Source organism: Heterodontus francisci, chromosome 3 (assembly GCF_036365525.1).
Source record: "Heterodontus francisci isolate sHetFra1 chromosome 3, sHetFra1.hap1, whole genome shotgun sequence".
NCBI classification, from domain to species: domain Eukaryota; kingdom Metazoa; phylum Chordata; class Chondrichthyes; order Heterodontiformes; family Heterodontidae; genus Heterodontus; species Heterodontus francisci.
In genome coordinates, this window is record NC_090373.1 from 128,286,908 (window position 1) to 128,358,996 (window position 72,089).

The following is a 72,089-nucleotide window of genomic DNA, read 5'->3' on the forward strand; positions in this document are numbered from 1 at the left end:
TAAGCATGGATTTGTTAACGGAAGATCTTGTCTGACCAACTTGATTGGATTTTTTGAAGTAACAAGGAAGATAGATGAGTGTGGTGCAGTTGATGTGGTCTACATGGATTTTTACAAGGCTTTTGACAAGGTCCCACATGGCAGACTGGTTTAAATTGGCTCAGCAGCAGGAAACAAACGGTAATTATTGCCGGGTGTTTTTGGGACTGGAGGGCTGTTTCCAGTGGCGTTCCACAGGGCTCAGTACTGGGTCCCCTACTTTTTGTGGTATATAATAACAATTTGGATGTAAATGTAAGGGGCATGATCAAGAAGTTTGCAGATGACACAAAGATTGGCCGTGTGGTAGATAGCGAGGAGGATAGCTATTGGCTGCACGAAGATATTGATGGTCTGGTCAGATGGACAGAAAAGTGGCAAATGGAATTTAACCCGGAGAAGTGTGAGGTGATGCATTTGGGGAGGTCAAACAAGACAAAGGAATACACGATTAATGGTGAAATACTGAGAAATGTAGAGTAAGTGAGGGACCTTGGAGTGAATGTCCACAGATCCCTGAAGGTAGCAGGATAGGTCCATAAGGCTGTTAAGAAGGCATATGGAATCCTTTCCTTTATTAGCCGAGGTATAGAATTCAAGAGCAGGGAGGTTATGCTGGAACTGTGCAACTCACTGGTTAGACCACAACTTGAGTAGTGTGTGTAGTTCTGGTCACCTTATTACAGAAAGGCTGTAATTGCATTAGAGAGGGTACAGAGGATGTTACCAGGACTGGAAAAACACAGCTATGAGGAAAGATTGGATAGGCTGGGGTTGTTCTCCTTGGAACAGAGAAGGCTGAGGGGAGATCTGATTGAAATGTACAAAATTTTGAGGGGCCTGGATAGAGTGGAGGTGAAGGGCCTATTTACCTTAGGAGAGAGGTCAGTGACTAGGGGGCATAGATTGAAAGTGATTGGTAGAAAAATTAGAGGGGAGTCGAGGAAAGATTTTTTCATCCAGAGGGTCGTGGTGGTCTGGAACTCTCTGCCTGAAAGGGTAGTTGCGGCAGAATGACTCAATTCATTCAAAAGGAGTCTGGACATGCACCTCAAGTGCCGTAATCTGCAGGGCTATGGACCAAATGCTGGAAGGTGGGATTAGAATGGGTGGATTATTTTTCGGCTGGCACAGACACAATGGGCCAAGTGACCTCTTTTTGTGCCTTAAACTTGCTGATTGTAGCTACAAGAGGAAGTCATAAGCTGGGAATTCTGCAGTGAGTAACTCACCTCCTGACTCCTCAAAGCCTGCAAGGCCCAAATCAGGAGTGTGATAGAATATTCTTCACTTGTCTGACTGAACGAGTACAGCTCCAACAACACTCAAGAAGCTTGACACCATCCAGGACAAAGCAGCCCACTTGATGTACAAGGCATTCACCACTTTAAGCATTTATGCCCTCCAGCACTGGCAGTGGTGTGCGCTATTTACAAAGTGCACTGCAGCAACTCATCAAGGCTCTTTCCATAGCACCTTCCAAACTTGTGACCTCTGCCACCTAGGACCAGCGCAGCAGGTGCATGGTATCATGACCATCTCCAAGCCATACATGTTCCTGACTTGGAAATATAACCGCTGTTCCTTCATCATTGCTGGGTCCATATCTTGGAACTCCCTCCCTAACAGCACTGTGGGTGTACTTACACCATGGACTACAGCAGTTCAAGGTTGCAGCTCACCACCACCTTCTCAAGGCGAATCAAGGATGAGCAATAAATGCTGGCTATGCCTAAAACACCCACATCCCATGAATGAAGAAAAAAGGTGGGTGGGAATGGTCTAATTTCTGTCAGGTTCAAAAATGTTCAGATCAGGTATGTTTTAGCCAGATGCAGAGTCAAGCTCTCGGTTTGTGTCAGGAATTCTGACATTTATGTGCATTAACTCATTTGAAAAAAAGCCAGGTGTTGCACTATCTTGGTAACAAATGAAACATTTTGCAATTACTGTTACTTTCTTTTCAGTTACACCTACTTCAGAGTTAGAAACATTATTCCCAAGATGTCCATAACTTTTAAGCAAGAGATAACTTTCATTTTTCACTTTTCAAGTTGGATTCAAAGAAAGGACTACTGCATTTCAGTTCCCAACTGAAAGCATTTATATGCCAAGACACCCTTCACGTTGTAATCCGTAGAAACACAGTTCACCAGTTATGATCTGAAAACTACAATTAATGTGTATTTAAACCCTTGAAGTACAAAAAATTTGAATGTTTTTAGTTTCAGGGCATTGTTGGCAGGCAATCATGAAAACTCACATGATGAAATCTTCAGCAATCATCCAAAGAGTATGTATCCTTTTAATAAGTGCAGCACATACATATATATAGTGTAAATAAGATGGGTTAATCAAACTAGTTTTCTGTGCATAAAGCCAACAGGTCAAATTTACATGAAGTTTCACCATTTTAGTTAGTGCATTTCCATAACCGTAAACAGGAATGCTGATGCTACATATACAACCTTACATGTATTATTGGAAATTGAATAATTACTTTTGTAATTCAGATCACTGCAACAAATTCTTATTTTCATACTACAGCTGCACTGATCTTTTAATCGAACACAGGAAAACCAATTTGTGATTACTGAATGCAGATTTTTGTTCGATTATTGCAGCTTGGCTTGATTGTCACAATAGATAGATTTCACACAAGTGTGGTATGATAAAAGAGTAGCAGCATGAAGTAATATGATGCAATTTAGATTTCCTCCATCCCAGTCAGGTTCTGATGTTTGTACCATGCCCCATCCCCATAGGTTCATAGCTTTAAACAAAGGAAAAGTCAAAGGGAGATATCCTCATCAACATTTACAAACCTTCTAGTAACCAACATTATGTTCTCTTGAAAGAGGCTTTCTTTATTCAATGTGTTCTCACATTAACTGTGCAGCACATTTCTACATTTCATATTACATAGTCAGGATATTCATGTTTTCTATCTCCTCTACCACCAAAAAATATTTTTTTCGTCTAAGCTGCAATATATAAAATATACAAGATAAACCAATGAGTATTGCTGTCCAAAAATAAAACCTAAGTGATTTTTAATCATCGCCTTAATAAACAGCTCCCATTTATGTGATGGAAAAAGTCAGATGCCAAAATACTAAATTAAGGGGGAAATTCATGGAAAAAATTAAATGGAAATTGTGAACTATAATGAAAGCAAAATCAGAATTTGTAAATTTGGATGATGTTTATCAACCAATATTCATGATTTATAATGCTATTTGAAACCTTTGTAACACTCCCAGCCATCTGTTGAAACTCCATGTAATCTGCTGAAAAGAATACCATCTCATAAAATCCTTTTATCAATTTAAGATCCTCCAGCATGTATGGGTCAGAAAATGCTTATTGCTTTTAAGGTAGTTAATGCTTACAGGTCCAATATGACAATTGTTTTATATTGCATTGGATTCCACGTTTTGTGGATTGTATTTTCAAGTCTGTCTGTTTGTCATATGATAAATGCAAACCAATAGCTTCAGGGATACTGCAAGACCAGTTAAATTAGCATATGCACAAAGTAAATGTTTATTCAGGTCCCTAGAGGGGCTCTGTTATTCATAATTTAAACTTACTAAAATTAAAAGCATTGGTCAGTATAACTATTTTAGATTTCAGTTGATGAGCATCAGATGGATGTATTAACAAATCTTAATTGGCCTTTTCTACTTTATAGCACATCAGATATCAGCCTATACTTCAACTCACCACAATCACCACACTCACCAAAGGCTAAATGCCCTCTATATAGTGGAATACACTATTGTACATTTGACATTTTATAAATGAGATGTGACTGAAGATTACAATCTCAGGGATGGTAGATATTAACCTTTTTCAGACAAATCTGGATACTATTCCTAAAATGTATGATTTTTTTTTCTCAAAAGCATAAACTTAGAAGCACCTACCTGCAATGTCCCAAGTAAACAGGCTGGCCAACCCATCAAAAAAAGATTTATATCTTATGTAAATGAATTTCAGTTTGCATGCTTCACAACAGTTTGATGGAAAGGGTCTTCATGGCATTAAGAAGTGTCTACTTCTAAAGGAGCAATTCATTACTGTACCGGGTGCACAATTGGATTTATATTTGTAATTTGTAACAAGTGCTATGTTTAACCTGTTCTGATGAATGGCCCATGTTTCAGGTGGGACCAATCTTTCACTTTCAGATACTGACCTATCAGCAATTCCATAACTATTTTGTTCTGGTAAAGGCAATATTGTCAGATGACGATCAGGGCAGTTGCGTACCAAAGTCTATAGCCCTTGGATGTAATGTGAATGTCGTACTCAGTCTCAATGAAAGTATAGGAAACAGAAGTAAGGAAGCTGTTAAGCAGGAGGTTGTGATATTGACTGGAGTGCTGCAGAAGGGGAAAACTGGTGTTAAGGAAGGTATTATGATGGGAGGAGGAAGGAAAGAGGGGCAAGGGAGTGTATGTTTTTTTTTACCCCCTCCCCCCAATGGCAAGAGGCTAATTTCTGTCCTCTCCAGAGGAAGATGGTAAGTGTTTTGTTTTGGGGACACAAGGAGATGGTTGTTGTTAAGCAGGGAGGTATGAGTATTGAACTGGTGATTACAGGTGGCCTTGTTGTCAGGAGTTAGTGGCAAAGTTGAGGGGGTAGGCGTGGGTTGTACAGATGTAAAATTGGTTAAGTTTCAGAAAAATTAACTGAAGTTTGAGTGTAGTTTTCTTCCATGAAACTGGTGACTGTAGATAATACATTTTGCATCTCTGAATTTGAAATTTCAACATATTTCAATGAGTAAATTCCAGAAAAGTATATATTTTCTTCCATGTGTCTCACATTGATAAAATTACCATACTACTGTAAATGGAATAACATATAACATCCTCTTTATTACTGCGTTTATCCTGCAGCTAATAATTTCAACCAGTTTGCACCTTGTTTATATTGTTTGACTCCACACGATATTCTATTGCATGTATGTTTAAAATGTAAATGAGAATGTGGGCAGCAACATGTGTGCTGTCTAAACATTTAAATCATGCACAGGTAGCTAAGAGCCTAGGAAGTTTAAAGTACTCGCTGAGCAATTTTTGAACAAAATTTGACACTATACTGAAGTTGTACTCCATACAGTACAAGCCCCTGGTGCAAGACTTTGTCTTCCAGGTGGTTTCACAGTGCACCTTTCAGAGTTGTAATACAACTTAGTTTTGCAGGTAGATGGAATTTGTTTTGCAGTAAAGCTGAACTTACAGTTAAGAGTCTGAACTTGTTTTAAAAATATTGTACTAATTGTGATCAAATAAAATTTGATTGGAAAAACCAGACCTGCAAAAATATACTTAGTGATTATTGTATTACTGTGGAGGACAGAATTTTTCTGATGAAATGTACACATTTGATTTTGAACATTTCTATAGTAAATCTTAGCTACATGTCGTTGCTCCCCTCAAATTCTTTTAAAGGATTTAAGCAGGCTCATATTAATTCGTACCATAGGAAATTTGAAGAAATTTAATTTACAGGTATTAAACTAACAGACCTTTCAAGCAGACGTTACTGCTTTATAGTCAACTGCTCTTCAGGTGTTGATCTTCCTACTGTTCATACCCACACCTTTTTTTAAAGGTCATAAATATCAGCAGTAAACAATGGGAACTGTTTAACAAAACCAATCTGAAAAGTTTATTGACAGCAAACTACAGTTAGTGTAAGTTTTGTGTTAAAATGTTACAACTGAAAACAAACTGTTTTTACAGTGTGAATAATCTCAGAAGAATGCAATACAAATAAAACCTTAAGTACTGAACTATAGACAGCACTTGGGAAAAATTTACACCTATATACATATAAACACCTACACAGTTGTCACGTATGCCTCTATAATGAGACAAGCCTCCAAAACTCATGGAATTTCTGATCATGGCAAGGATGCCACATATTTTTCCCCCTTAAAGCTTACGATTATTGGGCGTCCTCGACCTACAGAAGAAAGGAGAAAAAGAAGCAAATTAGTAACATGCAAAACTGCACTGTAACGAACAGCTAAATTAATTGAAAATATAGTATTTCAAATTAAGAGTTTAATCAAAAAGATAAAATAAAACGCAGAAGAGACCAATATGTCAGTGCCACTTTAACATTACTGGTCTTATAACTTTACAAAAAGAAAAATTGTATAAAATGTGTACTACCTTGATCGTGACTTAGACTTGTGTTTGCGGCTTGCCTTCTTACCAGACCTTTGAGATTTTTCCACTGATCTTGAGCGACTGCGTTTCGATTTCTTTGCCTTCTTCTCTCTGCTGCTATCTGGAGAATGTGAGCTGCTCCTTGCACTAGATTCTGTGTCTGAATGTTTTTTACCATCTTTGGTAGATCCTTTCTTGCTGGACTTACTATCCTGCCTTGAATATTGTTGTGGCAGTTTACTGGAGCTACTGCGTGAGTAAGTCCGCTCTGATTCCCTCTTTCGCTTCAGCTTACTCTCATCCTGACTGCTGGACTTACTGCTGTCTTTATCCTCCTTTTGTTTATCCTTCCTCTGTTTGTCTTTCTTTTTATCCTGATCCTTTTCTTTGTCCCTTTTCTTTTCTTCTCTCTTTTTAACCCTATCTGCACTTCCACTCCTAACTTTTTTCCTGTCCCTGTCCTTACTATTTCCCCTTTGCCTTATTCTACCCCTGCTATGGCTTCTACGCCTTTCAGGACTCCTACGTCTTTCCTTGCTCCTACTGCGACTGACACGCTTGGCATCGCTTTTGCTTCTACTCCTATGCCTGTCTCCGCTTCTCCTGTTCCGGGACCCACTGCGATGTCTATGCCTCTCCCTTTCCCAACTCCCATTTCTACTGTTTCTCCTAAGTCGATCATGGCTTCTGCTCCTCTCCCTCCTGTGTCTACGGGAGTAACTCTGACTTCTGCTATTACGTCTAGTTTTACGGGAAGGGGATCTGCTACGGCTCCACTTTTTCTTTCTCTTAGGAGAAAAGGAATAGGAAGAGCTACTACTGCTTTCTGTACTGCTGCTGGACGTCGAGCTCCTGGACCTACTACTACTGCTAGTGGTGCCACTGGTGCTACTACTCCCACTACTACTGCTGGAGGAACTTCTGTTTCTTGAAGCTTTTTCCTTTGAATTTTTCTCACTACAGCTTTTGCTGATTTCTGAGTTGGGTTCAGTTTCACTGTGAGTTCTTTTCTTTTCAGTGACAGTTTCACACTCTTTTTCTTTCCCTTCCTGTTTTACTGCACTGCCACCATGTTCTTTACTCTGTTCTTTAATATCCACCTCCCTGAAAACTTTTCCCTCTTGTTGATGTTTTGCATCTGGAAAACAAAAATGAAACTGAACTGAAAATGATCTTGAGAAGTTATTCAAAAGTTTTAATGACATGTTTGTGAAGTTAGTTATGTGAAATCACAATACTGGATTAAGAATGAACATGGAAAGCGAGGGCAGGTGGAACATATTGAAATGAAATTCACACATTAAAGGATTGTTTCATTTTAAAGGCCATGGACCATGTCTGATTATCAACGATGGCAAAGTTAAGAGACGACCCTTAAAGGGAGGTCCTAGGGTAGGGCATCAAAACTTTTGACTAAGTGGATGGCTGATGCGTACAACTGAATCTCGGAAACCACATATAAAATCCATGTTCCCAATACACATGGGATTGAAGCTGTGGAAAGTAACAAATCTTAGCGTTCTGATTTAGGATCTATCCACCAATGAGGCAACCGTTCAAAAAAGTCCTTTTCGAATTTTCAGCCACACAAAATCAAACAGGACAAACCAGCAAATTGTGAAACAAACACAAATTAGGACCGAGTTGCCTGCACCACAGCTTGGGCATCCGTGAGTTAAGGGAAAGTTACAGGAATTTAAACTAAACTGAAACAAATATGCATATACCCAAAGACAAGTACTATAAAGAGTATTTTTGTGAGTGTATATTAATCAATCAGTATGTGTTCTCAAAATGTTTTGTGAAGTTTTCCCTCTTTTTCACATGGACCATTCACATGGTAAGATCCTGTGTAATGCATTGAACCACTGATTCAGTTTAGTGTCTAGGTGATGAAATTTAAATCAGTATTCTGCCTGCAGGCACACTTCATGCTTTCTATTTATTAACATTTTTGACTTACCTAGAAAACATCTATTGAAAATAAAGAACCATATAATCTTGGAAGCATATGTAGTCATTTATTTCTTTAAAAAAGCTTTTCCTATATCTTTAGTTGGATAGCTTGGAAGGGACTTTAAAATAAATCTCCCTGCAGGAAATGTTCAGTGGGTAAATGCACCTTTCGCTCAGACAGTGATGTGGCGGAGAACACTTGGCCTGAATCAACACTGTGTTGGATTATGGGGGAAAAAAAAAAATCTTGCTTCAAAACATATATATAGTTGAGACAGATAGGGCTGGGCTAAAAAGACTACCAACACTCAATTTTTAGACTCACTCATGAAACCTTGTCACTTAAATGCATTAGATAAAATCATAGAATGATACAACACAGGTGACAATTTGACCCATGATGCCTGTGCCAGGTCTTTGAAACAGCTATCCAATTAGCCCCACAGCCCTGCAAATTTTTCCCCTTCAAGTATCCAATTCCCTTTTGAAATTTATTACTGAGTCGGCTTCTGCCATCCTTTAGGACAATGCATTCCAGATCATCATAACAGCCTAAAAAAAGTTTTTTTTTCATGTTGCTTCTGGTTCTTTTGCCAATTATCTTAAATCTGTGTCCTCTAGGTTACTGACCCTTCTGATACTGGAAACATTTTCTTCCTTATTTACGCTATCAAAACCCTTAATGATTTGAACACCTCCATCAAATCGCCTCTTAATCTTCTCTGCTCCAAGGACAATCTCAGTTTCTCTAATCTCTCCCTGAAGGAAGATTGCAGGCACTTAAAGCTCAGCCCAAGACTCCACTTTCAGATGAAGTAGTAGTAGTGGCATATCTGAAGGGAATAAGTCCTAAATTCTGGATTCAGAACCTACAAATGGATCAAAATCTACATCAACAGGGGAAAACTTCATTAAAATATTAGCACTTTATCTCCCATTGGACTCATAAGTCAGACAATAAGGACAGAAACATTATGCAATGCACAATGTATTATGCTGTTGCTAAGATACAGCTCTGTTCTTTTAAGGTCACGTGGTTTAATATGGCAAATAGAGGCAACTTGAATATAACTACATGTTAATTCTTCTTGGATACAAGAAGCAATTTTACAGATGTGTGCTCTCAGCACAGACACTATCTCACCAGGAGTGTGACAGTATAAAAGTCAGTTCTAACGTTTCTCTGCAGATTGGCAGAAAGCTGTAAATCCCAGGTTCCTCAAGTCAAGAAAGATTGGTTACTTTGCCAGTGCAGATCCTTGCGCATTGCAGCTCTCTGCCTCATCTGCCCGTATCCAGTGAAGTCGCATACTCTCAATGATGCTTCAAGATTTCTACTCCTATTATATATACACTAATTAATCAATCTATCATGGTGTTGCACATGGACATGTTTAAAAAAGCATGCACGTCTTGCAGATTATATACCAGCCAATCACTCATCACACTGCTCAAAGTGGGGAGGCAGTGGTGTAGTGGTAATATCACTAGTAATCCAGAGGTCTAGGTTAATGCCCTGGGAACACAGGTTCAAATCCCACCATGTCAGCTGGTGGAATTTAAATTCAATTAATTAATAAATTTAATAAAAATTAATAAAAGTCTCAGTAATGGTGCCATGAAATTATCAATTTTTTTGCCTTTAGGGAAGGAAATCTGCCATCCTTACCTGGTCTGGCCTATATGTGACTCCAGACCCACAGCAATGTGGTCGAGTCTTAACTGCCCTCAGAAATGGCCTAGCAAGCCACTCAGTTGTCAAGGGCAATTAGGGATGGGCAACAAATGCTGGCCTTGCCAGTGACGCCGGCATCCCATGAAAGAATAAAAGAAAAATATGTCAAAGAATTTGCTGTTTTAGAAGGGCGGTATTATAAAATGTATTATTCTGGGATTTGGCTGTTCTTGTACACAAATCATAGAAAGTTAACATGTAGGTATAGCAAGAAATTAAAGGAAAATCGCACGTTAGTCTTTATTGTAAGGGGGTTGGAGTATAAGAGTAAGGAAGTCTACTGCCAAAATGTAGGGCTTTGGTGAGACAACACACGTACAATTTGGGTCTCTTTACCTAAGGAAGGATATACTTGCCTCAGAAGGGGTGCAAAAAAGGTTCCCTAGATTTGATTCCTGGGAAGACAGGGCTGTCCTATGAGAAGAGTTGAGCAGAATTGGCCTATATTCTCTGGAGTTTAGAAGAATGAGGTAATTTCATTGAAATGTATAAAATTCTTTGAAATTTTGATAGGATAGGTGCTGCAAGGCTGTTTCCTGTGACTGGAGACTCTAGAACTCGGTCATAATCTCAGGATAAGGGGTTGACCATTTACAACCGTGATGAGGAGAAATTTCTTCACTCAAACAGTTGTGAATCTTTAGAATTCTATATCCCAGAGAGCTGTGGATGTTCAGTTGTTGAGTAATTCAAGACAGAGATTGATAGATTTTTGGGCACTAAGGGAATCAAGGGATATGGGGATAAGAAAGTGGAGCTGATTTGGAAGATCAATCATGATCTTACTGAATGGCAGAGCAAGCTTGAGGGGCCGTATGGCCTACCTCTGCGCCTATTTATTACATTATGTTGATACATCAATGACGGCAATGAAAACGTACTCGAAAATCATGATATAAGATGATTAATAAATACAAGAGGTGCACGCTACACAATATTTTTTAGTAAGTTAATTGACCTCACAGGGCGTTGTACATAGGAAGAGGTCACCAAGGGTGAAGCAAGGAGGCAGGGGAGATAGCTGGATCACAGCATACAGACATAATTCTACCCTCATTTTAAAATCAAAAATGCTGTATTTATTTTTATCTAATATTTTGCTTCATTATTTTTCAAGTTAAATTGCAAAAGTTAACATGGAAACCAGATAATTAGGGTTGGTTTGAGGATAGGAAATTCTCTGCAGTACAGACTGAGGAGCTCAGAGAAGTAAAATTCAGGAAATACAGCATTACCACTGGAAAGGTGGTATAACCACAGTGTGACAAGTTTACACATGCAGCTTCCACTACGGATGCAAGAATTCCTAATGGAAAAAGTTGACAAAAGGTGAAAGGAAGCAAGGTTTTGCAGACATGACATGCTTGCAAATGGAGATTTTAAAAATGTGAATAAGATATATTTCAAATATACGGATTAAAAAAATATTACAAACATTTATTGAATCATGCATGTTTAACAGTATGTAAAATCACTGATTCACAAAATTTGTAATCTACAGACTTTCAAATAATTTGTATGATAAATAATTAACTGTGGACTATGGAATGCTTCAGAGGGGCCACTAAATTTGCTACCCAAGTATGTTGTGAATATATGATAAAATCCTTTCCAGTGGTTCTAGAAGAATATTCATTAAAGATAACAGAGAAGCTCACATCTTGATAAGATGAAAATCTTGGCTCTGAATAGTTCAGTGAAGCACTATGACCTGGAAACTCTTGGGTTCAATTCCTGAGCTTGTTGGATTTCAACCAGGTGAACAGCAATGGTACGACAACTGCCCTCACTGTCCCAAAACTCAAAGGGTAGAACAGAACAACCGCACAAGTCAGGTACTGAAGAGAGTTATTAGGAAACGGGTAAAGGTAAATATTGGAGAACACCACACAGACGAGGTTAGAGTAGAAAATATAACCGACCCTCAAACAGCATTCATACCTTCCATTTGTTTCTCCTGCTGTTGTTGTAGTAGTAGCAGCAATTCCCTTTCTTTACGTCTAAAGGCATCCTGTTTTTGTCTGATTCTACGGTGTAGTTCTTCATCATCTGTGTCAGAGGATTCAGAGGCTCTCTCACTCCTCTCATCTTCACTGTCAGAGCCATACCCGCCCAGTCCACCTGCACATAAAAACCCCAGTTTCTTTCACAGTGGAAAGAACACATGCTTTCTAGCAGATTTTCAATTTAGTTAATTATGTACTTAATAATTTGCTTTCATTTGTCTAAACTCTTTGCTGAAGCATCAAAACTATTTGCATATTGCAATACCAAACATTTTAAAATTGGAATAATTTTACCCGGGTGAGATCAGCAACAAACTTCCAGAACTAAAAACTACTAACAGCAATTTAAATCTGTGCAAACTTAATTTGAAGACAATTTCACACAAGATTTCTCAAATCAACACAATATGACTCAGAGGGTTGCTAAAGTACAGTGATGTCTTTGTGAGTACAAGTCTGACTCTTGTGTTTTGATTGACTTAATTCAAGACATTTAAAATATGCTAACATGGGGCTCTGTCAATGGTTTGATGGGGAAATTCACCAACATGTGGTTATTAGCCACAGAGACCAGTAAGGTCACAGGTTCAACCCTCAGTCTGTACACAGTTTGCTGACCTTAGCTGCAGCAATGATCCCTGGAAAATATTTTGCGGTAGGGAGCGGGAAGGAAAAAAAAAATTGGCTAAGATTTTTGCTCCTCATTATCCACAACTCTTTCTGGAAAAAACACACATATTGGACATGGATACAGAATTGGCTGAGTGACAGGAAACAAAGAGCAGTGGTTAATGGATGCATTTTGGGCTGGAGAAAGGTTTGTAGTGGAGTTCCCCAGGGGTCAGTGTTGAGACCCTTGCTTTTCCTGATGCATATTAATGACCTAGACCTTGGTGTGCAGGGCACAATTTCAAAGTTTGCGGTTGATACGAAACTTGGAAGCTTTGTGAACTGTAAGGAGGATAGTGTAGAACTTCAAAAGGACATAGACAAGTTGGTGGAATGGCAGACAAAGTTCAATGCAGAGAAATGTGAAGTGATACATTTTGGTAGGAAGAACTTGGAGAGACAATATAAAATAGAGAGTATAATTCTAAAGAAGGTGCAAGAGCAGAGGAACCTGGATGTATATGTACACAAGTCATTGAGGTTGACAGGGTAGGTTGGGAGAGCAGTTAATAAAGCCTACAGTATCCTGGGCTTTATTAATAGAGGCATAGCGTACAACAGCAAGGTGGTTATGTTGGACTTGTATAAGACACTAGCTCGGCCTCAGGTGGAGTATTGCGTCCAGTTCTGGGCACTGCACTTTAGGAAGCATGTGAAGGTGTCAGAGAGGATGCTGAAAAGATTCACAAGAATGGTTCCAGGGATGAGGAATTTCAATTATGAAGATAGACAGGAAAAGTTGGGATTGCTTTCCTTGGAGAAAAGAAGGCTGAGAGGAGATCTGATCGAGGTATTCAAAATCATGAGGGGTCTGGACAGAGTAGATAGGGAGAAACTGCGCCCACTCGTTAAAGGATCGAGAACGAGAGGGCACAGATTTAAAGTAATTGGTAAAAGAAGCAAAAGTGACATGAGGAAAAACTTTTTCACGCAGTGAGTAGTTAATGTCTGGAATGCACTGCCTGAGAGTGTGGTGGAGGCAGGTTCAATTGAAGTATTCAAAAGGGAATTAGACCGTTAGATGAAAAGGAAGAATTTGCAGGGTTCCGGAGAAGGTGTGGGAGTGGCACTAGGTAAAATGCTCATTAGGAGAGTCAATGCAGACACGATGGCCGAATGGCCTCCTTCTGCGCTGTAACAATTCTGTGATTGTGAAATTAAGTGAGTCCAAGGCCAGTCTTATGGATCCAAGGTGAACAGTAACGTGGGCAAGGTACAAAAGGGATGTCAGTCCCTGTGGAACTGTAACCCCCCCCCAGACACAAATCACTGGTCTGAAGGTAGAAAACTGAAAAAAATTGCCATCAGCAACCACAAAGCAATATTTTTAAATTATTAAAAAATCATGTTTGACTTCAACTGCTCATTTGAAATGAATTTAATGCTTTTTCTTCATTGCTTGGATAATCCTTTGCGAAATTAAGGATCCTTTAGCTTACCATATATGCTTTTTTTGGGAGAAACTATTTTAGTAGGAAATGGGTTTGTTAACCAAGTGTAACACAGCACCACAAATTATCTTAAAACATTAAATGGACATTTAAAGCTTTGTACTTAAATGTAGATGAATAAGTTCAAAACTCTGTTGTTGCAATATTTTTTAATTTTCTGTTAGGAAGTCCAGTCTGTGTTTCATTCGTGCAAGTGATTTCTCTAGTTTGAGGAGGTGGGCAATAGCTGCTTATCTTGGGGGGGGAAAAAGCAAATACAAACCACCACCTGGCAAAACATAAGACTTCACATTTTGCAGTACTGGAAAGTTACTGCACCTGAAACTGTCTTGACCACACTTAGCAGATGCTAAGAAACTGCAGTCAAAAACCGCTACAATACAGTATAGATGAAAAAAAGGAATCACTATTTGCAGGAAGTGACAAATTATTTACAGGTAAGATGAACCATCACAAGAAATAATTAACATAATGGAAGCTGTTCATTATCTCTAGCTATGGAGCACACAAGGAACAGATCCCTGACACTCATTTTTGGGGCTTAAAACACTTAATTTCTTTGCTAAAGGCTTTTTGGCTTTAACAAATATTTAAAATTCTAACCACAAACCAGCAACTGCGTAGTCCCAACAACTTTGTTCTATGAAAGTAACAGTATGAAAGTGGTATTGGTACCACAGCACTCAATTAAAATGGCACTGCTACCAAAAATAAGAAAACAAATTCACCAATCAGCTTCTGATCAAGGTAAAGCTTATTAGCTCCCAACTGCAAAAGGTTTATTTGCTTAAATCTGATTTAGTGACGATGAGCTTCAAATTGTCAGGTTTCCAGAGATGTCATTTTCTTTCACCAGTTTCCAGTTGGAAACAGAAAATTGACTTGATATTGAAATAGGCATTTTAGCACTATAACAAATACTTCTGAGAACCGAAGAGGGGAGAGGTTGCACTCGCAGAGAGGTAAAAGTTAAGGCTAGGAAAGGATGAACTCCTGTAATGTCAGCAAGACAACTTGGTCATTAATACTATCAAGCAATGCTTTCCATAAGTTTATGTAGTAGTCTACAACTGGATAAGAAAACAAGAGTGAGCTGAAAATTCAGATTCCCTGTTGATTGTTAAAAAGTACATGCTGACGATTAAAAAGTACATAGGTACAGCACATGTACAAGCTTAAATTTTGGACAAATCCCCTTTCTCCCATTACCCCTTTATTCTAACAAAGGATGTTACTTACCAAGTCCAGTTAGAGAAGCCAGTGCACTGGACTGTGCCAGCTGCTTTGCAGGAGCTTTGTATCACATCAACAACAGGAACAACATGTTAACAACTTTTTCAAAGTCATGAGTTGCTATGGCATTGCAAAACTGTACTACTACAGCTGCTTTGCAAGGGAGAGAAGAAACATTATAAACAAAAAGATCCATTCAAGAGCACAGTGCTTCACATAACAGGCATATTTTGTTTACAACTTTATATCACCAAAAACAAGATCAGTTAGCATCTTCTAACATGAAATGTCAAGGTGTCCTTTTCTAATAATGCACTAAGAAAGAGCAAAGGATTTGGGTTTCATATGATATTTTAATATGGTAAGGAGATGCACTGTCAGCTTTTTAAAAATAAATTTTCCAATAATTTTCCTACATTTATAGAAGCAAACCCTGAAAATAGTGAAATGCTGACATATTAAAAAAAAAATCAGTGATACATCTCAGTATGTATTCAATAGGAAATATTAATACTGGCTTGGCAGCGAATGCAAAATCTGATAGGCTGATGTCATATTTCAGAATTCATGTTAACCAAAATTATCCCAATTTTTGATCCTTAAATTCAGGTATTAAGTGTACATATCTGAATAATATGCACTGCATTTATAATCCAAGGAACACAGAGTTCAGAGTCTGCCGCAGATATGAGCTGCAAATTGAATTGTTGCACTTTGTGCACTAGTAGTAGAAACAGATCACAATAAATGCAATACACAATTGCGGACCGCTGCTAGCATAAGTCCATGTTAATAATTGTGATGACTGAAAACTAACCAACTATTAATGGACATTAAAACTAAACTCCCTAATGTTAAATGCACAAGTATAGGGGAATAATGTAACCCTCATTTTTGTTGTTATTGCAATTATGAAAAGAAATTGCATTAATTCCTGATCTACCTGTATAATTACCCATATTAGAATAAAACTCCTCCATTCGTTACCATTTACTAAAGGATTTTATAACATACCAGTGCTCATTTTTTACAATGGCTACCCGTAATATCTGTCATAAATGTCAAAGATCCCATATCTTCCTTCTGTGGATATAATTTCCAGAACACAACTTTCTTCTGAAATCCTGTTGGCAGTCACTTCCATTTTGGAGAAAAAGTGACAATATTTTAAAATGACATCATGGAATTTTTGGATTTTTTTTTTTTTTACTAATTTGAAAGATTGTGGGAGAAAATAATAAATCAAAACTTTAGCTAGAATACACTTCATTTTAGTTTTGCATACAGTAAAATCCCATTCAACCAAACCCCTCACAAATCTCTCAATTAACCAAAAGGAAGACAGGTATCTAACAGGTTGTCATCGAATCCTGTTTGACTAATACAGACCCTGAAAGTCAGGTTATCTTTTTCACCAAATGAAGACAGATTAGTGGTCAATCCCAAATTTTTAAAAAAGTATAGTACACTGGTATGTGCGTAAATTTCAAAATGCAGTTCTTTGTTTTCCTGTCAATAGAGCACTTTCAATTTGAGGTACCCAAGTACCATATAGAGCATTCCCAGGGCCTTGTACAGCACAACTTGATGTGGAGCAAAGCTTTCTCTCTATTCTGTCCTAATCTCAGAACACCACCTGTTACTGCAGCACTGTTACATTTTTACATTTCTCAAATCAACCATCCTTACAAGTGTCTTGAGTTAAGTTACCAACTAGTGTGTTGTAGTCCCACATTCACCAAGAACTGGAATTAGACTGTCCAAACACATTTCACACAAGAGCCCTAGTCAGCTGAACGAAGAGATTTCACCTATCAGTCACCAGTTCCCAAACTGTAGCTCTTTACTTGATGACCAATGACAAGGCAAAGTTATCATTTGTCAGCTCATTAGGTCACCTTCAAAAGATAACTGAAGAACTATAATTTAAAAATTTACACAAGTACCCCTGAATAAATTCCATGTCAATTTCAGACATAAGCTCTGACTTCAGCTATATTATGAAATAGAGTACTGCACCTTTATCAAATGACAGAACTATTTAAGACTCACCATTAATCTCTAAGAAAGCTAGATAGGTACATGAAGGAGAAAGGAATACAAGGATATGCAAGATGAAATGGGGGGGGGGGGGGGTGGGGGGAAAAGGAGGCTCGCATGGAGCATAAACACGGGCACAGACCTGTTGGGACGAATGGCCCATTTCTCTGCTGTAAATACTATGCTAAACAATTGGGACAGTTGAGCCAAAAAAAAAACTAGCAATGCAACTGGCTGCAAACTCCCTCTCCACACTTTTGACAGCAAAATTAACTCATGCTGCAGCAGCTGATACGACGACTGATCTGCAGGCTCAATTCTCCCTGCTTTCCTGAATGCCTGCCTGACATTCTGTAGCTCTCTTACCTTCATCTGGGGAACAGTTGTAATTAAATTGTTCTATGTCTTTGATAGCTTGTCACAGTGAAATTCATTCATCTGATCTGTTTGACTTGCCTCTATAACCCACAAACATTTGATTTAATGAGGTTTTACTGTACTATCTACTCAAAATTACTTTTCTCTCGGAGTATAAAATCTTTTTCTGTAGACTGTGCAATATAAGAGGGAAATATTCAATTCAAGAGTAGCTTACTTATCCATTTCTCCTTGGGAATAAATGCAATTTTCTTTATGTATAGACATTTTACATTTACTGTCAAGCATTTTAATATATCAGAAATTCCAAAATATGTCGAGTCTGAAGGAATTAAAAATGTATGCCTTTTTTATGCTTCTTCAATTTGAGTTATATTCTACCAATTATTTAATTTGAAAGACAATCTTATTTGTACCTTTAGTGGCTTTACGGTGAACTTCCCTGGCAACATAATAGATCTCCTCATTTGTTACTTCTAAAAGGACTTCTGTAAGCAGCATCTTCATCATTATCATCTGCGATCAAGAACAGAATATCAAATATTTTAATATCAGCTTTAAATGATCACCACATGGAAAGGAAGACTAATGGAATTACAGCATAAATTAGAAGTTAACATCCACTTTTATAGTCTTAACCAGTCACTACAATACAGTATTTCTTTTAAACAAGTCTATATAAGTGCACCTGGAATCCATTTCCACTTTAATAATTAACTTGTATTGATAGTGATTGGCAAGTCACCTGTGAAAATTTGTTCTTTAGACCATATATATAGGGTCAGAATAACCATAAAAATGTTGCTTACACTAATTTTTTTTCTTTTGATTTGGTAAAAATATTAATTTTAAAATATATACTGCAAACTCCTTTGAATACATCTTTTTGCCAACCAAGGTCTTTAGAGTTACATTTTTATGCTCATTAATGTGACTTTCAGTGCTGAGAAATGGAACACTTCTGGCATCTACCTTCAGCAAGATACTCCCATTTCAAATATGAGAAAGGCACTTGTCAAGTAAGACATCCCCTGACCTGCCTAACAATTTTCCTCAACCTCAACTTCATGCATGCCTTCCCTACTGCACAGGATATTATCAACCTTGGAAATTAAGGATGCATTTTTATACACGTTAGAAAGGGATACATTAATAGTTATAATTGAGGTTTTAATTATGCAAGACAATTAATTTTAGGGAAAATGTTGTTTAGGGAATATGTTGTGGATCAAATAAGAACAGATGCACTACTTGATGTGGTTATGGGTAATGAAGTACATCAATCAGGTGAACTAAAAGCAAGGAAACATCTGAGAAGCAATATAATGAGATAGTCGAAGAATGGAAAAGAAAAAACTGTTGAGAACCAGGATACTTGACTAAGAAACAAAGCAAATTATGGTGAGATAAGAGAGAAGGAAAAAGTATCAAAATTGGTACACTGAGAATAGTAAGTACTTAAACGAGATTGAAAAAGTGCAAATAAATTATGTTTAGTTAAGGAAAAAAAGGAATTGTACTTAATATCAGGGTTCCCTGTGCAAAACACTGATCAAGTGTATAGCTTTAGATTTTCGACTCAAGAAACACCATTAAAGTCATAGATAGTATACAGTTTGGATTCACAAAAGATGTTGCCAGGGATGCAAAATTACTGAGACTATTTTACAGGAGCAGAGAAGGTTAAGAGATTTAATAGACTTTTAAACTAATGAAGGCATAGACACAATGGACCAAAAGGCTTCTTTCTGTGCAATAAATGTCTGAGTGTGTAAGGGAAATCAAATTCGAAATTAATATATACATTTAACACATAGCAGAAAGAAAAGTAAAAGCCAGGACAAATATAAAGAATATAGGAAAGCTACAAAAAGAGCTTAGAAAAACTAAGAAAATTAGCCAAGAGCATAGCAAATTGTAACGTGGATTATGAAAAACCAGCAAGACACAGAATAGGCAGGACAGAGAGAGATGTGACAGAGACAGTTCAAGTGGAAAAAAGCAAAGTAACACATTTTGGAAGAGACACAGTGGTATAATTTTAAATGCAGTAAAGAAACCTTGATGTTTGGATGCACAAAACATTAAAAAATACATCCGCACAAATAGACAAGGCCACAAGAAGTCAATCTGAATCCTTGAATTTGTATCTCAAGGCATGGAAAAGCAAGGAGATAATGTTAATCTTGCACAAGATCACAGAAAGGCTACAGCTGGAATATTGTGGGCAGTTTTGGCATCCCATTACAGGAAGGATATCAAAAGGAGAGAAAAGGTGTAGCACAGATTCATTAGCACTTCAGCTGGGATGAGAAATGACAGTTATGAAAAGAGATTTGAGATATCAAGGATGGTTGTTCACACTGTCACCTACATTGGAAATAGACCTAAAAGATATCAAAGGTAAGTAACAGCATCACCTACTTTGGGAACTTGATCAGAGGCAAGTAAAATTAAAAGAAATGCAGCAGCAGGGACAGAAAAAAAGCATGACTGATGCTGCAGGAAGTCTCAACAGTTTCTATTGGTACAGGTATTTATGTACGAATATATCAGCAGCATTTAAAGAATTTACCATCTATGGCTTTACAGTTAGTGTGGTAACACATCAATTCCTAATTGCGCACAAATTATTTTTCTTGGTCCATAAAAGAAATTTATATAAATCTATAATTTCCTCAAAATCAAACTAGTTAGTTTTTTCTACTTGCAGTGTTGCTTAATGCTTGCCAGAATTCTGTATATACACAATTCACATATTTCTAACTAATTCTGGTTCTGAGTTTGTAAGCTTTAACTTCAAACCCAAAGTACAATGAGGTCAACAGATTGACATGCCATCTGAAATTCTTTTTCTTCCTCAGTCATTTCTGGTTCGCTCTGTTCTTCCTGAGCAACTGGCGAGGGACTCCTGCTTGGTTTGTCACTAATTTTGGTTTCAGTGGTTTCGTACTCCTCCTCATCATCATCGCTGTCCTAAAACACAAACCAGAATAATATCAATCTTCAAATTTCAAAACCGAGTTTAACAAAAATCCAATTAACTACTTTGCTCCTTTTTCACAAACCCTTTCAAATGTATATTCCGTAAATATGTACTCACCAAACCAGGCAGCCGATCATGAAAACCAACAGGTTCAAAACAAGCATGTACTTTGTGCTCAACAGAAGAGTACATTATTATCTGAACAAGAACAAGTGCACACATCTCAATTCTCCTAAATGTAACTACCAGGCTACATAAACAGCTGAATGCTCAATAAAATGTATCAGTATGTCCTACAAACGACATTATCTGGTTTAAGTTCTTTTCTTGGAAAGGATAAAAATGTTAAGCTGCAAAAAAAAGCACATTAGCTACCAAGCCATCATCCCTTTTGCTATGCAGATTTTGCAGAGCTACTGTAAGTCACTAGCAGACCGTTAGCTGAAGTCAATATTAGACAGATTTTCTTGAAAACATTTTCTGTAAACCATTCTTTCCATTTGAGAATGTTAAGAACACTGCATGCACTTACAAATTTGCTTTTGTGAGGCAATCGTGGTCCATCAGTTTCTTCAGGAACCTCTTCTGGATCTTTTTTGTGTTTTGATGATTGCGCTCGCTCTTTTTCTAACCTTTCTTTCTCAAGTTTTTTCTGTTTTTCCCGCTCCATCTTCTCCAGTCCCTCACGAATCCAGGCTGGCAGGGTTCTGCGTTTCACAGCATCTGCAATATGAAGGTATATGTTTTAACTGGAATATTTAACAACGTGTACAATGCTGGCCCAGAGCTTACCAGTCAATCTCAGGTTCTTAGTAGATTTCATTACAAAAACTATAAACAAGTTAATTAGCATATTTGCATTTTCTATAGATTATAAACAAAAACTCACTGCATAATTTATAATTACCATGAAATTAGCATTTGAAATCTTAATGCTCTTATTAATACCTTTAACGGTTAATATCTTTATTAAAATAGCAGACAATGGTATGCTATAACAGCATTTTCAGCATTCAGCAATAGCAGACTTGCACTGGAAAGTCAATCATATTAAGGTGATTTTAATCACAATATCAAACAATAACTTCTCGACCATCGACATTGCTGAATGGGAGGATGCATAATATGTAGGTTAACTATTTCCTCAACAGTAAGTGAGAGAAGCTGAAGGAAAAAAATAACCGCAATGAACACTACTATATTTCATAGCTACAAATTAAACAGCAGAAATGGCAGAGGTCTGGGAGGTGGATGGCTATTTTCCATTTTGGGGAGGTAATAAACGGGACAAAAAACATAATTGTTGCTACTTCTATGGGACTAAATTAGAGTACTCTCAATTCAGTTTACAGTGGGTGCAAATTCACAGCACAAAACTACATAAAATGCAGCGCGAATGCTAGTCTCACTCAGATGCCAGAGTCCAGCTTGTGTGCGATGTGTAAATGTCACAGATGAAGTAGTTGAGGCTCTGAACCTAGCTTGTGTGCACTTTGGGAAGGTAGGAGTGCGAGAAAAAGCGTCAGTGGTCATTATTATATTTAACATCTGCAATACCTGACTTGTGGCCCAAAATAAACAGTGGAAAGATTTTGCCACAGTACAGACAACTGTAAACAAAAATTAATATTGTACAAACAATTTTAAGAGAGCTATTAGATGGAGATATAGAGGTAGATCAGAAGTGAGAGGATGCCCTATCAGAAATGAAGCAAGTTAGAGCTTTTTTCTCTGAAAAGGAGAAGAATAAAAGTAGAGGATAGATATTAAAGATAGGGAGGGGTTTGATAGTTTCTCCATGTTTGCACTGTTTCGACTTGTGGGCGAGCCCAGAAAAGGGGAAGAGGGGCAGGGGAATAAATAGAGGATAGAGATCAAATAAAAGAAATTAGATGAAATTTCTTTATACAGAAAATAAGGAGAATGCGAAACTTGCAGTGACATCAACTAGTTGAAGCATAATAGCACTGACACATTTGAGACTTGATGTCCACAGGAGTAGGGAACATGGCAGTAGCAAGAGGCAATGTGAGAAGGAAAAGCCTTGTGCAGCATATAAATACAGGGCTGAATTTTAGTAGCCCTCTGGCATTGGGGATTGTGGCGGGGGAGGGGAGCGCCAGAAAATCCTTACGGGAGAGGCCTGCCACAAACCCAATGCCGAGAAGGCCCTGCCACATTTTACCGGCAGCGGTGATTTTTAAAAAAAATTCATTCACGGGATGTGGGATTCGCTGGCCAGGCCAGCATTTATTGCCCATCCCCAATTGCCCTTGAGAAGGTGGTGGTGAGCTGCCTTCTTGAACCGCTGCAGTCCATGTGGGGTAGGTATACCCACAGTGCTGTTAGGAAGGGAGTTCCAGGATTTTGACCCAGCGAAAGTGAAGGAACGGCGATATAGTTCCAAGTCAGGATGGTGTGTGACTTGGAGGGGAACTTGCAGGTGGTGGTGTTCCCATGTATTTGCTGCCCTCGTCCTTCTGGTCGGTAGAGGTCGCGGGTTTGGAAGGTGCTGTCTAAGGAGCCTTGGTGCATTGCTGCAGTGCATCTTGTAGATGTTACACACTGCTGCCACTGTGCGTCGGTGGTGTAGGGAGTGAATGTTTGTAGATGGGGTGCCAATCAAGCGGGCTGCTTTGTCCTGGATGGTGTCGAGCTTCTTGAGTGTTGATGGAGCTGCACCCATCCAGGCAAGTGGAGAGTATTCCATCACACTCCTGACTTGTGCCTTGTAGATGGTGGACAGGCTTTGGGGAGTCAGGAGGTGAGTTACTCGCCTCAGGATTCCTAGCCTCTGACCTGCTCTTGTAGCCATGGTATTTACATGGCTACTCCAGTTCAGTTTTCGGTCAATGGTAGCCCCTAGGATATTGATAGTGGGGGATTCAGCGATAGTAATGCCATTGAATGTCAAGGGGAGATGGTTAGATTCTCTCTAGTTGGAGATGGTCATTGCCTGGCACTTGTGTGGCGCGAATGTTACTTGCCACTTATCAGCCCAAGCCTGGATATTGTCCAGGTCTTGCTGCATTTCTACACGGACTGCTTCAGTATCTGAGGAGTCGCGAATGGTGCGGAACATTGTGCAATCAGCGAACATCCCGACTTCTGACCTTATGATTGAAGGAAGGTCATTGATGAAGCAATGAGGCCTTGGTGTGGAGCCCTGCCGCTTGGCACCGGGGCCTTCATTACAATATGTTAATAAAGATTCATGAATGCAAATTAACTCACCTTGTCTGAGCGGCCGTCCCATGCCGATATTCCGGCCCCTGGCTGGAACTCCCGCGCCTTCAGAACTCCATTCAGAGTTCTGAGGCATGGCACTGCTGGGGAGGGGGTAGAGTGAAATTATCAGGGCAGGGGGGGCTTTTTTATTGGCTGTGGGGATGGTGGGAAGGGGTTGAAGAGCAAATGTTATGAGGTTGGGGAGGGGGAATTCGGGTTGGGAATAAATTTTATTCTTGTGATATAGGCCCAAAAAAACATCTCTGGGGGAGGGGGGGGTGGGAAAAGGTCACCAGCTTTTATTTATTTTTTAAAATAAAAGGCACAGTAATGTAACTTTAAAAATTCAAAATTTTTTCTAATGGCTTGAAGTCCATTAAAAATGGCACCTGCGCAGTGGCACCGGGTGCCATTGCCGGAGCGGCTGCCTCCTTTACATCATTGAGGGCGGCTGTTCCACCCCTTCCATTTAAATGAGCCCCCGCGTGAAATATCGCAGGAGCTCAGCGATGGCGCACCTGCGCGAGTGGACCACCGAGCTCAGAGTGTGCAGCCACAATTTGTGGCGCACTCAAAAATGTCAGCCCACAGACAAAGATGAGTTTGGCCAAACATTCTGTTTCTGTGCTCTGGATTCTATGTAAATAAGGTTGGACATATTCGCAGATGTTTTACCAAAAGACCTCCTGCCTCCAATCAACCCGGCCAGTCGAACAGCCTTATCCCGATCCCCCAACTCTAACATTTTTATAACTAATAAACAAAGTTGTTCAAAGAAAATGAAAAATTACAATTCTTTTTAATGTCATGAATTTTCTTTTCCCTGCTAGGTTGCTTGCAACAGTCAGCAGTAAATTAATCTTCAATTCCTGGAGACTTTAGGACAATCCTGGAGGGTAGGCTTTTTTTTTTAAAGTGTGCACTTGTTAAGCAAAGTATGTTACACTGCAACTAATTGGTTCAAACCTTCCAACTGTGTGGAAGTCAAGAACATATGTTACCAACCGTGAAGTTCCAAAACTACTGAAGGTGGGCAGTCAGAAAGTAGCTACCAATAGCAAGGAGCAGAAAAGGAGCCAATGGAGTCACTGTAAACACGTTTTGAAAATATTTTTGCTTGCTATGTTGGTTTCTCACTATGCTGACCAACTTAATACTAGAAATAAGATTTGTAACAAATAAAAAGATTACTACCAAAGCAATAAGTATTTTGTGTGGTTGCAATATCTACAACAATGTTTTCGGTTTTCTCTTAGGAAAATCTGAGACTTAATTCATGAAGCTTCTCAGAGGTAGCACTCTGCCTGTTAAATGACCAATAAGGTGCAAGGCTACAATCCCCAGAATCCAGTCATCACATTGCATAATCACAGAGAACAACATTCCCAGACACCACCAGTATCACAATCTACAAGTAAATAATGCCCACAATTCCCATATTTTGTAGCTGATTTACTTTCATAATGTAAAAATACCCTGTAGCAAGATTGCAACATAGACATCAAAAGGAGCTTTATATAAAATGATCAAAGTTAATTTCAATAGTAACTACAGAATTACTAGATTAGCCTTACTTAAGTCAAAAAAAGACAAATACCTCAAAGGTTCAAACTGTCAGAAAATACAACTCACCGAGTGCGGGAGGGTCTTGTTTTACTGTTATGGGTGAGCGTGGGCGATCTCTGTACGAAGGCCTGTCTCTACGATTAGGTGGCGGCCCAGGTTGCCAATAAGGTGGATGAAATCCTCCAGGAGGACCAAAAGCTGCTCCATGCTGCAAGTGTAAAATATTACATATTTAAAATGTTACCTGCATTGAGACTTGCCTCATGAATTTATTAATGCATCTTAATTTCTCACTGAATGTACCAATTTTCTTACACAGCAAACCCCAAAGTGTACTGAGCTGAGAATGTCCCTTAAAAAAAAAATGCTAGATCTCTGGGATCCAGACCTCAATTCTGGTCTGTACACACAGGTGGGCCCCACCACCACCAAGCTTTCAGCAGTATACTTGAACTTATAATTGTAAAGGCTCAGGGATTAGAATTCTGATTGGCAGTCCATGACGATGCCTCTGGAAAAAGTCCACCTGGAAAGTTGGATACAAGTCTGGGACCTAGCATACTGGCTGCCGGACTAATGCCAGCAGACAGCCATTGAAAAACGCCTGTGGAATTTGTACGCATAAATAGTATAAAATCATAAAACAGTCCCCAAGGATGGAAATGTGCTGCTATAGATTTGTGTAAAGCCTGAGGATGAAACAAACTTTTGTAGAATTTCAACACAATACTTCATATGGATGACGTGCTTTCTAAATTCGCTCATGAAGGCCAAGTGAGAATTCCAGAAACTGAACTGAAAGTAAAGTCTAAAGTATATATTCTGGATGAACTTTCCTCTGAACGAAAAGCTGCCAATCAATAAATCTCAACAACAGGATGCTACACAACACCTCATTCCTCATGTATGGCGATGACACTTAGCTCCACCTCAACACCATGCTTCCAATGTCTCTGACTTGTCACACTGCACGTCTGATATCCAGTACTGGATGAGCAGAAACTTCTTCCAACTAAATATTCGGAACACTGAAACCACATTGCCCTGGGTCCCCACCACAATCTCTGTTCTCTAGCTACCAACTCCATCCCTCTGCCTGGTCAATGTCTGAGGCAAAACACGACTGATGACTGTAACATGGTGTTGTATTTGACCCCAAGATGAGCTTCTGACCACATATCTGCTCCTTCAAGACCGCCTACTTCCACCTACTTAACATTGCCCGATTCCACCCTGCCTCAGCTCATTTGCTGCTAAAACCCTCATTCATGCCTTTGTTACCTCTAAACTTCATTATTCCAATGAGAAACCAACATAGCAAGCAAAAATATTTTCCAAATATGTTTGGAGTGATTCCATTGGCTCCTTTTCTGCTCCTTGCTATTGATAGCTGTTTTCTGACTGCCCACCTTCAGTAGTTTTGGAACTTCACGGTTGGTAACATATGTTCTTGACTTCCTCACGGTTGGAAGGTTTGAACCAATTAGTTGCAGTGTAACATACTTTGCTTAACAAGTGCTCACTTAAAAAAAAAAGCCCTACCCTCCAGGATTGTCCTAAAGTCTCCAGGAATTGAAGATTGACTGCTGAAAGCAATCCAGGAGGGAAAAAAAATCATGACACTAAAAAAATTGTCACTGTTCATTTTCTTTGAACATTTTTGTTTATTAGTTATAAAAATATTAGAGTTGGGGGATCGGGATAAGGCTGTTCGACTGGCCGGGTTGATTGGAGGCGGGAGGTCTTGTGGTAAAATATCCACAACATATCCAACCTTATTTACATAGAATCCAGAGCACAGAAACAGAATGTTTGACCAAACTTATCTTTGTCTGTATTTACATGCTGCACAAAGCTTTTTCCTCTCACTACCTTTTGCTACTGCCATATCCCTCTATTCCCTACTCAAGTACGCATCAAGTCTCAAATGTGTCAGTGCTAGTATGCTTCAACTAGTTGATATCACTGCAAGTCTCACATTCTCATGATTGTCTGTATAAAGAAATTCCATCGGACTTCTTTTACTTGGCTGGCCTCCCATCCTCCACCTTACATAAACTTGAGTTCAACCAAAATTCTGCTGCCCATATCCTAACTTGCACCAGGTTTTGTTCACCCATCACCCCTGTACGCAAATGACCTACACTGGCTCCTGGCCAGCAACTCAATTTTAAAATTCCATCCTTATTTTCAAATACCTCAATGCCCTTACCCCTCCCTATCTCTGTAACTTTCTCCAGTCCCACAACCCTTCATTGCTCCAATTCTGGTGTTCTGTGCTTCCCAGATTTTAATTGCTGCACCACGGGTGGCCACGCCTTCAGCTGTCTGGGCACAAAGCTCTGGAATTCCCTCCCAAAACACCTTCTCTCCTTTGAAACACTTGTTAAAACCTGTTTGACCAAGCTTTTGGTCATCTGTTCAAATAGCTCCTTATGTGGCTCGGTGTAAAATTGTTTGATAACGCTCCTGTGAGGTACTTTGAGGAGTTTTACTATCACAAAGTCACTATATAAACACAATTTGCTGTTGTATGTAGAATGATACAGCACAGAAGGAGGCCTTTCAACCAACTGTGTCTGTATTGGCTCTTCGAACAGCTATCGAATTAGTCCCACTCCCCTTTTCCTTCTCCACAGCCATGCAAATTTTTCCTTTTCAAGCATATATCCAATTCCCTCTTGAGGCCATTATTGTATCTGCTTCCACCATCCTTGCAGACAATGCATTCCAGATAATGTGTTTAAAAAAAATCCTGTCATGTGCCCTCTGCTTTATCAATTATCTTAAATCTGTGTCCTTTGGTTACAAATAGATGCTTGCATTCCTTTCTTATGAGCAAATCAACGGTTCCTCAGGACTTGACACTTTAAATATATGCTTTGAATTCTTCCTGAACAAAAGCCTCTTTATGCTTTGGCCATTTATCATGTAATTAATTCTGCATACTTTGATATTTGCCTGTAATTGAAATCATCAAACTAATTTTCATCTGATTGGCATGGTTTGGAATCTGCAATCAATATATTTATTCTACTTTAAAGGACCAATAATGTAATAGCACACAGAACCAAGCTTCTGTAATAAAAGCAAAATACTGCGGATGCTGGAAATCTGAAATAAAAACAAGAAATGCTGGAACCACTCAGCAGGTCTGGCAGCATCTGTGGAAAGAGAAGCAGAGTTAACGTTTCGGGTCAGCGACCCGATGAAGGGTCGCTAACCTGAAACGTTAACCAAGCTTCTGTATCCTGGTTAATATCCACATCAAAGAACTCAAACTGGCAGACACCTAGATTCACACCTTAACTCTAGTTATTTCTGAAACACATTTACTTTGTATATCTCGTCATAAATATTAAAAAGCAAAGGTGTCCCAAATCAAAACATTCTGCATACCCACCATTTTCTCCTGGGATCAATCAATGGAGTTAATATAATAGGATCATACATGACTACAAGCAGAATCATCTCATCAGCCTGTTAAGATGCATTATGGACCAATTTTCTTTGTTTTTGCTAAACACTTGCTACATTTTAGCAGATATCTGCCAGAACTGAAAGACAACCAAAAAAAAAATCCATAGATACTGATAAAAAGGACATGTTCCAGGGAGACATCATTGATTCCACCCCAGAATATTTTTTCTGGTCTTCAAAATAAATGGGTAAGTATGTTTCACACAGAAAGCCATGTAAATCTATTTCAAAAAGTCTTTTCAAAAACTATATGGAAGAATTAATAACATTAGCATATTAATGCATTACTCCCCAGTCACCACCTACTTTTATCGGAAGAATAGAAAGAAAAACTGCAAAATACATAATGGGCTGGAAGTTAAATAGACTGTGGGACTCTTCACTGTTTTGGAACGATGTGCCTAACTATAGAGCTATTTATAATCAACAGTATACTCATTCGAAAATTAAACTTCCTGCGACTTTAATGCCTGCTCCAATATAATGCAGCATTCTTGCTGCTGCAAAAGAAGTGTTACAAATTAGACACCAACGATGAAACTGCATTAAACAAATTTACCTGATAATCAAACTGGCTGACCGGCACAGATCCCATTCCAAAGTTTTCTGGTGCTCCTCCAAAATTGTTGTTATTGACTTGATTGAACATACGTCTAGAGTCTGGTGCAAACTCACCACTGTCCTGGCTACTGTCCTCCGATGGAGGGACTATGTCCATGGGGGCTGGAGTTGGTATCCACTGCTGGTCTGGTGGTGGGGGAGGTGGTCTATGGTGCTGCATTCCCCAGTCTAGCAAGTGTACAAATTGAAATTCAGTACAAATGATTTTCAAAACCTACACAAGATAGACTAAGAGTTGACATTATGTACTGTATTTTTGTTGCTTTGAATTTCTATCTGGATGTTGATTTGCAAGTAATAATACTGCTCACCAGTACATTCCTTTATATCAAGAACCTTCTAGATTTAGTTAATTTTAATTTCACATATTAAAACTGAATGCATTTTTTTATTAAAGCAATTTTGGGAATGTATTGTACTTTTTCTCTCTCCACTGCATATTTTACCAACTACAAGATGCTGAAATAGTTGGCAAAATGTGCTTCTCCCTGACTTCCTGGGAACAATGTAACTTTTAAACCTCTGCCCTGGGGAATGTAAAGGGAGGCCCACAGATGGTCATGGATAAAATCTGAGGGTTGTGTTGTCCCTGGCTCTTGGGTGGAAACCTGGAGGCAGGCAGCGATGGATGATAACATTAAAAACTTAACATGAAACTTCTCACAACTGGGAACTTAGCAGGGTGGCCAGGAAATGGTAAGAGACCGATAGAAAAAATGCAAACCCAACCCCTGAGGCCAATATTCATAGCATTCAGGAAAACAGAACTCCAAAGCTGGAAGGACTAAAGATCACTTGATAAAAATGAGCCAGATGTAAACATAAGAAATAGCATTAACAGTGCTATGCATTAGGATAACAACCATGGGGAAACAATGTGATGGGAGAAAGTTATTGTAACCCTGGCAGTATAGGAAGTGGGTGCTAGCAGAGCTCGTATGGTATTGTTCGGTGAGCAGGAAGACTGGTTCCATGAATTGTGGTGGGGGAGGGGGAAGTAGTGCCAGCATGGCTTGGGGATGGTAGGGGGAAGAGGGAAAAGAGGAGTGTTGGTGTGAACTAGGAAAGGAGAGGGGGAAAAGAAAAGAATATCAGCTGGTGTGCTACCACTGAGCAAGTCTAACACTTTAAGGGAAGGAAGAGTGGAATTGAGGGAAAAGTGCTAGCATTACCAGGAGGGAGTGGGTAAAGAAAGTGTTAACCAACTTAACATTTAATTAAATAATCTCAAAGATATTTAACACAATAAAATACAGCTTTGCTAAAAGACAGTACTCATATTATCCATGATTCTCATTTCTTCACAAGAAACAAGGGCAGATTTTTGCCATAACTTTCTAGATCATTAATTTATCTCTTTAAAAAATCTAGATAAATAACTACTTAGGAACTGAACTGAGGTTTGCTAATACATATAAACTAATATTGTATGACACATAATAGCTTCTCGCCTGCTGGGACCAGTATCTCATACCACAGAAGGCAGCTTTTCAGGACGAATAATGGAAAAGATAAGGTTAGATGCATTTTGGAGATTCTCTCTGATCTACTGCTGGGAAAGGAGGAAAACTTCTGCAGAATCTTCCAAGGATAATAAATGGCTTAAAACCTATGAAAGGACAGGCAGTTTATAGTCTGTGGAAAGAAATGGCTTAAGCCCAGTCTGCTTATTCTCATTCCAAACTTCTTTATGCTTTTATTTAATGGGGGCAGAATCTAACTTGTTGCATTATTAAAGAGTTATGCAATTTCTTACTGGTGGGACATCAAGCTAAATCATGTGATTAACATGGGCAGATGCATGGGAACACCACCAACTGCAAATTCGCCTCAAAGCCACACACCATCCTGACTTGGAACTATATCGCCTTTCCTTCACTGTCATTGGGTCAAAATCCTAGAACTCCATATCAGCACTGTAGGTGTACTTACAGCCCAAGGACTGCAGCAGTTCAAAAAGGCCTCCACCACCTTCTCAAGGGCAATTAGGGATGGGCAATAAATGCTGGCCTAGCCAGCGATGCCCACGTCCCCCGAACGAATAAGAAAAAAAAATACATGGTTATCTACTTAACATAACCATCAGTATACAAGGAAACTCTTCAATCGCCTCTATTTGCAATTATATATCCAATTGACTCCAAGTTAACAACAGCATCTCTGCAAAGAAATAAATACTAACCCTGTTCCCACATTCTGTTGAAATTAGGATCTCCTGGAAAATTTCCATGATTGTCTTGACTATTTTCAATGCTATGTACTGCTTGTCCATTGGGTATTACGACTGGCTGTTGTGCTGTTACAGATTCCTCAGAGGCCTCTCTCTGTGCAATCCATGCTTGTGCTAATGCTGCCCAGTCAATCTGACCTGAAAAAGAGTTTTTAATCCAAAGACAATTCAATACATTTGCAATACTGAATTGTTATGCAGAACTGCTGTAACTTTTCATTTGGACATCACAATTCATGGGTACAGTGTTATTGAACTAGTAATTCAGAGATCTGGAGACATGGGTTCAGATCTCCCACAGCAGCCAAGGAGGTTAAATTCAATTCAGTAAATAAACCCGGAATAAAAAGCCAGTATCAGAAATGGTGACCATATAACTACCAGATTGTCATAAAAACCCACCTGGTTCACTTAAGTCCTTTAGGGAAGGAAATCTGCTGTCCTTACCCTCTCTGGCCTATATGCGACTCCAGACCCACAGCAATGCAGTTGACTCTTAATGCCATTTGAAATGGCCTAGGAAGCCACTCAGCTGTATTCAATGCGACGACTCAACACCATCTTCTCAAGGGCAATTAGAGATAGGCAGTAAGTGCTGGCCTTGCCAGTGGTGCCCACATCCCATGAATGAATTTTAAAAATTTATTCAATATCACATTTGGTAAGCAATAGGTACTTCCAGTTCAGAAGGAATGGTTAAGACTGGGATTCTCTTAGTATTGTCACTAGGATTTCAATAAAGTATCCTGAAGTACTGGCTACTAACTGATGACAAATTAACAATATCATATTGGCAGAACTTTAAAGCATACTTACTTGAAATTGATTTGCTGTTGGCAATGCTCTACCTACTTCAGATAATATTTGCATGCTTTTATTGTTTACAGATTAAAAATAAAGACTGGCACTCCAGTGCAGTACTGAGGGAGTGCTGCACTGTCGGAGGTGCCATCTTTCAGATGAGACCTTAAACCGAGGCCCCACCCACCTGCCTGGTTGGGTGGATGTAAAAGATCATAATGGCACTATTTCAAAGAGCAGAGGAATTATCCCCAGTGTCCTGGCCAATATTTAGTGGTCAATCAATATTACAACAGATTATCTGGTCATTAACACATTGCTGTTTGTTGGTGTTTGCTGTGCGCCAATTGGCTGCCACAATTCCTACAACAGTGACTACACTTCAAAAAAAAGTATTTTATTGGCTGTAAAACACTCGAGACATCTGGCGGTGGTGAAAGGCACCATTGAAATGCAAGACTTTCTTTTTATTTCAGATATTGTGCTAATTTCCGTTATGGAAACTTACTTGGATCTTGTTGCTGCTGAAATGACTGCATCCACTGTTGCTGGCTTAAAGGCCATTGCTGCCAAGGTTGGCCACCTTGGTCCCACATCATCAACTATTCAACTGCAAATGTTGAAAAGCTATAAATAGAAAAAAAGTGTGTTTGTTGTACTTTTTTCACAATGCCTCAATAAGTGAGCAACTGCATAACACTGATTAGTTTATTAACTATAACCTGGAATATAAATAGGTATTTACTGTTTTAGTTGTTTTCAATTGACTAAACTGCAAAAGGGCACCTGTTAAAAATAACAAATTAAGAATTGTTCAGCAGCAGTACTTTTTAAAATTAACTTCTATAAAACAGCTGTGAAAACAACTACAATACAGAAAGATGAAATGGACACCCAACTTGTGTCCACCAATTTCAACAATAACTTGTATTTATATGCCATCTTTAATGTGGGAAAATGTTCAAAAACACTTCATAGAGGTGCCAGGGGAATAGATGGAAAGGGATTAGGGAAGGAATTCTATAAAGGTGGGGCCGAGCACACTGAAGACACAGCTAGCAATGACAGGGAGAGAGAATGCAAAAAAGGCCGAAATCAAAGGACTAGAGAGCCAAGGGTGTTGCAGCATTGGAGAAGGTTACAAAGATAGAGAGTGCACGGTCATGGGGAGATTTAAACAATGGGGTGAGAATTTTAAATTTATGGTTTGAGGAACTGGAAGCCCACGTTGGTTAGCGATAACAGGGGCGAGGGGCCAGGGGACATGGTGAAGATTGGATATGGACAACTGCATTTTGGATGAACAGAAGTTTAGAAAGTGGAGTTGGATGGAAAACCAGGAGTCAAATTTGGATGAGACAAAGGCATGGATGAAGGTTTCAGCAGTGTGGTGGTGATAAAGCGCGGCAAGGCGGTGGATGTGTAGAGGAAGTTAAGAGATAGGAACATAGGAAGACAGGAACAGGAGTAGGCCATTCAATGTGGGAAAATGTTCAAAAACACTTCATAGAGGTGTTAGGGGAAAACAATGGACACCGTTCCAAAGGAGGAGATATCTGAAGGGGTGATCAAAGGAATAACAAAGGAAATCCATAAGGTTCTCGTACTAATTGTTAGAGGTAACAGTGGGAAGGGGTTTAAGGAGGTGGGTTAAAGTGGAAAAATCTGGTTATCTTTGCCATTCAGGATGATCTGAGAGTGATAGTTTTAGCAGAGAACTGGACGTGATCCAGCCACATCTGGTGATGGATGCCTAAGCCAGCTGCCCACCAGGCATGCTGAAGGCCAGACAGTTGGGAATTTCGAAGTGCAGTTCTAAGCAACTTGGGTGGGAAGTGAATGACATGGGACACAAGCAGGTGGTTAGAGATGGCCTCATCAGTGATCGAGACCACGGGACTAGGGATGTGTTGGCAGAGGCACGGGGTGGCCATGACATGGCCAAGAGTTTATATGGAAAGAGATATTTAGGTTTAGGATGGATAGTGAATTCAGAGGGTAAAGGGAGCAGAAATGGAGACTGAAATTGCTGAGGATGAGTCAGCGCTCCCTGTAGAAGCTAAGGTAAGATATCTCAGGAAGAAACTTGGCTGATAGGAAGGGGAGGATAATAAATTAGGACTTTAAAAGGAGGTAAGAGTGGAAAAGAATGAGATGCCTGAAGGAAGGGAAGGTTGCAGAGTAGTGGAAAGACAACGAGGTGCAGTTGGTAATAGGGTGGGGTTGGCAAAGAGGTTTCGATAGGTTGCGAGGAGCATGCAAAGGGCCTTGTTTGTGAGTGACCAGACATTCTGGAGAAAAATGCAACAGGGGCAGTGATTGTTGATTGGCTGGCAGAGTCCATGGAAGCAGGATGGGATGAAGGTTGTCCCTACTTACAAAAGTCCAACAATTGTTTCTTTCTTCCATACTATGAAAAATGGTGATGCCATTTGTCTACAGTGTAATTTGAAAACTCACTTACACAACTTCAAAACAATGAAGACATTATTCAAACTAATTTAATATCAGGATACATCAAGGGAATTTGATTGTAAATGGAAAAAAGTTAGTATGACCTTAATGAGTAATTGTTGATGTCACATTTGGAATACTATATTCAATCTTGGGCACCCTACCTGCAGAATGTCATGGTACTGGAAGGAATTCAGAAAAGTATCACAAGATGATTGCAGGGCGTTGGGCTCTAATTTATAATGCCACTAAAAGACACTGGAGGGGAGGAAGGACATTATTCAGGTCTCCAAATTACTCAGAGACAGTAGATTATGTAAATTTAAAAAGGCTACTTTGACTTGTGAATTCAGAACTTGGGGATGCAAGTTTTAAATGGGCAAATTGCAAAGAAGGCTAAGAATCAGAAACTTTTTTGATCAACAAAGTAGTGGATATTGGTATCAGATTCCAAGCAAAACAATGATGCTGTGCCAATTAACTGTGAAAAAAGAACTATATAAATACTTGGTAGAGAATGGGATTACAAACTTTTTGACTATGATGATGAACTGGATACAATCAAAGCTTTTTTTTTACACAGAAAAATGGATTATAGAATATGATCACCAATACAATCCCAGTATCTGAAATTAATGAACAAAATTAAACATTTTTGAGGGAGGGAATGATGGATCGGGAGTGGTTGTCCATTAAAACCATCAGGTCAGGGTTAAACATCAGATGAATGATGCTCTGCAATTTAGCTCCATTCCTTAATTCCATAGAGAACTGAGAAGATATGCAGGTATGAATGTGTCTCAAGTGAGGTACACTGTACATGGTCTGTAGCAGTTAGCTTGCTATCCCCCTCTTATTCGCCGTAGTATGATAGCACTGCTTTACATTGACTGAATAAGTCAAATTCCATTTTTATTCTATGTATTTGTGTTTTAGTGGTAGCTTGGGGATGTATTCAGTGATTTCATCCATTTCTTTATGAAAAGCACAAATCATAGAGTAATACAGCACAGAAACAGGCCCTTCGGCCCATCACTTCCGTGCCGGCCATCAAGGACCTATCTATTCTAATCCCATTTTCCAGCACTTGGCCCATAGCCTTGTATGCTATGGCATTTCAAGTGCTCATCTAAATACTTATTAAATGTTGAGGGTTCCTGCCTCTACGACCCCTTCAGGCAGCGTGTTCCAGACTCCAACCACTCTCTGGGTGAAATTTTTTTTCCCTTAAATCCCCTGCCCCTTACCTTAAATCTATGTCCCCTGGTTATTGACACCTCCGCGAAGGGAAAATGTTTCGTCCCATCTACCCTATCTATGCCCCTCAAAATTTTATATAACTCAATCAGGTTCCCCCTCAGCTTTCTCTGCTCTAAGGAAAACAACCCTAGCCTATCCAGTCTCTCTTCATAGCTGAAATGCTCCAGCCCAGGCACATCCTGGTGAATCTCCTCTGTACCCTCTCCAGTGCAATCACATCCTTCCTATAGCTAAAACCACTACTACTTCCTCCCTTTCAATGCTAATTTGTTCAAGTATATCACAATGCTGCCCCCCCCCCCCCCCGCTCCCGATCTCTATGACCACATCACCCTTCTCCAAAGTGAACACAGATGAAAAGTAATCATTTAAAACCTCACCTACGTCCTCCGCCTCCACACATTGCCACATTGGTCCCTACTCTTTCTCTGGTTAGCCTCTTGCCCTTAATATATTTCTAAAACGCCTTGGGATTTTCCTTTATCTTGCCCGCCAGTGTTTTTTCATGCCCCCTCTTTGCTCTCCTAATTACCTTTTTTAAGTACCCCGCTATACTTTCTATACTCCTCTGGGGCCTCTGCTGTTTTCAGCCTTCTGAATCTGCCATAAGCCTTTTTTTCCCCTTATCCAATCTTCTATATCCCAGGGTTCCCTGGACTTGTTGGTCCTACCCTTCACCTTTACGGGAACATGTTGGCCCTGATATCTCACTATTTCCTTTCTGAATGACTCCCACTGGTCTGACGTAGACTTTCCTACAAGTAGCTGCTCCCAGTCCACTTTGGCCAGATCCTGTTTTGTCACAAAAACAAGAAATGCTGGAATCACTCAGCAGGTCTGGCAGCATCTGTGGAAAGAGAAGCAGAGTTAACGTTTCGGGTCAGTGACCCTTCTTCGGAACTCCTGTTTTGTCATATTGAAATGGGCCTTCCCCCAATTCAGTACCTGTATTTCCGATCCCTCTTTGTCCTTTTCCATAACTACCTTAAATCTTAGAGTTATAGTCACTATCCCCAAAATGCTCCCCCACTGACACTTCTACCACTTGTCCAGCTTCATTCCCTAGGATTATGTCCAATACCACTCCTATTCTTGTAGGCTCTCCTGTATGCACTTTAAGAATTCCGCCCCCTTTAAGCCTTTTGCACTAAGACTATCCCAGTTAATATTGGGGAAGTTGAAATCCCCTATTATTTTTACACCTCTCAGAGATTTGCCTACATATCTGCTCCTTTATCTCTCCCTGACTATTTGGAGGTCTGTAGTACACTCCCAGCCAAGTGATTGCCCCCTTTTCCATCGTATGAAGGGAAGATGAGTAATGCAGGTTGTAAGGATTAGATATTCTGGAGCTATACTGAAATTCTTCTAGGGAGCAGCAAGCAACTTTGCACAATTTTCAATAAATTGGAGAAAGTTCATGTTCTGAATTGTATCCAATCTGCAGTGGGAACAGTCTTAATTGATCAAATGACTGATTCTCATTCCAGCCATTTTTTTTTGGAATTGCAAGAAATTATTTACTCATGTACTCCTCGGTGCAAGATCTGTTGTAACTATGTTTTCTCTGAAGAAAAAAGACAACATCTACATTAAGCTTATAATGCTTTCACAAAACTCTACCACAAGTGAACATTTAGTCTCCACCCGTTTTTGAGTAGAATATAGTTGCATTGTATAACGTAGTTCAAAAGTAGAGCAAAGAGGATACTCTACAAAGCAATAGTTTCCTGTATTTGAATAACTATACATTTTGCTGTAAAATACTTTAGGACCTCAGGACATGATAGGCACTATATGTAAGCACAAGATTTTACTTACCTGTAAAATGAATGTAGGATTAATATTTATAGAAAATGTTATGAGATTTTAGTTTCACTGAACAAAATAAATAGGAGTAGACTATATGGTCCCTGAGCCTGCTCTGCCATTCAAGATGATCATGGCTGAGCTTCTGCCTCAACTCCACTTTTCCATCTGCTCCACATATCCCTTGATTCGGAGAAATCAAAAAACTATCTATCCCAGCCTTGAATATACTCAATGATGGAGCATCCAGTCATCTTGAGTAAAAAATTCTAAAGAGTCACAACCCTCTGAGATGAAGAAATTTCTCTTCAATCTTAAATGATCAACCGTGTTCTAGATTCCCCAGCCTGGGTGTCTACCCTGTCAAGCCCCTTCAGAATCTTGTATGTTTCACAGAGATCAACTCTCATTCTTCTAAACGGCAGAGAGTATGGGCCCAATTTACCCAGGCTCTCATCACAGGACAACCCTCTCATCCCAGGAACCAATCTAGTGGATCTTTGCTGTACTGCCGAGGAAAAGTATATCCTTCCTCAGAAATGGAGAATAAAATGGCACAGTATTCCAGGTCTGGTCTCACCAAAGCCCTATACAACTGTAGTAGGCAGCTCATCTGCTGCTTCCCTGTTCTTGTACTCCAGTCCCCTTGCAACAAAGGCCAAAATGTCATTTGCTTTCCAAATTGCTTGCTGTACCTGCAACACTTTGCGTTACTTGCCCTACATCACACCAACTCTCCTGACTCTTCCACTGTTGTTAAATTATCAGACTGCTTATCCGACACAGAGTACTGGATGAGCAGAAATTTCTTCCAATTGAATACTGGGAAGACTGAAGCCATTGTTTACAGCCACTGCTCCAAAGTCCATTCCCTAGCTAAGGACTCCATCCCTCTCCCTGGCAAGTGAGAGATTAAACCAGTCTGTTTGCAACTTTGGTGTCATATTTAACCGAAATGAGCTTCCAACCTCATATTTGTGCCATTAAGACTGCCTATTTCCACCTTCGTAACATCACCTGTCTCAGCTCATCTGCTGCTGAAACTCTTATTCATGCTTCGTTACCTCTAGACTTGAGTATTCCAACACAATTCTGGCTGTTCTCCCACATTTAACCCTCTCTAAACTTGGGGTCATCCAAAACTTTGCTGCCTGTGTCTTAACCCGCACCAAATCCTGTTCACGTATCATCCCTGCGCTCACTGACCTACAATGGTCAAGTAACGTCTTGATTTTAAGATTCTCAGCTATGTTTTCAAATCCCTCCATTGCCTCACCTCTGTAATCTCTTCCAGTACCATAACCCTCCAAGATCCTACGCTCCTCTAATTCTGGCCTCTTCAGCATCCCCGATTTTAATCCCTCCACCACTGGTGGCCGCGCCTTCAGTTGCCTAGGACCTAAGCTCTATAATTCCCTCCCTAAACCTCTCCGTCTCTCTACCTCGCTTTCCGCCTTAAAGACATTCCTTAAGACCTACCTCTCTGACCAAGCCTTTGCTCATCTGACCCAATTTCTTATGTGGCGTGGTGTCATATTTTGTTTTATAACGGTCCTGTGAAGTGCCTTGGGAAGTTTTATTATGTTAAAGGCACTATATAAATATAAGCTGCTGTTGCACAAGTGCAAGCAAGTCTGAATGTTAACATTTTATAGTTTCATGCCTTTTAAAAAAATTATGCTTTGCTATTCTTATTACCAAGTTGAATAATCTCACACGTCCACACATTATACTCCACCTGCCACCTTGTTGCCCACTCACTTAATCTGTTTCAGTCAATGGGTGTGAGTGTTTCTACTACCTGGTCATTCTTCATATTCAAAACGAGTATATAAAAATTCATCAGACTTCAGTGTTGCTTGCAGTTGGAAATGGAGAGTTCTACTGTGAGCTAATAATGAATCTTCAGCATAGTAATTTTAAGTCAAAAGCCAAAACACAGCAGTTTAAGAACTCCTGTTGCATGCAATAAAGGCAGAGTCATCACTAGCACAGCTGGAAATCAAAACAGGCATCATCACAGCCCAAATTCTTTATAATCTGAGGCTGCAAAATACTCAGTTTGATCTTACCCAGGCACTAGCATAAATGTAGATATTAAAAAACCAAAATATTGCAAATCTAATACAAAAATAGGAAAGCTAAAAGTGCACAGATCAATTAGCATCTGTGGGGATAGCAAAATGATTCAGGTTCATGCCTTTCTTTGGAACCAAAAAAATAAGAAATGAGCATTTAATGATCAGAAAAAAAGAAAGGAAAAATATATATGAACAAACATAGGAAGTATCGTGGGAGGGTTTAATAACTTCTGTCTGTAATACAAGTATTAATGAAACAAGGAATAAGAAACAAATGATGTAAGGCTGGCTACGATAAGTAGTAGGCCCAAGGAAAATACAAGATGGAAAACATAGAAAACCTGGGATAAAAACAAGAAATGCTGGCAATACTCAGCAGGTCTGGCAGCATCTGTGGAGAGAGAAGCAGAGTTAACAGGTCAGTGACCCTTCTTCAGAACTGGCAAATATTAGAAATGTGAAAGGTTATAAGCAAGTAAAGCGGGGGTGGGGCAAGAGATAACAAAGGAGGTGTAGATAGGACAAGGTCACAGAATAGCTGACCAGAAGGTCATGGAGCAACGGCAAATATGACAAAGCATTAGTACAGATATAGTGGGTCCACCAGCTCTGAAAAGTGACCTGAAAGGCCAGTTTCTTCCTTTCCCACTAGCACTGCGTTCTGAAAAAGCGTCTCACGCCTAATAAAAACACTAATCCATTTCCCTACACCAGAGAATGACAGACTCAGCCACTGTAAAGGAAATGAAGTATAGAGCTAAAATTTTGTGACCCACACTTTAAAATTCTCGTCCAGTCCATGTGATCTTTGTTCTTAGCTTCTGCTCCAACAAAGCTCAAGTTTCAAGATCTCATCTTTTTCCTTGGCATGCTGCAGCCTCTTTGTTTGAACAGCAACTTCAGTAATTTCAGTGTTTAGCTACACGCTCCCATTTTCTTTACAGCAATCGTTGCTAATAGTTTGGGGTGAGTTAGCCAGTATCCAGGAAGAGGATCCGCAAGACAGGTGGCTGTTTTGAATGCAGAACGAACTGATGTCAAAACAAGGTACAGGTAAGGATGCTCCCCGTTGATCTCTTTTTTTGGAACTGCTGGGCCTCAGTACTTTGCCAGCATCTTCTCTTTTGTTACTAGTGCTTCCATTTTTTGTTAAGGTTTGAAGATTTGTGTTTTTAAAAACTGAAACGATGTCCATGGATTTGTTTTTACAAAAGTGACCGCAAGGTCTAGAATGTAAACAGTTACTGGAAGGCACCTGTCTTCAAATAATTACCCAGCAGGGGTTGTTTTTGACTTTGGGAAAGACGTTTATGGAGAAGTAACAGATCAAGAATTATAGGGATCAGGAGGCTTGATTCTTGTGTCACTGGTTTCGCTTTGGACAGTGAGTTGGGATATGGACAATGGTTTGAAAGGACAGTTGAAAAAAACTTGCCAAGAAAGCAACAACTAGCTCAGTCTGTTCCAGATCTTTGGAAAAGCCTGCCAGTTTTTCATCTCGAGAAGCAAGTGTAAGAAACTGCCTGAACCCGTTACTGCATTTTCCCTGGACAGCCTGCCTTGACTGATCTTCAACGTTGGTGTCAAGAACTGTTCTAGAAAGATCCCAGTGACGGCCAGTGGGACGCAAACCAAAAAGGACTTCTGACATCTTTTCATATCTTCTCTTTTTTCAAGAATTAGCAAATATTTTGGCCGTTTTTTTTGTACTAGAGCTCTAAAGAGTAAATCTCTACTTTTTCGGTGAACTGGTGTATGTGCATGTGTGCGAGGGGCTAAGGTAAAAAGGAAATTTTATATTTCAGTTTGCGTGTTTATGCTTTGCTTCATTACCGGTTAAGACTTGTTTAATAAACAACAAAATTATCAGTTTATTATAAAAGAAACCTGGTTGGTGTGTTTTATTCTGGGATAAAAATACAGTCTATAATTGACTATCGGTAAGTGGGGAAAAATTTAAAAATGTTGTAACCTATGGAGAAGTGGAACTACAATAAACAGTGTACTCCTCCCACCTTGGTCTTAACAGTTTAAATTTTGAACCTGATCCCAAGTTTCCATCTCTCCCACTTTCTCATATATTCCTCAAGTCTCCCGCTGTCTTAATATTCACACATCTGTTCTTTGATGTAATTTACTTCCAAATATTTGTTACTTAAAGATAATCTATCACATTCATTCACAACACTTAAAAATATTTTTCCTCCACTCCCCTTTTCTAAGCCCGTTAATATGTCTAGTCTTTTAACTTTCCAATTGTGCGGGAAACTAACCCAAAACAGCAAGTGATAACGAATGACCTATTTTTTTCCAACTTGTGTGGAAAAAATTGTGGAATCCTTCTATATCAGCTAAAATACACATACATTTAATTTATGAAACGCAGGTTAATATGAGCTGTGTTAGTTCATTTATTAGAACTAGATTCATAGCGATTTCCAGCAACACAAATTTTAAGCACAAGTAGCATCACCTCATCAGTAACTGTAACGGGGAGGCCTTAATAATGCTGAAAGGTGCATTTACATTTCGCAGTTACTCAAATAATATTCATAAAATTAAGAGACATGCTCCAATGACATCAAAGGGAATCCCTGGAGCGTTTACATCTCAACACTAACTAGTTCAGAGATGTTTTGGAACATTTTTATTTTCAAATTTCAGTTCCTATTATTTTATTGCAAGAAGTTGTCTGATTAGGCCAGAGGGAAAAAACCTTTCAAGGATTTCCTTAATTTCATCATGAAGTCAGGAGGTCTGCTGCAGTTCTTTAGGATTAAACTGGATGTCTTCTTGTTAGTACAGAGAAGTCTTTCAAATAACAGCACAAAAGGAATCAAAAAACAAGTATTTTAAAAGAAGTGAAAAGTAACGTTAAAGACGGTACATAATGGTGCAGTTTAATCAGAGGCAAAGTGAAGCTGATCAAAAGCTAAAAATTACTTGTGCGTGTACAAATAATCAAGTTGAGACTAAATCAAATATCTCACAATATTAACCACGAACATCTTAAACGAAAGCCACATAGCTTGCTTTTTGTGTTGAACATTATAGCTGAACTCTGAATCCATGACTCACTTTAAATACTCGATGTTATTACCTCTTGATTCATATTTGGGCTATGGAGCACTGCCGTGTGGAAAAAGGCACCCCATTCCCCCCAAAAAACACTTCTAACTTATTACCCATACCATCCCCCCGTCTTAGCTTTAAGCTACTTCTACAAGTTAAAAAGTGAAGGAGGAACATATGCAAATTTAAGCACATTGCATCTTATTTTCAATTTAAGTGCAGTTGCCGCAAGACAACCAATAAATATAACTCACTGAGCGCAACAGGCCACTTCATGTTATAGCAACAGGACTCAGTCTAAATCTAAATGGGTCCCAGGATGAGAAGCACTCTTGATGTGGACCATGCAAACCCAGATGCCAATTTAGATGCAGACATTTCAGGTTATTAACGGAAAAACAAACTGTGGATTTATGACCAACTTGTTCACATTTGATAGATGTATACATGCATTATATCACCCATCTAATGTCTTCAATGATGTATTGGATGGAATTCTTAAGTTGGAGGGGGCCACTTTTTTTGCAGTTGATACTGATTTGGGATATAATGCTGGGTGGCCGCAGGGGTACTATGGCTTTGTGCAGCTCAAGAGTTGATCTCGAAGGGTACTGATGGGAAAAAAAAAGAGATATGCGTTACAATTGTTGATTCGCATTAGTTTCTGGAAATTCTAGTAGGTGCCAATAGTATGAGTTGGGACTGTGTGCAGTAGAGGAAAGGGTCCTTTAGTGCTTTTTTTCCAATAGCAAAAGCTCCAATGATGTTTAAGGCTATGGCATATTGTACAAAGACTTCCTTTGTCCCATGTGAAACATCCAGGGCCAAGCTGCAAGATGGATTTATTGCAAACAAGGAACTACTGCAGAGGTGACAAGGATAAAACAGCAGGGTCTTGTCAAGTTAACACAGTGCTGAAGTGACATGCAACTGGAGTTGATAAAGCCTGTAGTACTGATGTTCTGATGAAAGGTCATTAGACCTGAAACGTCGACTGTTTCTTTCTCCACAGATGCTGCCTGACCTACTGAGTATTTCCTTCTTGAAAACATACAATGTTTTGGCCTCAACTACTTCCTGTGGTAGCGAATTCCACAGGCTCACCACTCGCTATTTCCAGCACTTTCTGTTTTTATTTCAGATTTCCAGCATCTGCAGTGTTTTGTTTTTACTATACCAAGTAGTACTTGCCAAGTTTGTTAATAAGACCTAGAAGGTTAAACCCATCAATGGAGCCTTGAATTCCTTCCAGTCAGATCCAAATAACCCCGCAAATCAACGCCTTTACACATAGGGTGATCCTAAACAGACAAATAGCAGAAAGTATAGAAAAGCTACTTTTTAAACTCCAGCAGCAGTCCTGTGGTACACTTGAGGATACCTAAACCTGGATGCATGCCAACCTATACCTATGAAAGTAGCAGCAAATTCTATGAACTGAAGTTGTAGAACGTATTCCTATTGGCACAGGTTTCTTGCAAAAGTAATTTATTTATTGTTAACCATGTGAGATAGCCTGTTTTAGTAACTGCATGACCCACACTGTACGCGGAAAACAAACTCAAAAAAATCGTATGCGTAAAGAAACTTGATTTAGAGTCACCCACGATGATTTCCACTCATCAGATACTTGAGCTGACCAAAAAAAGCCCACTCACTTGGGTACAATAACAAATTTATATATTAATATAAATGTGATAAAATACATTTACAGCCAGCAGTCAAATGGCGTACTGAGATGCACTCATAACATTGATAGATCCAAAGATGAGATACATTTAAAAATAAATCTGTTTCATCAGTTCATAATTTCTCAACAATTTCCCAGTTATTAACTAATCATTTCAGTTAACCACTGATGTACTTCGGAAGAAATGATTACGTTTAGATAAAGATGTTTACTACAGAAAAACTAACGGAATCACATTTAACAAAAGCTTCAATTTCGGATATATCACAAATATTTCGAAGATTAATTTTCGGAATTAGCTCGACACGACGGATGGGCGGATTTATCTGTAAAAGGTACATTTTTATTATTGACCCTCTCCAGCGGAGCTTATTTTTAAGCGGGAGCCGCATTTCCGATCTGTGCGCTCGGCGAAGGCCGAGTCAGTGGAGCGCAGCCGGCGGCCGCCAGCTTTCACTCGACACCAGTAGACCCGGGAGCGGGTTGAAATATCGCAACCAACTGGCGCCGATATCCGATCCCCCGTCCAGGTCACCCCCAGACCAGCTCCCGGACACATTCCCCACCCCCTCCCCCCCAATCCCCTAGGGAGCAGGCAAGGCCTCAGCTCCCAACGCCATATTCACCGGACCTTCTCCCGCGGAACAGCCAACCTCGGCGTCGTCCGAGAGGCCGGGACCGGACTCCAAGCCTCGGCTCAATCGCAATCCTTCCACTCACCTCCCACCGCCGACGCCCGATCCCAGCTCCGAGCCTTACAATATGGCGCCGTCACCCCCGACCCGGAAACAAACCCCGGCACTTCCGGACCGACCAGCCCGGGAGAACGAGGCGGAGGGAGAGCGGCACGGCCCGGCCACCGTCACTTCAACGCAACTGGTACCGTTTCCAACGCGCGTTAAAATCAGGAGCTCGGGCAGATTCCGATCCGAGTGCGTGTTGTCGCGATATCAGCGCGCGAGTTCCGAGAACTCCGGGGGAGGGGCAATAGCAGCAAACGCAGCTCGAAAATATTATCGGCCAACGGTCTGCTCAGAAAGTACAAGTTTAATATTGATCTTGCATCATCTCAACTTTCCAGGCTTATGACTCTCACTTTGTTTTATCACCGACATGAGTCAAGGTTTTGATTCAGCCAACAGAAAAATTTCTCAAATGCAAATTGAAGGTCTAGACTTCACTCTCCGTCCGAGGGGGAAGGAGGAATCTACACTGTTGTACTCGCATGTTTTTGCAATTGACGCCTCCTCTCTCCCTCTGTCCCTCCCCCTTCAGCCCTCTAGGTCAGTTAGCCGAACTTCTGTCATAGGGGAAATGCTGGAATCCACTGTTAAGGAAGCAATAGCAGGACATTTGGAAATCAAAATACAGTCAGACAGAACCAACATGATTTTGTGAAAGGGAAATTGTGTTTGACTAATTTATTCGAGTTCTTTGAGGAAGTAACAAGCAAGATGGATAATGGAGAACCTGTAGTGTTGTACTTAGGTATCCAAAAGGCATTCGATAAGACGCCACATCAAAGATTACTACACAAAATAAGAGCTCATGGTGTTGGGGGGTAATACATTTGGATGGAGGATTGGTTATCTAACAGGAAGCAGAGAGTAGGGATAAATGGGTAATTTTTGGGTTGGCAAGCCATTACTAGTGGAGAGTCAGAGGGATCAGTGCTCGGGCCTCAACTAGTTACAATCTATATAAATGACTTGGATGAAGGGACCGAATGTATGGTTGCTAAATTTGCAGATGACACAAAGATAGGTAGGAAGTAAGCTATCAAGAGGACAAAGAGCCTACAAAGGGATTTAGATTGGTTAAGTGAGTGGGCAAAAATTTGGCAGATGCAGTATAATGTGGGAAAATGTGAAGTTGTTCACTTTGGCAGGAAGAATAGAAAAGCAGTATATTATTTGAATGTAGAGAGACTTCAGGACTCTACAAGACAAAGGGAGCTGCCCTGGTACATGAATCACAAAAGGTTGGTATGCGGGTACAGGAAGTGATTAGGAAAGCAAATGGAATGTTGGCATTATTACAAGGGGAATAGAGTATAAAAAGTAGGGAAGTGATGTTATAGCTGTACAGGGCCTAAGTTAGACTGCATCTGGAGTACAGAGTACAATTTTGGTCTTAAGAAAGAATATAAATGCATTGGAAGCAGTTCACTTGACTGATTCCTGGGATGAAAAGGTTATCTTATGATGAAAGGTTGAGCAGGTTGGGCCTTTACTCGTTGGAGGTTAGAAGATGAAAGTTAATCTTATTGAAACATACAAGATCCTGAGGGGACTTGACGGGGTGGATACTGAGAGGATGTTTCCCCTTGTGGGAGAGTCTAGAACTAGGGGACAGTTTAAAATCAGGGTCTCCCATTTAAGACTGAGATGAGGAGAAATTTTTTCTCAGGTTCTTTAATCTGTGGAATTTTCTTCCCCAGAGAACAGTGGAGGCTGGGTCATTGAATATATTCAAGTCTGAGTTATGTTTGATTGACAAGGGAGTCAAGGGTTTTGGGGGGCAGACAGGAACGTTGAGTTAAGGCTACAATCAGATTAGCCATGATCTTATTGAATGGAGGAGCAGGCTTGAAGTGCCAAACAACCCACTCCTGCTCCTAAATATTGTGTTCAAAGCCCCAAACAAAATTTTTCTCATCATAGCAAGTGCAATAAAACTTTTGTACGGTATATAGTAATATGCATTTATACAGCAGATACTAGAAATCTAAAATAAAAACAGAAATGCTAGAAACACTCAGTAGGTCAGGCAGCATCTGTAGGGAGAAAGGTTAGGTTAATGTTTCAAGTCTTTGACCATTTGTCTGATGAAGCCTGAAATGTTAACACTACTTTTCTCTCTCCACAGATGCTGCCTGACTTGCTGAGTACTTCCAGCATTTTCTACTTTTATTTTGAATTTTACACAGCAATGGATTAAACTCCTGAATAAGTAAAATAATGTGAAATACAGCAAACAGCAATAAATAGGGATTATAATTATGGTTAATGTTTTACGGTAACTGAATAAGTTAAATTCTGTTTTTCAGGATTCAGAACATTTATTTATTTTGTGGGTTGAATTCCATGAATTTGTCCATTTTCAGTGAAGCTGAGAAAATAGTGCTTTGCTTGTTACAGAAGGGCCACTTTTCCATATATCAGGGCTTCTGGTTTATGGTGACTAAATAAGTCAAATGTAGTTTTTATTGTTCAGTTTTCCAGGATTTTTAATCAGTGCTTTCCAGATGGTATTCTGCAATTCTATTCATTTCTCAGTGCATTAAATTTATAAAAGTATAAAAATAAAAGGCCAGGTATGTGGTTTCTAGTCATTATTTTGGTCTATTACTTTTATCTATTTAATTTAATTTTGACATTATTTAAATATTCTGAAAATCAGTAAGTAACTACATATTGATGCTAGTAGTGCACTGAAGAAAAAGGATGTTTATTCCATACCTAATCTGTACCTCGGTCATCACTCAGCCTGTGACCTTTTTTTTGTAAATAGAATATTCCAAGTACTTTCTTTAAAATATAACTTTTGGTTGAAAAATTAGAACTTATTGGTTCTGCTGTTTAATAATTCAAAAGTACACACAGTAGGAGATAATTATTTATTAAAATATCCCTGTGCATGAAATATGTTTATCATAGTGAGCATCAATAAAGATTAGGAACAAAACACATAATTAAATGGCATGGTGAAACTGTGCAAGTTAAATTATAATGAAATGTATGGGTACTGAAAGAGACCCTCAGTGCACTAAGCATCAGTGTGCCTTTCTGGTATCATGTTTTATGTGAATTGATATATATATATATATAACATTTCAAATGCACAGAATTCCTCATTTTCCATTCATTCTTGGGCACCACTATGTCTTACGATTCAAAGTTAGTGACATTGGTATTATCATGCAATGCAAAGTGAACATGGCATGAAGTGAGTTGGGCGTCCAATGAATCAAGTTTTATCCATTTTAAAAAATATAAATAAATCTGTCAGATAATAACTCATAATTACTCAATATTTCAGTTTTTATACCCTTTGATCCTATTTCTGTCTTTGACAGTAAATGTCATCACTTTTGAAACACGGGAATACGATTGTTTCTACCCCCCAGTTTTGAACATGCATGGTCATTGGGCTAAATTTGCACACGGAGGTGGGAAACAGGAGTTGGGCTTCTTTTCGGGTCAGGAACCTACCTCCGGTGGGAAATTAATTAAAGTTAAGATTTGCATGAGGGTGAGCCCTTAATTGACATGAATATAGGTTCCCTGTCCAATTGAGGTTGGCAGGCAGGCTCTTGAATCTGGAGGGCTAATCAGAGGGCTTCCAGCTTCAGAGAAAGCACCTGGCTGCAGTACAAGGTAAGTAACTGGGAGGGCGCCTCAACAAGGAGGTGTCTTCTCAGCCACTTCCTAAAAACAGAAAAAGCAGCCAGGCCACCATTGTGGGGGGAACCCTTCTACAGGGTGGTATTTGGCTATACACCAACCCAAGCATGCAGGGAGGGCCTGTAGGCCTGCCAGAAGTACTGGCACCCCAGCATGCCACTGTGTGCCCGCCTCCAAGCATTTGATTTGTTCTTCTGCCCTCCCCCCCCAACCCTAGGGTGGGAAACTGGAGGCCGACTGGAGAACCCCAAACAGCCTGCTTAACCTGCTTTTAACACCTCTTTGGGACAAATGGCCTTCCCAGGCCCTGAAAGCGCCTCCCCCAAAATGACTGACACCAAGAATGGCGTCCCAAAACCGACATGCCAGCCGTGCTTGTATTTTCTGGCCTCCCCTGCTCCCCCGCCTCCATTACTGACCTCAATGGGGGTCTGAAAATTCAGTCCATTGTCTTTGCAAATGTAATCAAAGCAGCATCTTTTAGAAGTTGAAAATATTTGTTGAATGAAAATAACCATAATGAAAATACCTGCATTTCAGTAAGTCAAAATATAAATCTGGGAAAAATACAGTATTAAAGGCATCATTTGTAAGTAAACGTCATTTTTCACTGCTTTTAGATACATTCATACTTTTTTGCATTTAATTTCACTGCTGGTTGCAATAAACTTTGATCATGATGGCCTTGTAATTTATTCTCATAAATGAAAAGTAGCATGAAAGGTTTGCAGAAGCCACATAGGTTGTTACAAAGTAGAAAGTGTTGTCAGCCTGTTTCGTTACAGTACACTTCCCAAGCAATGTTTTTATAAAAGTTGTTCGTAGAACAATAGATAGGCCTGAGCATTGAGTACTCTAGCTTCAGGAACTGTCTGTACATGGGTGTCATTGACATAAACCCACTGCCCTGGTGGTGCTCCAACATCTCTGAAACCTGAAAAGCAAAGATCATCATTAATAAATCTGTTAAACACATACTAGAAACCCCACACTGCATTCCTGCAGCAGAATTTAAGAACAATCAGTTCATAGTGAGCCTCAAAAGTAACAACAAAAATAGGAAATGAGGAACAAGTTATAAAGTTAGGCCTCATTGCATGATAAGGAATATTTTTCTGTGTATATACCTGGCTATTTTGTTCCAAGAGATATTTTCCATGACCAAGTTAAAGAATCATGGAGAAAGCTGATGGATCTACTTTTTCATTAAAATCTCAATATTTTCTATTTTATGACAATGCAAAGTTAAAGGTCAATTTTTAAAAAATGATCTTGATACCAAAGATCCTTTGTATCAATATACCATGGAGATGCTGTAGATTATTTTTGGTGCAGTTCTGATTTTGTGTTTTCTCCCGAGTTAACATAGGCAATGTAGGCAGATTCAAGTCCTGTATTTTGTGAGCAAATAAAAAACACGGTATTCTGTTCCTGCACCACAAGCTACTGGATCATCTGGGTACAGCAAATACAAGCAGAATGCATGTACCTAACACAGCCTGGCCACTATTCTGAAGCAAAATACTATGGCTGCTGGAAATTTGAAATAAAAGCAGAAAATGCTTGAAGTACTCAGCAGCACCTGGGGGGAGAGAAACAGAGTCAATGTTTCAGGTTAATGACCTTTTGCCAGAACTGCAAGAAGTTAGACATAACAAGTTTTAAGTAAGTACAGAGGCGGGGAAAGTGTGGGGGGGGGGGGGGAGGGAGGGAGGTGGAGGAGCAGAAGGAACGGTCTGTGATAGGGTGGAAGGCAGAAGAGATTAAATGATAAAGGGGATGATGGTGCAAGGCAAAAGGAGATGGTAATACAGCAAGTAAAATAAGCAAACGATAAGTCCAGAGGAGGTGCAAATGGGGAATACAGAATCATCACCAATGGCTGACATCTGAAAAAATGGAGACAGAGGTTATGATCTGAAATTGTTGAAATCAATGTAGAGTCCGGAAGGTGGTAAAGTGTCTAAACAAAAAGGAGGTACTGTTCCTCAAACTTGGATTGAGCTTCATTGGAACAGTGTAGGAGGCTGAAGAGATGACTGGTCATGCTTGCAGAGTGATCGGAGGTCTTCTGCAAAGCAGTTATCCAATCTGCATTTGGTCTCCCCAATGTAGAGGAGACTACATCGTGAGCAGCGAATACTGTATGCTAAATTGAAAGAAGTACAAGTAAATCACTGTTTCATCTGGAAGGAGCATTTGGGGCCCTGGATGCTGGAAAAGGAGGAAGTAAAAGGGCAGGTGTTGCATTTCCTATGCTGCCATGGGAAGGCGAGAGGGTGCTGGGAGTGATTGAGGAGTAGACCAAGGTGTTGTGGAGAAAACGGTTCCTTCAGAATGCTGAAAGGGGAAGGGAAGGTGTGTTTGGAGGTGGCAGAAATGGCAGAGGATGATGCCCTGAATGCCAAGGACGGTCATGGAAGATGAGGACAAGGGGAAGCCTATCGTGGTTCTGGAAAGGAGGGGAAGAGGTGAGAGTAGAAGTATGGGAAACACAATGGACACATTCAAGGGCCCTGTCAACCAGACTGGAAGGGAATCCGCAGAAGCACTGGTCTGGAAGGTGGCATCTGGAGATGGAGAAACTGGGAGAATGGAATAGAGTCCATACAGGAAATGGGGTGGGAGGAAGTGTAATCAAGGTAGCTGTGAGAGTTAGCAGACCTATAGTGGACATTGTTCTGCCCATTTTACCTTGGATATTCTTGTTTTCGGGCAGCTGCTCAGATAATGTTTTGTTGGCTGCTCTGACTTGTACATATGCTGTATAGTGCCCTCCACGCATAGAGCCAGAGTGCTCAACAACTCCATACAGACTGTAGAGTACTTTGTTTCCCTCTCCAACATTCTAAGAAAAAATAGATGCACAAAAGCATGGCAAAGTTACTCCAGCATATTTGCAAGAAAAAATGATTATACTTTTAATAAACCAATAAACTTATGAATAATACTGTATAATCGCTTGCTATAACCCATAACCAGTCACCAACACTAACGTGAGCTCAACAAAATGTTCAAACCTTGAAAAGACAGCTTCTGCCTCTTTCCCAAGCCGTTAAACCTTTGGTTTATTTCCTCTATCAGAACCCCATTTTTTCTCCCTTTGTCCAGTCCTGACCCACCCACCCACATCAACAACTCTACTGACACCCTCCGCCACTTTAACCAATTCTAGTTTTCTGGTCCCAAACCATCTCCTGCTCAACTATGACCGGACAGTCCCTCCACACCTGGGCTCAACTAGTCTGCAAATGCCACCGCCCTCCTCCCCCCTCGCTGAACTTGTATTCATCTTAAACAACCGCAGCCGAGGATTTCCCTTTACTGTAATAAACAAGGCTCTTGACCGAGCCAGTCAAATTTCCCGTTCTTCAGCAGTCACTTTGGTTAGGCCACAACTAGAATATTGCATACATTTCTGGTCACCACACTTTAGGAAGGATATGAGGGTCCCTGAGAGGGTGCAGAGGAGATTTACCAGAATGGTTCCAAAGATGATGGATTTTAACTACAAGGTTACTTTGGAGAAGGTAGGGTTGTTCTCCTTGGCGCAAAGGAGACTGAGAGATTTGATAGAGGTGTACAAGATTCTGACAGGTTCAGAGAAGGAAGATCATTAGCTTATGGTACAAGGGCGGCACAGTGGTTAGCACCGCAGCCTCACAGCTCCAGCGAACCGGGTTCAATTCTGGGTACTGCCTGTGTGGAGTTTGCAAGTTCTCCCTGTTTCTGCGTGGGTTTCCTCCGGGTGCTCCGGTTTCCTCTCACATGCCAAAGACTTGCAGGTTGATAGGTAAATTGGCCATTATAAATTGCCCCTAGTATAGGTAGGTGGTAGGGAAATATAGGGACAGGTGGGGATGTGGTAGGAATGTGGAATTAGTGTCGGATTAGTATAAATGGGTGGTTGATGGTCGGCACAGACTCGGTGGGCCGAAGGGCCTGTTTCAGTGCTGTATCTCTAAACTAAACTAAAACTAAGGACTAAGGGACAGATTTAAGGTTTTGGGCAAGAGATGCAGGCGGTATGTGAGGAAGAACTTTTTTATGCAGTGAGCAGTAATGACCCGGAACTCGCTGCCTGAGGGAGGTGGAAGCAGAGATAATGAATAATTTTAAAAAGAAATTGGATGGGCACTTGAGGGAACTAAACTTGCAGAGCTATAGTGATACAGCAGGGATAATGGGACTGATTGGTCTGCTCTACAGAGAGTTGGCATGGATTTGACGGGCTAATGGCCTCATCCTGTGCCATAATGACTATGACTTTCTATCCCCTTTCCAAAACTGTGATAAAATCCTGATTGGATCCGTCATCTCTATGATCCAATCACCAAACCCATTTCCTTGCCTTCTCCTTTCAGCATTCCAATGGGACTTGTTCTCCATGACACCCTAGTCCACTCTTCCATCACCCCTGGTTTCCTTCCCCTTGAACCTTCCCATGCAAGTGCTGTGGATGCAAAACCTGTCCATTCATCTCCTCCCACATCATCATCCAGAGCCCCAAACATTCCTTCCAGGTGAGCCAATTATTGTAGGTCCTCCAGCCAAGCGACCACATTCACCACTCATGATGCACCCTCCTCTGAGATCAAAAGGTGCTCGCTTTTCTAAACACTTCCATCCCATCTGCAAGCACAACCTCGAGCTCCCTGTTGCTTGCCACTAAAATTCTCTGTGTATTACCAATCTGAACTCTGTCATTGGACTTCCTACACTGTTCCCATGAAACCCAACAAATGTCTGAGAAACTGAACCTCGTATTTCTACTAAATATTTTCCAATTATATGGCCTTAATATTGACTTCAACAACTTTAAACCTAAACCATAGCTCTTATTTTCTCTGACAATAGGTACTGTTAAAGTGGAATCGGTATATTAGCACTTCTAGGCATGGAGAAGTGAGCATCATTACACCACCAGCAGAGTGAACTGGACCACTGGTGCTAGATCCTTGGGGGCACCATTTGTTAATGGTACAGGAGTGGAAACAGAAACCATTGCAGATGGTTCTCTGGCTACAATTAAATAGATGAGAATGTAACCAGGCGAGTACAGTCCCATGCAGTTGAACAACAATGGAGAGGCATTGGAGGTGAATGGTGTGGTCAATCATGTCAAAGGCTGCTGACAGGTCAAGAAGGATGAGGTTTACCTTTATCACAGTCACATAGGTCGTCATTTGTGGCTTTGTTAAGAGCCGTTTCAATACTGTGATGAGGCTCACCTTCTCAAGAGCAATTAGGAATGGGCAATAAATGATAGCCTTGCCAGTGATGCCCACATCCCACGAATGAATAAAAAAGAACTGATTGGAGGAATTTAAACACGGAGTTCTGGGAAAGATGGGCACAATTGGGAAGGTGACAGCACATTCAAGACTTTGGAAAGGAAAGGGAGGTTGGAGATGGGGTGGAAGTTTTCAAGGATGGAAGAATCAAGGTTTTTTTTCGAGGAGAGGGGTGATGACAGCAGATTTTAAGGAGAGGGGGACAGTACCTGAGGAGAGAGAATAGTTAACAATATTAGCTAACATGGAGAACAGAAAGGGAGGACGGAAAATAGCACACTACCAAATTTAAAGGCCTGCAGTAGCTCAAAGAGACAGACATGAGGAACCATCATTAATTTTTTTGTTCAAACAAGTAAATTCTGGAATGGCTGTAAAATCTTGAGGGCAGAGAATCCCCAGGTTCTCCGATAGGAGAGTAGAAATACCGACTGCAGGAAAAGAAGATGTAGGTGGAAGCATCGAACAAGGAAGCACGTACGTGCAATCTATGATTCCTTGCTATTTTGGGAATCCTATTGCTTTGTAAAATGCAGTACCCTGCGATTTTTTTTGTATTCGTTCGCGGGATGTGGGCATCGCTGGCTGGGCCAGCATTTATTGCCCATCCTTAATTGCCCTTGAGAAGGTGGTGGTGAGCTACCTTCTTGAACCACTGCAGTCCATGTGAGGTAGGTACACACACAGTGCAACTCCAGTTAGGAAGGGAGTTCCAGGATTTTGACCCAGCGACAGTGACGGAACGGTGATACAGTTCCAAGTCAGGATGGTGTGTGACTTGGAGGGGAATTTGCAGGTGGTGGTGTTCCCGTTCATTTGCTGCCCTTGTCGTTCTAGTTGGTAGAGGTCGCGGGTTTGGAAGGTGCTGTCTAAGGAGCCTAGGTGCGTTGCTGCAGTGCATCTTGGAGATGGTACACACTGCTGCCACTGTGCATCGGTGATGGAGGGAGTGAATGTTTGTGAATGGGGTGCCAATCAACTGGGCTGCTCTGTCCAGGATGGTGTTGAGCTTCTCGAGTGTTGTTGGAGCTGCACCCATCCAGGCAAGTGGAGAGTATTCCATCATACTCCTGACTTGTGCCTTGTAGATGGTGGACATGCTTTGGGGAGTCAGGGGGTGAGTTATTCGCCGCAGGATTCCTAGCCTCTGACCTGCTCTTGTAGCCACGGTATTTATATGGCTACTCCAGTTCAGTTTCTGGTCAATGATAGCCCCTAGGATGTTGATAGTGGGAGATTCAGCAATTGTAATGCCATTGAATGTCAAGGGGAGATGGTTAGATTCCATCACTTTACTGATGATTGAGAGTATGCTGATGGGGCGGTAATAGGCCGGGTTGGACTTGTCCTGCTTTTTGTGTACAGGACATACCTGGGCAATTTTCCACATTGCCGGGTAGATGCCAGTGTTGTAGCTGTACTGCAACAGCTTGGCTAGGGGCATGGCACAATCTGGAGCACAAGTCTTCAGTACTATTGTCGGAATATTGTCAGAGCCCATAGACTTTGCAGTATTCAGTGCCTTCAGTCGTTTCTTGATATCATGCAGAGTGAATCGAATTGGCTGAAGTCTGGCATCTATGATGCTGGGGACTTCAGGAGGAGGCTGAGATGGATCATCAACTCAGTACTTCTGGCTGAAGACTGTTGCAAATGCTTCAGCCTTATCTTTCGCCCTGATGTGCTGGGCTCCCCCATCATTGAGGAGAGGAATACTTGTGGGGCCTCCTCCTCCAGTTAGTTGTTTAATTGTCCACCACCGTTCACGGCTGGATGTGGCAGGACTGCACAGCTTAGATCTAATCCGTTGGTTATGGGATCGCTTAGCTCTGTCTATGGCATGCTGCCTTCGCAGTTTGGCATGCAAGTAGTCCTGTGTTGTAGCTTCACCAGGCTGACAACTCATTTTGAGGTATGCATGGTACTGCTCCTGGCATGCCCTCCTGCACTCTTCATTGAACCAGGTTTGGTATCCTGGCTTGATGGTAACGGTAGATTGGGGAATATGCCAGGCCATGAGGTTACAGATTGTGGTTGAGTACAATTTTGCAGCTGCTGATGACCCACAGCACCTCATTGATGCCGAGTTTTGCTTTGTTAGAACTGTTCGAAATCTATCCCATTTAGCACAGTGGTAGCGCCACACAACACGATGGACGGTATCCTCAATGTGAAGGCAGGAAATCGTCTCCACAAGGACTGTGCGGTGGTCACTCCTAACAATACTGTCATGGACAGATGCATCTGCGGCAGGCAGATTGGTGAGGATGAGTTCAAGTATGTTGTTCCCCTCACCACCTGCCGTATACCCAGTCTAGCAGCTATGTCCTTTAGTACTCGGCCAGCTTGGTCAGTAGTGGTGCTATCGAGCCACTCTTGGTGATGGACATTGAAGTCCCCCACCCAGAGTACATTCTGTGTCCTTGCCACCCTCAACGCTTCCTCCAAGCGGTGACCAACATGGAGGAGTACTGATTCATCAGCTGAGGGAGGGCGGTAGGTGGTAATCAGCAGGAGGTTTCCTTGCCCATGTTTGACCTGATGCCATGAGACTTCATGGGGTCCGGAGTCGATGTTGAGGGCTCCCAGGGCAACTCCCACCCGACTGTATACCACTGTGCCGCCACCTCTGATGGGTCTGTCCTGCCCCTGTGACAGGACATACCCGGGGATGGTGACGGCAGTGTCCGGGGCAGTGTCTGGGCCAGTTATGATTCCGTGAGTATGACTATGTCAGGCTGTTGCTTGACTAGTCTGTGGGACAGCTCTCCCAACTTTGGCACAAACTTCCAGATGTTAGTAAGGAGGACTTTGCAGGGTCGACAGGGCTGGGTTTGCCATTGTTGTTTCCGGTACCTAGGTCGATGCCAGGTGGTCCATCCGGTTTCATTCTGTTTTATTGACTTTGTAGCGGTTAGATACAACTGAGTGGCTTGCTCGGTCATTTTAGAGGGCATTTAAGAGTCAATCACATTGCTGTCGGTCTGGAGTCACATGGAGGCCAGACTAGGTAAGGACAGCAGATTTCCTTCCCAAAAGGACATTAGTGAACCAGATGGGTTTTTATAACGATCGACAATGGTTTCATGGCCATCATTAGACCAGCTTTTAATTCCAGATTTATTAATTGAATTCAAATTCCACCTTCTGCTGTGGTGGGATTCAAACCCATGTCCCCAGAACAATACCCCGTGTCTCTGGGTTACTTGTCCAGTGACAATACCACTACGCTACCACCTCAATCCAGGAGCAAACTGTCTTTCTAAGTTCAGACTCTCTGTGGCCAGTTCAAAAAAAAACCCTTGAACAGTGAGGTAGTCATATGACCAGCTGGTCTAACCAGTCCTGGCCCTTGTAGATTGTATCCTCCTTAGCAGGCCCTGGAATACGCTTCCTCACTTTCGATGCCTGTTAGTATGTAAATGTTTTCTTCCAGCCACGGCTGATCTGTTTAACAAGCCATTTCCTCGCTCCAACAACAGTTAAAAATCAATGTTCCTGACAAAATTGATGTGCCTCATTCTTGGCAGGTGGGGGCCTAGCATGACAGGAGTATAAACGCAGGCATGAACCAGTTGGACCAAATGACCCATTTCTGTACTATAGACTCAATGTAGTCACACTGGTCAATAATATTACTATTGCAGCTGCATTCAACCACACTTAACAGTGATTGCATTTCAAAGCAATTCACTGTATTTTATGCAGTTTGGTACATTGCTGAGATGTATGATGAGGCATTATATAATTTTTTTTCTTTTTAACAGCTTCATGTAAACATAATCACAAATAGAAACATTAGTAGATCTGTATAGCATTCCTTTGGCCAGCATAAAAACAGGACCTATTGAACGACCTTAAAATGAATAGTGAAAAATATACTGAAAGTACTTTGTATGCAAAGAACGTACCTTGCAGTTGGATGAACAGAATGGTGCCAAATCCAGCACTAGAGGGAAATCCACATGCCTATTAATTTTTCGCAAACTCAAACCTGTCTGAGGAGGAATGCAAGTTATTTTAAAATCATAGAAACTTATATTTATATTCCTGTGGGATTGCAACTACGATATGGCAAATTTTAAAAAACTGTTTTATTGCTTTAAACATATCTTTAAAAGTGGAAGGGCAAGTTGATAAAACTATCAAAAACTATATGGGATCCTAGGCTTTATATGTAGGGGCACACAAAAGCAAGGAAGCAATGCAAAATTTAAATCAATCATTTGGCAAGCATTCAATAGAATAGCATGTCCAGTTTTGAGCATCGTACTTGATGAAGGATACCAAACCATGGAGAAGTTCATTAGAATAAAGAAGCCTTAGGAGATCTAATAGACATAGTCAAAATTATCAGGTTTTGATTAAGTAATTTGGAAATAAAACTAATTTCACTGGTTAGAGAGTTGGTCATTTTAGACCATCACCAAAAGAATGAAAGAGGTTAGCTTTTAAGTAGAAAGATGTTATAATATCGAATACCCTACCAGAGACAGTAGTGGAAGCAGAATCCATAATATTTTATCCACTTACAGTTATAAGGTATGTGAAAAGGAAACACTTTAAGAGTATGAGAAAGGACAGGAGAATGGGGCTAAATGCACAGTTCTTTGATAGCTGGCACGAGTGTGATAAGCCAAAAGGCCTCCTTCAGTACTGTAAAATTCTATGATTCAATTTTCTATGATTAGTGGGAGCAGTTTACTTTTAAACCATTAATTGCTAAGACATACTGTACTTCATTGCTTTGAGCTTAAAAATCCAACACCACCGACTTTCTCAAATCAATTTTTGAAATTAGCAATCCTATTAAAATATGCATTTCTAGACAAACCATCATTTACCTAACAAACATTTGGATATGATTCAATAAATTGATACAAGAAAAAAAGAGAAATCTAAAGACAACAGCTTTCTTATAAACTGATAACCCATTGAGAATTACCTGGTGAAATCTTTTAAGGTGAAGATTTAATATAGGTGGGACAGCAGAGATCAACATTTGCTTGCGAGCATTTGTGTACATATGTTCTGATTTCTTCTCTATTAAAACAAAAGGACAATAAACAAAGTAAAATTCAACAAAAATCTTAAACTTGAGGAAGCAAACTTTATTCAGATAACTGAATAGTTAAGGATTTACTAGAAGCAGCTTCCAGGTATAATTTACAAAGATCATTTGGCTTTAGCAATTCATTCCTAAGATTCATATCTTGGTTTTATTTTAATATATCCTCCACCTTTGTGGGTTACTCTTGAAATCTGTCATTCTTCTGTCCCCTCATTAATGGGAAAAGTAACTATCTTACTGCTGGGGGTGGGGAATGGGAGGTGTTGGAAGAGGACAAAGAGATGAAAGACCTACAGATTGCCATCCTCTTATCTTACTGCTCCATAGCACAGTTGGCTGGTGCAATAACTCCAGATGTGTGTAAATTCTGCTCAACACTGCTCCCAGATATTCCATTTTTTTTTTAAAACGTGGAACACTCAACCTGAACAATCTGACTGGTAAAAATGCATTTTCTGAAATGTTTTCATTAATCACTTTGGCTTGGATTTGATACTTGCCACAGACAGATTTTAAAATATCACGCTTATTTTTATTTGCTATTAGACTTTATCTTTAATTAATCTACTCCTTTTAAGAAAAATACAAACAACCTTTAAACCATAAGCCAGGTACAGAATTTTAAAATGCCTAAGAAACCAGTTTAAACAAACTGATTTAATAGTGGAAGCATTTCGACAGACAACAAATGGAACAAATTTAAAGGCATAATACTCAGTGTGTAGGATAAATACATAAGCAAGCGTAGACTAAAATAGCCACTAAATGGATTAACAAAGTAATCAGAAGTAAAATTAATGAGAAATAAAATGACGGCTACAAATCCTGGAAGGAGAGGGGCTTATTGGGAGGCACATAGGAACATGCAGAACGATGTTAATCACAAGGTCAGAGTGGCAAAAGGAGACAATAAGACCTTTATACAGTATATTAACAGTAAGCAGGTAAGAGGAAAGTACCATGAAAGATAAGAAAGGGGTTGAAGTAGAGGATTAGCATAAGACAGTAAATATTCTGAACAATTGCTTTATCCAAGTATTCATAAAGGAAGACATGCAGCATTCCTTTTCTCAGCAGTAAAAGCCCAGTCACCATTAGCGACTTTGATGTGAGACAGGGTCTTGGGGCTCAAAAAATAAATACCCAATGATATACTAAATGTATTCTTGAGTAACAAAAGGGACATGGGAAGAAATTTGTGAGGCATTATCTGTCATTACAAGGGAGTCATTGGACAATGAAGATGTACTGTGCATTGGAAACAAGCTAATGCAATGCCTTTTTTTGGTTATAAAATAAAAGACTCCAAAACAGATGTAGGGAACTATAGACCCATTATATGCAAAAAATAGATGTGGGCTTTATATGTTTGAGAAAATTATCTAACTACTGCCTTTTGGGGTTTACATAAAATAGCTATTTTGCAAATCATGCTCACGAAGCAATTTCACATGAGATATTAAACTGAGGCTCCATCTGCCTTCTCAGGTGGGCATAAAAGACACACGACACTATTTAGAAGAGCATGTGAGTTATTCCTGGTGTCTTGTCCAATATTTATCCCTCAATCAACATCATTAAAACAGATTACATGGTCATTATCACACTGCTGTATGTTAGAACTTGCTGTGAGGAAACTGGCTGCCTACATTACAACAGTGACTACACTTCAAAAGTACTTTGTCAAGCCAACTTGCTTTGTTGAATGATAGTTTTCTTTAATTCACTGACTGCAGATCTGAATTTATATTTTTAAGAAAGCAGTTTAGGATGGCCACCTAATTTGCAACACTGTATCTACATGGCAAGGCCTGTGAGGAGGGAGATGAAATGTCTGCTCATTTCCTAGCAAGAACCAAGACCCAGGTAGTTTATGGGAACTACCTGTTCTTTTTAGCAAGAGAGAAATACTACTAACTGCTTTGTTTGAATTACTGAGTGACTGTTAGGTGACAAGCCCCTCCCCAAATGCTCATGTCTTTCTGCAGCAGAGAGAATCTTCAGGCACACGCAGACCCAAGTGGGGGGTCTCTCGGTCTCTCTCTCCATTTCAGCTTACAAGCTTCAAATCCTGCTTGTTGACTGACCACCTTTGCATACTCTGGCTGCAATCAGAAACCCCGTTGGAGGAAATCATCTGCTTCGCTGTCTCCAAGAGACTCACCGAACCAGTCATCTATCTCTTCAAACTGAGAGGCACCGAATTCAGCAAGAAGCCAGACGAATCACCAAACCCCACTGACTGTATACCCTTTTTTCTATGGACTCTAACTCAACCAATCTACCTTTCCCCACTCTGTAACTTATTTGTGTGTGTGTGTAAACCTCTAGTGTGTGTGAGTGAAAGTTGGCACTTAGTTTCTTATTTTCATTAGTTTGGTTTAAGTACAATAAAGTTAACTTATTTCTTTGTTAAACTCAGGAAAACCTGTCCGGTTGGTTCTTGTTATGATCATAGCAAGGAAGTAATCAAACACCTACTGAATTGGTCAGTACATTCACTTTAAGAAAGAATTAAACCTGCTGTGGTCAAACAGGGAGAGTAACCCCTCCTCACTTGACCGTAGCAACTTCATTGGCTGTAAAGCACTTTGGGACATCCTGAGGTCATGAAAGGCACTATGGAAATGCAAGTCTTTTTACAACATTACTGTGAAAAATTACCACTGAATATCCTGTGCAATTTTCCCTGTTGGATATGGAAACTTGCTGATGCCATTATTGAGAAGGTTACTAAAATGTGTCAGAATACAACTTCTACTTTTCACTTCCACCAACTCCCATCCACTTGTTTAAACAATCTCTCCACCAACAGCATACAGAGCCAGAGTGTGTATTATCTACAGGATGCACTGCAGGAACTTGCTAAGGCTTCTTTGCAGAAGCTCCCAAACGTACAACCTCACCAGCTAGAAGGTCAAAGGCTGATGATGCATGGAAACACCATCACCTCCAAATTTCCCTCCAAGCCACATCATCCTGACTTAGTTCGTTCATCTTTACTGGGTTAAAATCACAGAACTCACTGCTTGACAGCACTGTTGGAGAACCCGCCACCACCTTGTCAAGGGAAACTAGGGATGGCCAATAAATGCTGGACAGCGACATTCACATCCAGAAAAATACATAAAAAAAAACTAGCAGGCTGAATTTTTAAATTGTTATTTGCGTCATTGCACGTGCCTATGTGCTCACCACCCTAGAAGTACTGTGCAACATGCATCCTCCAATGGACAGCAAGAATCAATTTATAGATTTTAAAGCAGTTCTGACACCAATACATTACCCACCTGACGAATGTGATTTCTTGTGTTGTTTCTGTTTTTTCTCTGTACATTTTTCACATAACAGCTTGTTGTTACCCATTAGGAGATCTACAGATGTAAACTGGCTAAGACAGGACTGAAGAGAACATTCCTTGGGTCTGGATTCATAGCTCTGGGACAGTGTTTGAAATGCTGTAACTGGTTTCTTTGAAACTACAGATCTTTCTTTCATGTCTTGAATGCTGAATGAAACATAGTCTATCTGTTCCTCATAAAGAGAATCAATTATTAGACTTTCATTTTTGGTACTGCCAAGGTAGAGCTTTGATACTGCGCTGGAAATAGAATCATTACAATTAAAGTCTTCACGTTTAGTTTGCACTAAATTACTGTTTGACGGTTTGTAGTTGACAGTTGTCAAATCAAAATTGGAATCTGTGCTGCAACTCGCAGACTCAACTGGTTTTGAAGGATTCTCAGACTCTGATGCTTCACTGTCCGCATCATTGCTTCCATCTGACTGATTCCCATCTTTATCACTACCTTCTGACTGACTAAGGTTATTGGCTTCTACTAGATTCGGGCAGCAAAGTGTCAGGTTACTCTCCTCCTCTTGGTGTCCATTACTTTGTTCTATAGAAGCTCGCCAATTCCTCTCATCATCATCTGTTGATCTCTTCATTCCCTTCACCCTTTGTTTGTTTGCATGACTCTGCTAAAAGTATAAAGAAGATATGTCAGCTTATTATGTAAACACCTGGATAAATTCTTGCAGTTAGGACAGAAAGCTTGTAGGTTCCTTCCACCTATACACATCATCATAAAGATGAATGAGAAATTATAGGGTGATCTTTTTGCTGCAGGAGATAAGTTTATGACTGGTCATGTGACACAATCCACTGAGTCAGAGCAGCCTATATTTAAGACCAACTGTTAAGAGGGCTTTTTACTGGGTCCAATCATGCAGAAATTGGCATTAACCGGGTCTAACTACCCTGAATTAAAATTGCCATTTTAGAATTACTTCTTTATCAATATATTGATGTCTTCTGAGAGTTTGATTTATGCTTCCACAATGCCACGAGATGGCATTCATAGTCATCTACAGATAATGAGTAAATTTCTGAATGATCATCATCAGCAATGCTGTATGTTAAAAGCACATGTATTAGAAACTTCACAACTTTCAAAAAATAAAATTGGTCCTTATTTTTCAAATATTTGTGCCTTTTTTTATATATCAAAGTGAAGATTAGGAGAGAGTGTCTATCTCCAGTATGTACTGGTGGCTTGTCCATCATTCAGTCTTATATTAACTGCAGTTCCCTCCAGCACAAAAGCCTGTAAACATTTTAAAAAAAGCAAAATCCCTATAAAAAAAGGCAAGACTCCCTCCTACACAAAGCTAGAACTTCCACACCAAAAATGCAAAATCTCCCCAAAGCATAATAATCCTTCCTCTGCCTGAAACCTGAAAACTTGAAAGCGGCAACACTTCAGAAGTTCTTGGACCTGGAGGTCTGATAAAAAACACACTTTTTGGTCAGAATTCAGCTTGGGAAATAAAAGCAGTTGAAGTCAGCGTTGTAATTACCAAAGGATGGAACAGGCAGAAGGTTCACAGGCTTAATCAAAAACATCTGACCCATGGCCTGCATCTCAGATAACCTCAAACTAACAGATTTTGTTAAAATATGAGAGGTATTATAAATGTGCCTACCTGACATGGAGATTCACATACTAGGGCACATATTAGTAATTGAAGTGTACAGGTAAGCTCATCCTGCAGGATTTCCTGTGCACTTATTTCAATATATAGTAAATTCTGCAGACTGCTGATCTCTGTGCCTGAATTCCTAAAATGCACTCATGACAAATGAAACTCTGCACTGGAAGCACCAATTCATTAAATTTACCCTTAAATAGCTTCCTATTAATATGCTCTATTTAAGGAGCTCAGAAATGCAAATATTCAATACATCAAATTATTTAATAGAGAGCTAAATATTACAATTGTGTTAAGTATCGTTACAACGTATTCTCTCAACAGTACAAATGCATTTTCTTACCATGTACTTTGTTGAAGTTGGTTTCTTAGAACTCTTTGGTTTATATCTGATTGGGGTAGTAGATGTAGCACAGGTGTCCTGTTTACTTGAAGCCAAGATATTTTCCTCAATTTCTATATCTTTTGCTTTCTGATTTTTATTTAACGGCACTGGTTTGGCTGCCTTACAAGTTATAAAAGAAAAATATTTACAAAACATTGCTTGCACCGCAAAAGCAACAAAATATCATATTTCAAATGTGCATAATGATTACTACATGAACATTAACCACTGAAAGTATTTCTTTTTTAAAAAATCTTAAATATTTATATGAATTGAGTGAGCTTAAAGATCAATATAGAATCTGTCACATACTGACATTCAATTTGCATTCGCCAGGATATCAAATACTGGTAAAACACTAAATTCAGCACCAAGAATCATACTGGAAGAAATGTAAACATATACGTTTTAGATCAATACACCATTTACAATGGAAAACTGTGGGGTACCTAGTTAATTTCACAGTGAAGAAAACCCACTGATAAGGCTGCCAAATCCACAGAATAGCAGCTGTGCAGTGAAGTAAACGAGATGGTGCCACCACCTCTGACTCAGACCAGAAAAGAGGTGGTTTCCACATGTGGCTTTGGAGGCAGGATTATCCATCAAGTCAAAAATATGTCTACCATGGGAGGCAGAATTAGTTGCGTTTCCTGACCAGTGGCAGGATAAGTGGTTTGGTCAATCTGTACAAGTCTCCAAAACTGTTTCCGTTATGCCTCCAATCTGCTAGACCATTGGCAAATCAAGAATATTACATGGTTGCTTGTGGAATAAAGCAAGTATTCTACTGTTTCCACTATAAACAGTGCACATAAAGAGGTCAAAAATGCCTATGGATAATACATTCTGCATTTATTTTGCACACAAAAGTTTTCTTACCCTTTCTTCAATAATGGGAAGTGAAAGATCAATAAATGGTTCTCTAACAGTTGAAATCTAAAATAAGATAATTTCAAAGATCACATACAATTGCTAATTGTACTGAACATCTCAGCTCATAGTACAGAAATTTCTTCTGCCAGCTAATCAATTAAAAAAAATCTGAGATCTAATAAAATCAAATTTAAACAGAGAAAGTAAACGTCCTTGTAAAAAGATTTTAATTTATATTATGAAAAATTGTGATACTTTATTCTAGATTCAATTACATTAGATATTGCTTATTTTCTGTACACTAGTGCAGATATTTTCTGACATTATATTTCTTTCCATTCCAAGATTATAAGTATATAAAATTTGACAATTTACAAACCTTAATGTGGGTCCCGTGACCTAAAAGTTCAAAGGTTTGTTGCTCTATAAAATGATTTGTTGTACGATATTTTAAAATAGAAATGTTAAATATAGTATTCTATACATTGTGAAGGAAACTGTAAATTAAAAGATAGATTTTATCCCACATTGGTGAGTTGCAAACAGATGACACTCTTCCTCATTTCCACATTTTTAATCCTTTTCTGATGTCCCTACCACATCATATGCGATTCTTTGGCTTAGATTATTGCAAACAATACCCTGCAGTTTTACTATGGTAAAGCTGCTATATAAATGCAAGTTGTAGCTGTTGTTGCTATACTGTTCTGGACCTGGGGGCCACTTGCTATTTGGCATTTCCCATTCCAGGTTGGAATGTAGCTATTCTACAGCCTGTCCCAATGAAATTGTATACCCAGTAGATGTTTAGGTGAATGACACAAGGATATGTAAGCACATACTTCTACACAAGAGACCATCACCACCATATAATTCATGCAGTGATATAGAAAGGCTCCTTTAAAGAAAATTACTGAACAATTTTGTATATTGCACATCATACATTTGGTTGTATTCTACTTGTAATCATGATTGGTAAATACAGATGCAAAGAAAGTTGAAATGAAGTTTTATTATTTTACAACAAAAAGTCATGCAACTAAGTAAATACTTACATATGAGCACTCTTCACACATGATAGTATTGATCAGCTCTCCAACAAAAATCTGGTTGATAAAATTCATCTTCATACCTTCTCTGCCATATACTGTAACATCATATTTAAGAATAAAATATTTGCACATTTAACTCTGATATTCACAGCCTCTCCTATAAACATTTTTCTTTATGCTGAAGACTCCAAAGCATGCATTCTGTATACTGCACCATAATTCCTAGATGTTACATCCTCAAAAGCAACATTGTAGATATGAACAAAATTATTCATTTGGATTATTTGTTCAAATATATAATGGTTAATTATGGCGATTTGTCAAAAAAAACAACCCCACTCAATGGAACAGGCATGTAATGGTTTTATTTTGGCTGAAAGATATAGCTTGCCAAGGTTAAATGAATATAAATGCACTAGATGGCGCCTTTGAGCCATATATAAATCTATACCTTTTACTTTTCGTTTTGTCTCCTCATCAGCAGTTTTAACTGTTGGGCTGTTGAAGGCTTTCAAGATAGCACTCTGTATGCGCTGCATCATAAAATAAGACATAGTACCTATGAGTATTGAACTTATATTTAAAACAAATGGGCTTGAAAAGTATAAATACAAAGAAAAAACTGCAAATGCTGGAAATGGAAATTAAAAACAGAAAATCCTAGTATTTCACAGGTCAATCAGCATCATTACAGACTGTTTAGCCTTCCTGGGACAAACTCTTCAGCAGAACCAACAACTAAAACACATACAAGCAGGTTAATACAGTTGGAAAAAAGACAGCAAATAGTGAAGAGCAGCATTAAAAGCAAGGTAAGTGAGTAGAAAACCGCAAATGAGAAATCAACCCTGAAACACTAGCCATTTGTTATTCAAACAGAGAGTGAGATGCGACCAGCTCCATTAGAAAATACAGAAATTTAAGACTGTATTCTTCAGAAGGACGAATAGAATATGCTCCTCTCAAATTTAACCAAACACTCCCTCCTTTCTCTTCAACAGCAGACAATGCATGTCATCAAGGCTGAGTGACAACCATTTCAAGTTCCGTTCATTTGTTTCAGCATCAGTTACCTTTTGACAATTATCTGTAACAATAGTTCAATTGCCTTCTCTAGTACACCTACATCCTCAATTTGCCACTATATGTAAAAAAAAAAGTATTTATTATCTTCAAGATATCTTCCTCTTCCATAATTATGATTCCCCGGTCCCTAAGCAGTCTTACCAACTCATTAACTATTCCTAAATTTACAAACCTCTTACCATTTTCCCTGCTATCTGCTAGCTTTTTTCATATGCCCTTCACATCTTCTAATCTCCATTTTCACCTCCTCATTACAGTTTCTATATTAGAATCATGGAACAATACAGCACAGAAGGAGGCCATTTGGCTCATCGTGCCTGTGTCAGACTTATTGCTCATGATTATTACATAGAATGTATAGCACAGAAACTCACCATTTGTTCCAACTGGTCCATGCCGGTGTTTATGATCCACAGAAGCCTCCTCTCACCCTACTCCATTTAACCCCATTAGTACAACCAGTTCTGATGAAAGGTCACAGACCTGAAAGGTTAACTCTGTTTCTCTCTCCACAGATGCTGTCTGACCTGCTGAGTATTTCCAGTATTTTCTGTTTTTATTACTGTGAAATGCATCTGTCCTATTCACCTCAACTACTCCTTGTGATAGTGAGTCCCACATTCTAACCACTCTCTGGATAAAGAAGGTTCTCTTGAATTCCCTATTGGATATATTTGTTGCTATCTTATATTTATGGCCCCTAGTTTTGGACCCCCTTACAAGTGAAACCATTTTCTCTATATATACCCATCAGAGTCTTCCATAGTCATAAACATCTCTATCAGGTTACCTCTCAGTCTTCCCTTTTCTAGAGAAAAAAGCTCCAGACTGGTCACTCTTATTATTGTTAGCCTAATTTGATAATATACCTCTTTTTAAGTTTCAATTTGTTTTTTATTTCTCCATTGATCCATGGAAATTCTTTGATGCATCTCTTTGTTTTACCTTACAGGAATATATTCAATACTCTAACCATCTCATATTTAAAGATTTCCATCACTGATCTCTTTGCTAAGTTTTCTGCCCTGTTAATTTGGGCCAAACCGCACCCCCCCAACCCCCATCTCACCACCTCCCTCTCTGCCTTTAATAACCTCCTTAAATTCCACCTCTGACTAAGCTTCTATTCGTGTATATATATATATATATATATATATATATATATATATATATATATATATACACACACACATATATATAAGCTTCTATTCACCCCGGTTAATATTTCTTTCTTTGGTTTGCTATCCATTTTTTAAATTCCATCTATATGAAGTGCATTGGGACATATACAAATGTCAGTTGTTATTACAAAAGCAAAATACTGCAGATCATAGAAATCTGAAATAAAACCAGAAAATGTTGTGGAGAGAGGAAAACGTGAATGTTTCAGGTCACTGAAAGGTCCAGAGTTTACCACTACTGAAGTCTAGTTTTTTTTTTAAAATCTTGTGCTCAACTCCTCAAGTTCCCTCTGCAAGATATCAAACAAAATTCTATTTAATTGATTCCAACGTTGGTTGCTGTTCCCCAGCCCCCCTTCCCAGAAGTTTTTTCCACCTGTTCTATGATGTCCTTCACTTTGCCACTGTAAAGCAACATACCTTTTGGACTCCTGGTAACGACTGCAAAAAAAGGCCATTTATTCCTGACTACAAAATCTCCCACAACTCCAAATCTCCTATGCTTGCAAGTTTCCACTGCACCCACTGCCAGAAAAGAAAAATACTTGCATTTACATAGCACCTTTAACGATCATCGGATATCTCAAAGCACTTTACAGCCAATGAAGTACATTTTTTGAATTGTAGTCACTGCTGTAATGTAGAAAACGCGGCAGTCAATTTGCACACAGCAAGCTCCTACAAACAGCAATGTGATAATGACCAGATAATCTGTTTTTGTGACACTGATTGAGGGCAAAATATTGGCCAGGACACTGGGAATAACTCCCCGTCTCTTCTTCAAAATAGTGTTCATGGGATCTGTCCTTATTTGCATGTGTGTATCGCGTGTGCATGCTAGCGTAGGCGAGTCGTATATCCATGGGCGTTAACCGTATTAGAGTATAAGTTTAATAAATTTCACTTCTTCTTTACGCTTAAGACAGCCTGTTCGTGCTCATTTCTTTGCCTTATAATTGGAAAGTGGTGAACAAGGATTCACCAAAGGGGGCGCTCAAAACAGTGTATTTAAAAATAAAACCCTGTTACAATAAGACCAGGTGAAGACAGTAAAAGACCCCTAGATACTTTTCTCACTTGGTTGTAACACCTCAAATTTAAGTCTCACCCTCCACCCAACCTGAGCTATCAAATCTGCTCCAGCCCTACAATCCCTCACTCCCAAATTCTCAGTTACTCTGACTATCCTCTTGTGCACCCCTTTATCGCCCCAGACTGCTGGCCATGCCTTAGGTCCCATGCTTTGGAATTCCCCTCTTAAACTTCTCTACCTTTCTATTTCTCTCTTCTCATTCAAGACCATTCTTAAAACCTATCTCTGACTATGCTTTTGATCAACCTTCCAATCACTCCTTCCTCAGCTCAATATTCATTTTTTAATCCTTATGTGAAGTGCTTTAGGATATTTCTACATTAAAATGTACTATATAAATGCATGTTGTTGATGGCAGACTGCAAGGGATTTGAGGTGGGTGGAGTTGCAGGAGGGTTGATGAGATTAGCTCCCAAAGGGTATTCTCAGAGGCAAGATCAGTTAGAGAGGAGAATCAGCCAGTTGGGGTTACTGCTCTTCAGGAGATGGCAATGAGAGCTATGAAGGACCCTTTGGAGGATGATGAGAAAGGCACAGAGGGTGCCAGCGGTCTTACTCAAGAGGGGTTGAAGACTGGGCAACAGCTGGAGAGAAGGAAAGCATAGCAGTAATGATGGGTTGGGGTGGGGATTCAGGGGAAGTACTTGAGAGGAGAAAATGGAAAGTTAAACAACAGTGAGGGGAAGGGCAGAAGACAGGAACAAAATGTTCACGAGATAACAAAACAAATAGAGATAGAAATAACGGGTTGTGGTCTGGGGCAGCGGCCAAAATGCACACGGAAATTATTCTTTGCTGCTTCCCACCATCAATTTTGTAGGTGGAAGTATCATTTGTGTAAAATTGGTCCAGATTAAGTGAAACAGATATTGCTTCTTCAACTGAATGCCACCATATAAGGATTGGCGGGGTTATATCATAGACATCTTTGATGTGCTTTTATCTATTACTCTCAGATGTGATATCACATTCGCTGTGTGGTGGTACAGTTAGGGTTAAAAATTAAGCAACAAACTCAAGCTTGTTGCAAGTTTTGTTTTCATATTTGGCAGTATACAATACTGTGAATTAGGGAAGCTTAGTAAAAGTAGAAATTTATGAGCTCAATATTTCTGAGCTATGTAGTTTTCCTTGGAACAAAGCCTGTTTGAACAATTATAAATATCTGCATTAGCTTTTAAAAGGATGAAACAAAGAATTTCAAAAACACTTTAAATGTCAAGGTCTGAAAGTAAGATAACTGGTTAAGAGAAAAATTAGCATCCCCTGGATATATGGCACTCTCTTACAATCACATACTTTAAACTGAGCTACGTGCCAAAAATCAAATGATGTACAGACACTCCTAAAAAAAAAAAAATGTTCATATGGTATATAATTAAACAGGTTTGTTGCCCTTTATGCAGTACTGCCCCATTTGAGAATATGACCTGGTCAGTGAGTTTGTTCTCCATTTGCCCTTTCCACCCTAAGACCAACAATATAGTCACACTAGCAGTCAATCAGTAATTGCTCAGCTGAATACCCCTAAATAGGTTTAGGACTATCAACAGCCCCTTTTGTGAAGCTTTGTGCATTGAACCATTTATTTAGGTCAAACAAAGACATCATCCCTGCATGGCCAGGGTGCTAGTGACAGTGGTGAAAGACATTAATCAATTAGCAGCAGGCTTCAACTAT

The 72,089-nt window shown here is 39.7% G+C and overlaps 2 protein-coding genes across 6 annotated transcripts in view; both read right to left on the bottom strand.

Moving 5' to 3' along the window:
- Nucleotides 1–5,692: 5,692 nt before the first annotated feature.
- pnisr (PNN-interacting serine/arginine-rich protein) lies at nucleotides 5,693–45,861 on the bottom strand. Of its 3 annotated transcripts, none has more exons than XM_068025954.1 (12): nucleotides 45,694–45,853; nucleotides 33,116–33,234; nucleotides 31,759–31,944; nucleotides 29,515–29,744; nucleotides 25,542–25,683; nucleotides 21,214–21,404; nucleotides 20,534–20,671; nucleotides 18,112–18,211; nucleotides 15,284–15,337; nucleotides 11,860–12,039; nucleotides 6,231–7,365; nucleotides 5,693–6,018 (listed from the first exon to the last, which is right to left on the bottom strand). In XM_068025954.1, exons 2-12 carry the CDS (start codon nucleotides 33,204–33,206, stop codon nucleotides 5,988–5,990), a joined length of 2,478 nt encoding a protein of 825 aa, XP_067882055.1. In that variant the 5' UTR covers nucleotides 33,207–33,234; nucleotides 45,694–45,853; the 3' UTR covers nucleotides 5,693–5,987. The 3 variants fall into 3 exon arrangements, with proteins under 3 accessions (XP_067882055.1, XP_067882060.1, XP_067882068.1); XM_068025959.1 differs by having other exon boundaries at nucleotides 45,605–45,695; XM_068025967.1 differs by lacking the exons at nucleotides 5,693–6,018; nucleotides 6,231–7,365; nucleotides 11,860–12,039; nucleotides 15,284–15,337 and adding an exon at nucleotides 15,344–15,427 and having other exon boundaries at nucleotides 45,694–45,861.
- Nucleotides 45,862–48,573: 2,712 nt separating this feature from the next.
- usp45 (ubiquitin specific peptidase 45) overlaps nucleotides 48,574–72,089 on the bottom strand; it is a 179,763-nt gene continuing 156,247 nt past the window's right edge. For all 3 annotated transcript variants that reach the window (XM_068025973.1, XM_068025983.1, XM_068025978.1), the window contains 9 exons: nucleotides 67,501–67,582; nucleotides 67,053–67,144; nucleotides 66,004–66,060; nucleotides 65,080–65,241; nucleotides 63,035–63,725; nucleotides 59,619–59,716; nucleotides 58,585–58,671; nucleotides 52,074–52,227; nucleotides 48,574–50,313 (listed from right to left, as the gene is read on the bottom strand). In XM_068025973.1, the coding sequence (XP_067882074.1) occupies nucleotides 50,186–50,313; nucleotides 52,074–52,227; nucleotides 58,585–58,671; nucleotides 59,619–59,716; nucleotides 63,035–63,725; nucleotides 65,080–65,241; nucleotides 66,004–66,060; nucleotides 67,053–67,144; nucleotides 67,501–67,582 (1,551 nt within the window). In that variant the 3' untranslated portion in view covers nucleotides 48,574–50,185. The remainder of the gene's footprint in view (nucleotides 50,314–52,073; nucleotides 52,228–58,584; nucleotides 58,672–59,618; nucleotides 59,717–63,034; nucleotides 63,726–65,079; nucleotides 65,242–66,003; nucleotides 66,061–67,052; nucleotides 67,145–67,500; nucleotides 67,583–72,089) is intronic.

Bases quoted from the DNA above. Each gene is read 5' to 3' on its own strand.
- pnisr (XM_068025954.1), bottom strand. From the start codon at position 33,206: ATGATGTGGGACCAAGGTGGCCAACCTTGGCAGCAATGGCCTTTAAGC. The intron at 29,745-31,758 runs GTTAGTATTTAT...TACACTTGCTAG, and splicing joins CAACAGAATGTGGGAACAGG to ACTGGGGAATGCAGCACCAT. The intron at 21,405-25,541 runs GTGAGTTGTATT...TTCATATTGCAG, and splicing joins ACAAGACCCTCCCGCACTCG to ATGCTGTGAAACGCAGAACC.